This window comes from Protopterus annectens, chromosome 1.part0, assembly GCF_019279795.1.
Source record: "Protopterus annectens isolate FY-2018-M chromosome 1.part0, PAN1.0, whole genome shotgun sequence".
Taxonomy (NCBI): Eukaryota; Metazoa; Chordata; order Ceratodontiformes; family Protopteridae; genus Protopterus; species Protopterus annectens.
The window spans coordinates 76,053,518-76,125,606 of NC_056725.1; positions in this window are offsets into that span (position 1 = coordinate 76,053,518).

A 72,089-nucleotide genomic window follows, 5' to 3' on the forward strand; every position below is an offset into this window, starting at 1 on the left:
TTTTTACTGAGGCTGACCAGGGAGTTCCTCCAGTCATGGGATTTTACTCCTTTTTGCAACAGTTTCTTTCTTCTGTTGTAGAGTTTGTTTATGGCAGGGAACCATCAGATTGGCTTCCTTTTTTTGGAGGATAGCATCTTGGTTCTGTTAGGGATTACACGATCCATGCACTCGTGTAAGTGCTTATAAAGTGCATTTGTGTAGGATTCAGCAGTCATACCTCTATTGTCCATCTCCATGGGTGTCGTGAAGTTTGCCACTTCTGTCTTAAGAAGTGTGAAGTTGACTTTGGAGAAATTTTTTTATAGTGGTTTACCTAATAGGGGATGGGGTTGGGATGTGGATGTCTAGGGTGATTAGCTTGTGGATGGATCTGACCAACGAGGAATTGAACTCTGGTGTGGAACACCAGTTGCCCATGTTGGTAATGACCAGATCTAGGATATTGCTGCCCTTGGTGGGGGTGTGGATAAGTTGATTCAAGGCATTGGAATTTATGAATTCCAGAAAACGTTGAGCAAAAGAGTTGGTACATGAGTAGTTTTCCCAGTTAATGGTGAGGTAGTTGAAATTGCCCATTATTAGGGTGTTAGGTTGTACCCTAATATTTTCCACTGTATCAAGAAATGAGGAGTGGGAATCCTTGGGCATGGTGGGGATCTGTAGCAAGCTACAGTTTGGATTCCGGTCTTGCCCAGAGTTAGTTGCACTTGGATAATCTTGGATGCATTAGGCTGAGCAACTTCCCTGGAGGTGTGGATATTCTTAATGAATATGGGCATGCCTCCACCTTTAGTGTTTTGGTCCAGGTTAGGTGGCCAAAAAGTGTGGTATGAATTATAGCCTGGTAATGCAGGGGTGCTCTCTGGAGTTTTGAACCAGGTCTCTGTCACTGCACAGACGTTGATGTACTCCATTTTAAGGAGTGCCTCGAGTGAGTGCATTTTGAGGTTTAGACTTCTAGCATTGAGTAGCATTACCATCAGATTTTGCTTGCTTGTACTTGTTATGGTGGTGAGTTTGTCATTTGAACCTTGCTTAAAAAAGGCACTATAGGGGTGGCAGGAACCTTAGCCAGTATCCGGAATCCCAAGTGTGACAGGTTCAGGCCATCTCTGGCAAAGCATCATGGTCTATCGATCATGTCATCCCAGGCAGACAGATACTGGATCTCTTTAGAATGACACCAGCAGCTTAGCCAATTGTTGAAGTCAATCATTTTGTCCTGGTCATTGATAATAAAGATTCTAATTCTCAGAGTGATTTGCCCAATGTTCCTGTTCCAGAGAACATTCCATTAGCTATTCCTGTTCGTGACAATATCCCTGAAAGTCCTAAAGCAGAACATTCCCCAGTGACTGTCCCTGTTGATAAACCCAGTAATAACTATTACATTACGAGATTAGGTCTTACCTCAAGACCTAGTTCCAAGCAACCTGAACATGATTGTTGCTTTGTTTAATATTGTCTGTATAATTTGCATGCCTATTCAAATGTCATTGTCAATGTGACACTGATTAGCAAAAAGGGAGGATGTTGATCAGAGTGTGTGATATACCTTTAAGAAGCATTCCAGTCAGTGGGCATGTGCCTATTAGTACTGAGCATGTGCAAGCAAGAGTACCATTTTGAGTGAGGAGCCCGAGTGGAAGCATGTATGAGTGTAGCAGTCAGTCATTTAGTTAGCTAGTTTAGGTTTAATGTTCCCTTCATCCTTCCTGATGTGTCTGTGCACAATAAACTACTTAAACAAACACCCAAGCCTCATCATCTCATTCAAATACACAAGACGATTGACAGTTATCAAAGCAGTGGTATGGTTTCTGGCAAGTATCACAAACCAGTGATGGACTGCAAACTGCATTGCAGAGCATGAGTACATTAGGACTATATTTTTGTGCCATACACACCTATACATAAATGCAGTCTCAACATCAGTAGGTGTGTGCATATACATCGAGTTGACTGTAAATAATGATTCCCACTTCATTTGTGTTCACCCTGTCATGTGTTCACCCTGTCATGTGTGTGTTACTCCTTGGTGTTACTTTGTCAGGAATATTTACATGATACTGTAATACTCTCCCAATCCTTGGATACACTACCTACCTTTTAACAGTTATTGGCTAACATGTCCAGTATGCATATTCCTCCTAAAAGATCTATTGTGTTTCCTTTGTAGATTGTTAAACTATAACATATATTGCTAGCATTCAGGTCAGTTGTACTAATATCTTGGGTAGGTAGATAAGCTATAATGTATTGCAAGCGTTCAGGCCAGCATTACTAGTACCTTGTGTAGGTAGTTAAGGTATAATGTATTGCTAGAATTCAGGCCAGCATTACTAGTACCATGTGTAGGTAGTTAAGGTATAATGTATTGCTAGAATTCAGGCCAGCATTACTAGTACCATGTGTAGGTAGTTAAGGTATAATGTATTGCTAGAATTCAGGCCAGCATTACTAGTACCTTGTGTAGGTAGTTAAGGTATAATGTATTGCTAGAATTCAGGCCAACCTTACCAGTACCTTCTGTTGGTAGCTAGGGTATACTGTATTGTGAGCATTCAGGCATCGTTTCTAGTACATTGTGTAGGTAGCTAAGGAAACATGTATTTCTAGCATTTAGACTGACGTTACTAGTACCTTGTGTAGTTAAATAAAGTATAATGTATTGCCAGCATCCAGGCCAGCATTACTCATACCTTTTGCAGGAAGCTAAGTTTTAATGTATTCTTAGCATTCTGACTAGTACTTTGTGTAGGTAGATATGGTTTAATTATTATTAGCATTTAGGCCCTCATCACTAGTTCCTTGTGTAGGTAGCTAAGGTATAATGTATTTCTAGAACTCAGACCAGCATTACTAGTACCTTGTATAGGTAGCTAAAGTATAATATATTACCAGTGTTCAGACTTGCATTACTAGTATCTTGTGTAGATAGCTAAGACATAATGTATTTCTAGCATTCAGACCAGCATTACTACTAGTACCTTATGTAGGTTGCTAAGGTATAATGTATTTCTAGCATTCAAACCAGCATTACTAGTACCTTGTATAGGTAGCTAAAGTATAATGTATTGTCAGTGTTCAAGCCAGCATTACTATCGCCTTGTATAGCTAGGAAATGTATTTCTAGCATTCAGGCCGGGCTTACTGATACATGTGCATCTCTTATTTGTAAGGGTGGCAGAGGCACTCATTACATGATTCATTAATGCAACTTGGCTTTACTGACAGTATACCACCCGTATGACAAATTTCTCTGCTTTATATGTTGTAGTGCTAGTTTGCTTACTTCTGCTTCTCTGTATACACACACAGACACAATCACACACACACACACACACACACACACATATATATATATATATATATATATATATATATATATATATATATATATATATATTGAACTGAAATAGCTTATCTACACGTGGAGTGTCTTTTCTTTCTGACGATATCATTTGTCTTAGTGCTGAATTTATATTCATACTAAAGTAGACTTTCTGGAAATAATTCTCCTTTTCTTTATTTTTTTAGCTTTTTGCTGAAATTGGTGTTTTTATTTCTAGTAAGCCTTGCCATTATTTATGTAGCAAACAGTGGCAGGTCATGAATGTTACTTTTGCACCATTCTCTGTATGTCTGACCATGCTTTGCCCTGTCAGCTGTTCCAACAAGTTTATTTTCCTTAATTCTGACCTTTGCATACCTTTCTGCCTGTTCATTACTTCCATGTTTGTCATTATAGTTTGCACAGGCAGTACTGTTTCCCATTTACCCTTATTTTTATTATCTTGTGGCATGTTAATTTATACTGTTTTCTCAGCTGTGAGCTATGGCACATACAGTTACTGTGATTTACAATCTATCAAGCACCTTAAATCCTCTTCAACTTAATAATTTATTCTGTCCTTTTAATTGGGAGGATACTGTTAATTTATGAAGGGGTATGCACATGGATGAACCTTTCTGGGTTATCTGAATGGCTTAACATTTTGGCTAACAACAGTGTTGTTAAACTGTATTCAGTACCGGACAGTGTATATTCAAAACAAACTGTCTCTAAAAAGGATGCTGAAAAGGAAGCTACAAACACTACTGTCTGTAAACCAGATGCCAAACATCTGACAGTTTCACATACTCGGTCATCTCAGGGAAATGGCAATTTTGTGAGTTACACTAGGTCTACAAAGTATAGTACTTAAACAGCGATTTGGACATGATGTACACCAACAAGCAAAGTGATTTAAAATGAACAGAACCACACTGCCATCTGGAGGGAAATCTAGCATGGTGCTTTTTCTACTCTTGATGTAAAAGGAGCTACAGCTTGCAGGATTAAAGGCAATTCAGAAGACTGTCAGATGCAAAGACTTGTTGATTAGTCTGTGGAGGATAACATGACTGGCTTTGATAAACAACCAGTTACTAATAATGCTGGCTATGCTTATGGGGACATGAAAGAGGGAGAGAGAATATAGTGAGCCAAACGTGTGAGACACCAATTTCTCTTCACAGACAGGAGATATTCTAATGTGTTTCCTGTAGCTGGTAATATTGCTGATACTGAGATTTAGACTGTTAAAGGTTTTTTTCATTTCCAAGCAATTTCTCATCGCCAAATTAGTAAAATATATGTCTGAAACAGATCACTATCTTCCCATTCTCCAGTCCTGTATTTCTTTCATTTCCTTACTATTTTTCTATCACGCTTCTTAAAAATTGCCTGTCAAACTAGGTAACACCACTCCACTCCTGTCTACCACAGTCTCTTTATTACCTTCTCTCTCTTTGAAATCCTTGAAAAATTGATTGCTGCCCAGCTGAAGTCCTTTATAAATATCTACCATTACCTTTGTTCTGACCAGTCTGGCTTCAGAGATGGCTACAACACCCCTGGACTTCTTTCATTAACCAACAATATCTACAAAAGTCTTTATGAAGAGAACCACATGCTTTATTTCCATATATTGAGCACGTGTGCACTGTTTCCTCTGTGTTTCATTCTCTAATGATGCCTATCCAGTGCACGTATATTTATTTGTACTGTTTTTAGTACATGTATTCTCTTTATTTTCATGCAAAAATGTATACTGTTCATGTAAAATGTACTGCACATGTATGTTTTTAGTTTTTTATATTATACATGATTAAACCATGGAACTTTTTTCTCTGGGTCTCTACTGAAAATGGGTTTTTGCCCAATCAAACTTTCTTGGTCAACAAAGACCAATACTATTAATAAGAATAAGAATGTGTACAGGTGGGTGACCACGTTGGTTTTTGGCTCCCCTCCATTCTCTCTTTTCAACAATGAATAGATATGCTGCATAGTAAACTCAAACAAATTAAAGAAGCTTATTGATTAAGTAAATCCGGCCAGAAGCAAATGCTAATTCAGAAAATGGCATAATTTTCCCCAGATCCAAATGCATCCCAGTTCTCTCCACTTCTACCACTTCCAAACTTAGGTCCCTGCTAAATTAACTATGTAGATTTATTTACTATTTCTCCCAAAGAGAAAACCACTATCATTCCCTCAAAAGATAAGAGTTTGATTTTCTTCTTTCTAAAGACTAAATTTCTCTGTTTGCCAAACTGTCTTTAAAACTGATTTTTCTTGCCACTGCACTACTTCGTGAAAACCCTTTCTTGGATTTCAACAGAAGAAATCATTATTCACAATCTTTCTTCAAAACTTCCTGCTAGCCTACCTGTTAGACTTCAAAACACACACACGCACACACACACACACACACACACAGACACACACAGACACACACACACACACACACACACACACACACACACACACACACACACACACACACACACACACACACACACACACACACACACACACTTGCTTATATGAAGTATAATCTGACAGTGTTTTTTTCCATTTCTCATTTTGAAGTTTAGAATAAGTATTACCCTCCCATTACTGCCAAAAATCTGGATCATAATGCAACTGCTTCTCCTCTATAGCACTGCCAGCATCTTCTCTACACCCCCTCCCCAACCTTTTTTTTTCCAAGCAACTCTATACAGTACATTTTCCTGTGTTATAACAGTTTTAAATCCTGGGTCACAGATGAAAGTTATTCACAAAGGATCAGTCCAAGTGAAATAATAACTAGTGCAGTAATAAAATTTTTTATTTTATTTTATTTTACATTTGTTGACCGGGCTAGTCCAACTGGATACGTGTCCATTTTCAGTGGAGGCCCGGGGAGAAAAGCTCCAAAAAAAAAACATACTAAAAATAACACACAAAATACATACTAAAAACAAAAATATACTTAAAAATATATAAACATCTTATGCTAACGATTAGGAGATGGCATTAATATAGAGTAATTCATCTTCAGTTTAACATAGTATACAAAAAGAAATGTAAGTACAGCATCTGGTAGGTTTTAAGCATGATAAGTACTACTATGTAATACAAGTAACCCAAGAACGTCTGACAGTTGGTTAGAAGCTGTAAGGCTCTGAGCTCTAGTTTATATGATGCTGGATTTGATTCCTTCTTCCCTGATAAGCTTACTGTGTGACACTGAACAAGTCACTTAACAAAACGTTGCTCTTGGGTTGTCCTGAAAAGGGACTGTAGGCACAATTGGCTAAAAAATGGGTAGCATTCATACTATTATTACGTGTCATGAGGTCAGTGGCCAGAGTAGCCAAAGATGTGTGTGTTTGCATGTGCAGTGAATTTATGAAAATGCCTCACTGGCATAACATATCAACCAGTTCTAAAGCAGCACCATGCAGAATAGAAACTGATATATTTTGGAATAGCTTAAAAAGTAGGCTGCACAAGTCTGCATTTGCTTTCATATTTTTGAGTGTTTTACCTTCATTGCTAGTCATTTGCAAATCAGCCTATCTGATCGCTTGTTGTGGTGTAAACACAGTAAGAGCATGCAGGCCTACACTTTGGGGACCATACCTCTCAACTGTACAGATTTTCACAGAATGTCCAGATTTTTGCCTCACATTTTTGGTCCATTTTTTCATAAAATTGTGGTTTTCTGGAAAATTAGTGGCAAATCATTAAAGACTGAAGTTAGATGTCATACCCTTCAGAAAATTCATGATAATACAAAACCTGTCACTCTATCAACTTTCTGAGTTTGTAAGAGCAATATTTAAAAACTGTCCATATTTTTGGGCCTTTGTCCCACTTTTATATATGGCTTTAACCAGATTTCTTGCTCTAAGTGGGTAAGAGGTATGTTAGGGACTATAAAATTGCTGAGGTTTAAACTCATTGAGTTCAGTTGCCTGATGTTGAACTCCCAGAGCACTATTGTGATTTCTGTTTCTTTGAGAACTGATTCAACTTCTAAGTGATTTTTTTTCTTTTCTCCATAAATTCTCTCTCTCTCTCTCTCTCTCTCTATATATATATATATATATATATATATATTAAAATGGCTCACAAGGGCCTATATATATTTATATATATAAAACTTCATATCCAAGTAAGCTGGATCCAGCAAGCAAAGGCAGGCACCAGAAACAGCACAATAAGTCGAAAATAAATACAAGTGCTACCACCAAACCATAGGATATAAAACTTTAATAAAACAACAAAATACAATCCATTTCATCTCATTCTTTTCAGTTTTCAAGGTAATGTCACTTCCTCTATGACAAGAGTGGATGGACTGTAGTGGTATGAAAAATCGAATTAAGCTTACATATGCAGGTGATATCAGGCAAATAAGTGATGTCATAAGGTTCCACTGGAAAATATTGATGTTAGATCCTTTAATTAAGGACATAGTTGGTCCAGAACCAACTTTTATGTATGGACACAACAAGAACTTGAAGTAACTATTATGTTATCCCTCCCTGGACATTTCAGCATCAGTTACCCAGAGAAAAGGTACATTTCCATGTAAATTATGTACATGCTGCAAGTATATCTCCACTACTAATGAGTTTATACATCCACAAACTGGTAAAAAGTGTTACTGCGGCAGTTATGCTGACTGCAGAGCTAAGCACTATGCAGCAGTTTTGTGGGTTATGTACATGCTTCTATATTGGTAAAACTGATAGATGCTTTAAGGAATGCATCTTGAAGCATGTAAGTGACATCAACCCTAAGGATGCCAAAACTCCACTTTCTAAGCATGTTAGTGAGGTGGAAGGGCATTATTTCAGATTTATGCCTCTGGAGGTGACAAGGATTACTATTAGAGGAGGTGACATTACCTTGAAAACTGATAAGAATTAATGAAATGGATTGCTAAGTTACATGCCTGTGTTTCTCCAGACTTAAATGTGAATATTCCATTGAAATCAGCTCTAAAAGGGCGGAGATTAAGGAGGAAGGTCTAAATTGCTAATAAGTGTGCCTTGCCCTGAACTCTAGCAGCTGATTGTTTTTTTAAGTATTTTTCAATGGTATTAGATATGATGAAAGGTTTGTGTGTTACCCGAAAGCGCTTATCTGATTTTATTTTGTTGTTTTATTAAAGTTTTATGTCCTACGGTCTGGTGGCAGCACTTGTATTTATTATATATATATATATATATATATATATATATATATATATATATATATATATAAATATATAAAGCCAAATGCTAGTATCAAGGCCAACATGACATATATATTAAAACCGTACTTTAACAAATAAACGTAAGATAAATGATAAGCAATTACGAGTATTTTTTATATATATATATACATATATATGTGTGTGTGTGTGTGTGTGTGTGTGTGTGTGTGTGTGTGTGTGTGTGTGTGTGTGTGTGTATGTGGATATCTGTTTCCCTATATAAATGGTCTATATTAGAACATCGACTTTTTAAAACGTCGAATGTTGTAATATCGACCCCTATTCAGCGAATGCTGACAATATCGAACATGCAGAACAGCAAATTTTTTCCCAGGGAAAAAATTTGCTGTTCCGACATACATACACACAACACAAGCACACCAAACAAACAGCAATCCACACACATACACCTAAAATCCTACATCTAACCCTACACTAAACTGTACATATACCACTAGCTATCCACTTACCTTAACCCAAACCCTAACCCTAAGGTCCGTCACTATCACATACTCACCTCACCCACGCCCTAACCCTAACTCACCTACCCCACCCTAACCCTCCTGTCCACACAATCGCACACTTACCTGACCCACACCCTAACCATAACTCACCTACCCCACGCCCTAACCCTCACGTCCACACAATCGCACACTTACCTGATCCCAACCCGTAACTTTACACCACAGTGCTGAAAATAGCAAAGCCACAGGAATAGCCAACCGAATTCCTTCCCTAGGAAGAAATTTAGTGTTCTGCATCTTCACTATTTTCAGCGTTCGCTGAATAGGGGTCAATATTAGGACACTCGAAGTTGTGAAACTGCGATGTTCTAATATAGACCCTAAATATATCTATATATATATATATATATATATATATATATATATATATATATATATATATTTAGGTACGTGTGTGTGTGTGTGTGTGTGTGTGTGTGTGTGGACATCTGTTTCCCTATATAAATATATGTATATATATATATATATATATATATATATATATATTTATGTACGTGTGTGTGTGTGTGTGTGTGTGTGTGTGTGTGTGTGTGTGTGTGTGTGTGTGTGGACATCTGTTTCGCTATATAAATATATGTAAATATATATATATATATATATATATATATATATATATGTATGTGTGTGTGTGTGTGTGTGTGTGTGTGTGTGGATATCTGTTTCCCTATATATATATATATATATATATATATATATATATACATATATATATATATATATATATATATATTTATGTGTGTGTGTGTGTATCTCCCTCTCTCTCTAAATATATATATATATATATATATATATATATATATATATATATATACAATATGAACTGAGCAGCATGAATTGAGATGGGTAGTGGAGCTACAGGCATACTAAACACCTGGTCTAAATGCCATTTACCTCTCAAACCTGCCCTTAAGGGGCATACATTGCACAGAACGTTATGACCGGACTATATATAGGCTATGCCTGAATGGAGGTACTTGATTCTCTTTAAGAATATGCACACTCTTTCGATCTTCATAACCCATTCAGCATTAAAAATAATTTGTAAGAAGGACTGAATATATACTGCAAACATTTTAAAAAGTTTTGGGCTATTTATTTTTATTTTTTATTTTTATTATTTATATCTTTCTTGCTTTTACTATTTCCACTCATGACCTTAAGTCTAATGAAAGTAAATCCTGCTACAATGCTGTGTGATTAGGTGGATAACAGAAATGCAATTTTAGTAGATATTTGACTTTAGTGTGGACCTATCCACATTGAAGAGGAGTAGATTCATCCGGAAGACATTGATTGCTTAACTAATAGGCAGTGTCTGAAAGGATCTATTTGATTTGTTAGATTTGCTATATTATGCAGTTAGCTGGACAACAGAATTACAGTCTTATTGGATATTTGATTTGAGTGTAAACCTACCCACATTGAAGAGGTGGAGATTCATGTGGAAGACACTGGCTGGATAACTAAAAGGCAGTGTCTGAAAGGAGCAACTTTGTTAGTTTCAATTATAAATGTTTCATTTTACCTTCTAATAGCAGACCTGAAGAAGGGTTTAACCCGAAAGCATCTATCCTGCCATTTTAAGTTTTTCACTTTAATTAAAGAAGACTTTTATGCTAGTCAGCCTGGTGATGTCTTGGTTTTGTCTTTTTGTGTTTTTATACATTTTATCCAAGCGCGTATCTTTGACTGCCAAACAGTACATTTGTGGATTTATATATTTATATATATATATATATATATATATATATATATACACATATATATGTGTGTATGGATATGTATGGATGTACATGTCTCTCTTTCTAGGTGTGTGTGTGTGTGTGTGTGTGTGTGTGTGTATATATATATATATATATATATACATATACATATATATATATATATATATATATATATATATATATATATATATATATATATAAGGAGAGTCTGGGGGCTCCTTACTAAGCTTATGGTGAAAGGAGAGCAACAAAATTAGCCAAATCACTAAGCACTAGTGGAAAAATAACAATGTCTACCATTAATTCAGTCATCCAGGCTGGCTTTAAATGTCACTAGGGAAGTCCTCTGTTTTATAGGAAAGTGCACCCTATTCCAGAAATGGAGGGCACATTGGTTGAGATATTTGTCACACTATCTGGTGTTCTTGCTGTGGTAGTATAGGTTTAGGTACATCTTGGGTTAGGTATCTGTAACACCATCTGGTGTTGTTGATGTGGTAATATAGCTTTAGGTATATGTTGGGTGAAGTATCTGTCATACGATTGGATGTCATTGATGTGGTACTATAGGTTTATGTATATGTTGGATTAGGTATCCATCATACCATCTGATGTGGTCGATGGGGTGATACAAGTTTAGGTATATGTTGGGTGACGTATCTGTCACACAATCCGGTGTTGGTGATGTGTTAGTACAGGGTTAAGCATATGTTGGGTGAGGTATCTGTCATACCATCTGGTGTTGTTAATGTGGTAGTATAGGTTTAAGCATATGTTGGGTGAGGTATCTGTCATGCCATCTGGTGTTGTTGATGTGGTAGTACAGGTTTAGGTATATGTTGGGTGATATATCTTTCATGCCATGTGGTGCTGTTGATGTGGTAGTACAGGTTTAGGTATATATTGTGTTAGGTATCCGTTATACCATCTGGTGTTGTTGATGTGGTAGTATAGGTTTAGCTGTTTGGTTCAATAATAATGAAAGGTTATAGCTAGTAATCATTTGCATGGGCCTAGTACCTTCACCCCCCCCCAACAGAGTTTACTTTTATTTGAAAAGATTTGTGAATCTGATATATGCCAAATGCTGGATCAACCATTTAAAGTAAAATATTATAACTTGACTAATAATGAAGTTCAATTATTTCATGATATTACTGATGATTCCAGCATATGGGTTATGAAATCATTTAAGGTTGGGGGTCTTGTGGTGACAGATCAGGTCGACTATTCAAATCAAATTAATACTTTATTGTTGGAAGAAACTTATGGGGGGGTGTTTCTAAAAATGAAATTCATATTGTTACACCAAAATCTACCTGTTGTTAGAAAACATGTTGTTTTAGGGTCAGATATCAAAAAGTGAATTTGATTTTATGTGCAAGAAAAAAGCTTGCTATAACTAGTATATTTGGTTTAACCAAGTTAAACAAGAATATAGCACACACCCTCCTTTTCATCCCATAGTGAATGCCACTTATTCTAAATCATTTTTACAGCTTAATTGTTGGATATCAATTGAAAAAGCATCTAACAAAAAATTGCGCAGATTTGTGAAGATTCTTGCCACTGTTTAAGTTTACTGAACAATACAGTATTCCAAGCGGAAATAATTTTTGTTACTATAGGTGTGCAAAGCCCATTTTCTATGTTTCTACATGACCCTGGCTTTGTTTTCAGAGACTGTAAACAAAACCAACAAAAATCAATATAAATATTTATTGTTAGAAAAGTTGAGCAGTTTTGTTCCTACTGCTTTTCGAACTTCATCAGAACTAACTTCACTTAAACTTCAATATATACTTGGCTAAAAACAGTCACATGATTAAAAGCATCAAACTGCTTTCATTTTAAAACAGAGTTTACAGAGCATGCTTCATTTAAACCAGGGTACTTTGTGACATTTAACCAGAACTACCATTTAAGTTTGCACACATTTAAATGTTCTTCCACAATTCTACCCTAGAGGTCATTTTTATCCTGCTCAATAATTGTAAATCCAAATGTATGTGTATTAAAAACCATTAAATGTTTGTACAAAGTAGTGGTAGTTTTATTTTTCCTAATGTCCAGTACATGGTCATATATGTGGTCCCTCAACCTCCCCAACGTTTTACCTACATAATAGGCAGAACAACATAAACATTGAGCCAGATATACCACATTTGTAGTACTACAAGTAAAACATCCATTGCCTTTATAAGTATTACCTCGTATAGAAAAATGGTCACCACTAATAATATACAGACATTGTTAACAAGAGCCACACTTAATCTTACCGTTTCTGTTTCCTCACATTTTACCCTATTAGATTCCAGATAGTTTTTAAATGTTTTATTCCTTCTGTATGTAAAATAAGTTTTTTCCACAATATTACTTAACATACTAGGATCTGACACAAGGAAATTCCAATTTGTATTAATACAACCTGCAAAATCACAGCTATCCAAAAAATAAGTGGAAATAAATTATATCCTGTTCATCTCAACAGTCTGTGACTGAAGTTGTGCTACCACATCACAAGTATTATTCAAAATGGGTGCATAAACACCCTGTTATCTCTTAGTCACTACTTCCTCTATTCATTAGTTTGTCACATTATAAATATATCAATGTCAGAAAACATCCTAACAAGTCAAACTAATTGTCCTTTGACTACAGATTTTTTCTGATGTCTGGGGTGCCAGCTAGAAAAATGAAGATATGAATTCAAAAAAGTAGATTTATGATATATGATAGAAACAAATTTGCTGTGAACCAAGTCCTTCCTTATCTTAACATCCAAAAAGGCTATCTTGTTACCATCAAATGAATAGGAAAAGGACAAAAATTGAACAGTGTTGTTAATCTATTCCAAAAATTCCTGCAGTTTCTTTAGTGTGTCACTCCATAACAGGAATATATTATCCAGGAATCTAGTATAAAGAGTACATCTATTAACATGTATAATGTTAAATATGAATTGATCCTCCTATTCTGCCATAACATAGTTCGCAAGCATAGGGGCAAACTCTGCACCCATAGCCACCCTAGTAGTTTGTCTAAAGTACTTGCCTTCGAGAAGGAGAACATTATTTTTTAGGACAACTTTCATCAAAGCTACCATTGCATTGATTGTATCTGTGTCTAAATCCATACATTTAAACAATTGTTTTTCAATTCATTTTCAATCTCTGCTGTGCTGCAGCAGGTGTTTTCATATTGTTGTTGCTGATTTACCTATCCAGTTTCCTGGTTTGTGTTACTATGTTCTCTCCTGGTGCATGTGCAGCAGTGGACGATGGATGATTAAATAGGGTGAATTCAAGAGCCGTGGTAGACCTGATTTTATTGCTTCAGCAAGTTACTGATAATGAGGAAAACAAAAATAAACTACTCAAAAAACAATGTCTGATGAAGTAGGGGTATTATACTGTACAAAAGCACTAACAAGAATAGTATTAAAAGTTTATCATGTACGTGCATTGTCCTTCTCATTTTCTTTTCACTTCAACAAGTTAGCCAGTATTTACCAACCCGTTCATCTAATGGGTGGTTGCATTCCACAGAAGGAGTTATGAATAGTGTAAATTCTACTAACAGCCTTGGTTTACCTCTTACCCAGCCTTCCGTATTGTCAGGTCGGGAGCATATTAATAATCTCCTCTTTCCTTCGAATACAATGAATGGAAGAACAGCCATTTCAATATTAACATGAAAGTACCAGTGTTATCTTTGAGTAATGAGCAGCCACGGCCTATTAGTGAAAGACTGTGTTCCTTTAAGAAACTGTTATTGAATTAAAAAAACTGCAGCTTGAGAACTGTTATCTAAAAAAACATTGAAACCCTTTGTGTTCCAAACGGTTTAAGATTGTGGCGTTTCAATAATGGTGTGTCTGACAAACCTGACATCCTTAAGGAATTGTACCATGTTCGATAAGGCTGGATTTGATATTATGAAAATCATGGTAAAGTACAACAACCTCAAGCTTGAAAAACTTTCCCATCAGTTTGATTCAATGAATAAGACTATCCGTGCTGACCTTATTTTCAGTCGCTATGAAACAAACTATTTAAACCTATTTTCTAGTGTTGATCAAACATGCAAGACTATACTACAGTGCAAACGGGATATGTTCAAAAGAGATATGGATGAGTATGCAAGAGGAAGGGCATACCCTAATCCACCGTGCTACCAAGGGAAACATTTGTTCCCCACCAATCAACGTGATTACAGGAGTTATGATCTATCGAATGGCTCTGAAGTTTCAAGTAGAGGACAGAGGGAAAGGCTGCCCTTTTAGAACTGGAACCAGTGATCCAAACAGATCAGGAATTATCAACAGTAGTCTAATTCAGGGAGGAACCAAGAGCCAAACGATTTGTATATGAAACAAGAAGCCAGACTGCAGAGGTAGTTACAGTGGAATTAAGTGTTAGTAACTCCCTTGAAAATTTGACTGATGACATGTTAACGGAAATTGTTTTTAATGATGGAAAGGATTTTAAAATTTATAACTACTCTTCTAAGCTTATTACCTCTGCTCATTCCTATAATTTGGCCAAAGGCCTTACCTTTGTTCTGGCAAGAAGAGACAATATGACTAACACTTTGATAGACTTAAAAATGTTTGTTCACAAGTTGAATTTGGCTCTTTGGTTCAATAATAATAATGAAAGGGTTATAGCTAGTAATCGTTTGCATAGGCCTAGAACCTTCAAATCTCCCAAGAGAGTTTGCATTTATTTGAAAAGATTTTTAATTTGATATACACCAAACGCTGGATCAACCATTTAAACTAAAATATTATAACTTAACTAAAAATGAAGTTCAATTACTTCATGATGATACTGATGATTCTAGCATATGGGTTATGAAACCAGATAAGGGTGGGGCTTGTGGTGATGGATCAGGCTGACTATTCAAATCAAATGAGAACTTTAGTGTTGGAAGAAACTTATGACGCTGTTTCTAATATTTCTTACACCAAAACTGACCTATTTTTAGAAGACGTGTTTCAGGGTCAGATATCAAAAAGTGAATTTGATTTTATCTGCAATGAAAAGCCTGCCATAACTAGTATATTTGGGATATCCAAATTACACAAGAATATAGCACACACACACACCTTTTCGATCTATAGTGGATGCCACTCATTCTAAAATATTTTTTATAGCTAAATTGTTGGATATCAATTTGATAAAGAGCCTAACAAAAAATTGCTCAGACTTGGATGTTCAGATATTGGATGAGGCATCTGTCACACCATCTGGAGTTTTTCGTGTGGTAGCATAGGTTTAGGTATAACATGGGTTAGGTATCTGTCACACCATCTGGAATTGTTGATGTGTAGTATAGGTTTAGGAATATGGTGGTTTGTTTTCCCTTGAAACCATCGAATTACCAGTTCGTCGAGCCTAACATCATCGAGACGAAAACATCGCAAACTGACATCCACGAAAAGTTAATTCATCGAGTTGCATACCATCGAGTGTGGAGTACAGAACTGGTTATATTGTGGTATTTACCGCTACTTTTGTAATTCCCGCTATAGTGAAACATTTAAAGGCTGTTGTCACTTTAAAAACACAGATCTTAGTTATCCAGCATGGCGGAGAGTACAACATTTTCCGTGGAATAATAGGTACTCAAGCTTTGATATTAAAACAATTGTAAATAGTTTATACTGAAGAATCGGCTTGCTATTGGAGTCATTATGTTGATTTTATGTGCTGCTTTTCTCTTCATTATCATGTTCTACATTACGTTTAATTATATTTGGTGGAATACACGTGAAGTATGGAATTGTTATGGTGGCAAGGGTGCAACTACGGGTGAAAATAGTTATATGTGCACATGTTTACTGTTTAGTTACTACACAGGGTGTTGACCGGGTGTTATGTGTTACCGCCATAGCATATTTCCATGTTGTGATACTGGCATTGTTGTGTGTGGCACTATTTGCAGTTTGTCATGTATGAGCACTCATTTTCGATGGTATGCAACTCGATGAATTAACTTTTCGTTGATGTCAGTTTGCGATGTTTTCGTCTCGATGATGTTAGGCTTGACGAACTGGTAATTGGATTGTTTCAAGTGAAACCGTTGGTTTAGGTATCTGTTATACCATCTGTTGTGGTTGATGTGGTAGTGTAGTCTTCATATATGTTGGTATAGGCATCTATCATCATACCATCTGGTACTGTTGATGTGGAAGTATAGGTTTAAGTATATGTTTGGTTAGTTATCAGTTACACCATCTGGTGTTGTTGATCTGGTGGTACAGGTTTAGGTATATTTTGGTTTATGTATCAATCTTACCATCTCGTGTTGCTGATGTGGTAGTTTAGGTTAAGGTATATCTTGAGTAATATATGTGTTATACTATATGGTGTTGATGATGTAGAAGTGTAGGTTTAGGTGTATGTTGGGTGAGGTATCTGTCACACCATCTGGTCTTGTTTATGTGTTGGTATAGATTTAGGTATATATTGGTTTAGGTATCTATATTACCATATGGTTTTGTTGATGTGTTAGTATAGGTTTATGTATATGTTAGCTGATGTATCTGTTATACCATCTAGTGTTGCCCATGTGGTAGTAATGGTTTAGGTGTAGTTTGGGTGAGGTATCTGTTATGGCATCTGTTGCTGTTGATGCGGTGGTATAGCTTTAGGTACAGGTTGTGTTAGGTATCCGTTATCCCATCTAGTGTTGCTGATGTGGTAGTACATGTTTAGGTATATGTTGGGTGAGAAATCTGTCACACCATGTGGTGTTGTTGATCTGCTAGTATAGGTATAGGCATATGCTGGTTTATGTATCTGTTGTACCATCTGCTGTTGGTGATGTGGTAGTATAGGTTCTAGTTTTAAAAACCTACATTTGTCTGTTTCTGCTACATGTTCATTGGACTTTGTAAACCAATGTGGAGATAGTCCACTGTCTTGGTCTGCCAATATTAACCTTTCATCTTTGGCTTGAATTCACCGCTCCTTAACCATTCCTGCATTCAATCCTGGTCAATGTGAGGTTGTTCCAGGGGTTTCCTATACTTGCAAATATATTTATGCATGTTCCACATTTCTTGCCTTCTCATTTGATCTTTCACCTTATATTCATTCTTTTCTTTTTGGCATTCAGTTGCTGCCTGACTTTTATCTACTTATGGTTTGATTTCCATTCCTGCTTGATGCTGATATGCTTCTGATAGACTAAGAATGAAAGTCATCTGAGATTTATTCTCCCCATGTTTCAAAACTTTCACTATGTTTAGGTCTTGTGAGGTCAGCAGATATGTATGCAGTCCCATGATTGCAGATCTATACAAATAATCAATTTCAAGGAGGCCCAGACCTCCTTCAGAATGGGGAATATATAATCTTGCTATGCACTGATTTTTATAAATCATTTGATGAGCATGAAGCATCCTTTTTGTTTTCCTGTCTAATATATCCAACACCTTTTGGGGCCAGTCAGTCACTCCAAAACTTTAAGTTAGAACAGGAAGAGCAAATTGGTCTTATAGCTTGAACTTTGTTCCTAGATGTCAATGCTGTTTTCAGGATTAATTTAACTCTTCTAAAATATTCCTTACTGAGTTTTATTTGCATCTGGCTTTGTTGATGTGATAGTATAGGTTTAGGTATATGTTGGATGAGGTATCTGTCACTCCATATCTTGTTGATGTGGTGATATAACTTGAGGTATTTCTTGGGTTAGGTTTCTGTTATCCCATGTGGTAGTACAGGTTTAGTAAAAGTTGTGTTGGGTATCTGTCACACCATCTGGCATTGTTGATATGGTAGCATAGTTTTAGATATATGTTGGATTAGGTATCTGTCATGCCATCTGGTGTTGTTGATGTGGTAGTACAGGTTTAGTATATATTGCGTTAGGTATCTGTCACACCATCTGACATTGTTGATGTGGTAGTGTAGGTTTAGATATATGTTGGATTAGGTATCTGTCATGTCATCTGGTGTTGCTGATGCAGCAGTATAGGTTTAGCTATCTGTTGGGTGAGGTATCTGTCACACCATCTGGTGTTTTTTGGTGTGATAGTATAGGTTTATGTATATGTTGGGTTAGGTATCTGTTATGCCATCTGGTATTGTTGATGTGATAGTATAGGTTTAAGTATATCTTTAGTTAGGTATCTGCCACACCATCTGGTGTTGATGTAGTAGTATATGTTTAGTTATATGTCGGGTGAGGTATCTATCATGACATCTGATGTTGTTCATGTGGTATTATAGGTTTAGGTATATATTGTGTTAGGTGGCTGTTATGCCATCTGGTGTTGTTAAAGTGTTAATATAGGTTTAAATATATGTTAGACGAGGTATCTTTCACATCATCTGGTGTTGATGTTGTATATAGGTTTAGGTACATGTTGGGTGAGGTATTGGTCATAACATCTAGTGTTGTACACATGCTAATTTAGGTTTAGGTATATTTTGCAGGCGGTATCTGCTATCTCATTTGGTGCTGATGTGGTAATGTAGGTTTAAGTGTATGCTGGGTGAGGTATCTGTCACTCCATCTGGTGTAGTTTTTGTGATACTAAAGGTTTAGGTACATTCTGCGTGAGGTATCTATTATACCGTCTGGTGTTGTGGATGTGGTAGCATAGCTTTAGGTATTTGTTGGGTAAGATAACTTTCATGCCATCTGCTGCTGCTGCTGATGTTTTGGTAAAGGTGTAAGTATATATTGGGATAGGTATCTATCATATCATTTGGTGTTGCTGATGTGGTAGCATAGATTTAGGTGTATGTTGGGTGAAGTATCTGTCACACCATCTGATGTTGTTGATGTGGTAGTAAAGGTTTAGGTATATGTTGTGTTTGGTATCTGTTATGCCATGTAATGTTGTTGATGTGGTAGAGTAGGTTTAGATATATGATGGATTAGGTATCTGTCATGCCATCTGGTGTTGCTGATGTGGTAGTATAGGTTTTGCTATATGTTGGGTGAGGTATATGTCACACCATCTGGTGTTTTTTTGATGTGGTAGTATATGTTTAGGTATATGTTGGGTTAGGTATCTATTGTACCATCTGGTGTTGTTGATGTAGTTTAGGCTTATGTGTATGTCAGGTGATGTATCTGTCTTGCCATCTTGTGTTCTTTTTGTGGTAGTAAAGGTATAGGTGTATGTTGGGTGAGATGTCTTTCACAATATCTGGTGTCCTTTTTGTGGTAGTACAGGTTTAGGTATATGTTGGGGTAGGTATCTCTCATTCCATCTGGTGTTCCTGATGTGGTTCTATAGGTTTACGTAGATTTGGATGAATTATCTGTCACAATATCCAGTGTTTTTGGTGTGGTAATATAGGTTTATGTATATGTTGGGTTAGGAATCTATTATGTCATCTGTTGTTGTTGATTTGGTCGTATAGGTTTAGGTATATATTAGGTTAGACATCTGTCATACCATCTGGTATTGTGGATGTGGTAGTATAGGTTTATGTCTTTGTTGGGTTAGGTATCTATCATACCATCTAGTGTTGTTGATGTGGTAGTATAGGTTTAGGTAGATGCTGGGTTAGGTCTCTGTCACTCTATCTGGTCTTGTTGATGTGGTATTATAGGTATAGGTATAGGTTGGGTAAGGTCTCTGTTATACTATCTGGTGTTGCTGATGTAGTAGTATAGGTTAAGGTATATGTTGAGTTATCAATCTGTCATACCACATGGTGTTCTTGATGTTGTAGTATAGGTTAAGGTATATGTTGGGTGATTAATCAGTCACACCACTTGGTGTTATTGATATGGTAGTATGGGTTTAAGTATATGATGGGTTAGCTATCTGTCATACCATCTGAAGTGGCAGTACAGGTTTATGGACATGTGGGGTGGGGTATCTGTCATGACATCTGGTGTTGTTGTTGTTGTGGTAGTACAGGTTTAAGTATATCTTAGGTTAAGTATCTATTATACCATGTAGTATTGCTGACGTGGTAGTGTAGGTTTAGGTATATGTTGGGTGAGGTATCTGTCACACCATTTGGTGTTGCTGATGTGGTAGTATAGGTTTAGGTATATGTTAGGTTGGCTATCTGTCACACTCTCTGGTGTTTCTGATGTGGTAGTAAAGGTTTACATCTATATTGGGTCTCTTATCTATCATGTCATCTGGTGTTGATATGGTAGTGTATGTATAGGTATATGTTTGGTGATGTATCTGTCTCACCCTCTGATGTTGTTTATGTGGTAGGATACGTTTACATCTATGTTTTATTAGCTATCTAACATGCTATCTGGTGTTATTGATGTGGTAGTACAGGTTTAGGTATATGTTGGGTAAGGTATCCGTTATACCATCTGGTGTTATTGATGTGGTAGTATAGAAAAAGTTATATGTTGGGTTAGATATCTGTCACACCATTTGGTGTTGTTGATGTGGTAGTATAGGTTTAGGTATGTGTTGGGTTAGGTATCTGTTATACCATCTGGTGTTGATGTTTGCACTATAGGTTTAGGTATATGTTGGGTGAGGTACTGGTCATACCATCTGGTGTTGTTGATGTGGTAGCATAGGTTTAGGTATGTGTTGGGTTAGGTATCTATTATACCATCTGATGTTGTTGATGTTTGCACTATAAGTTTAGGTATATGTTGGGTGAGGAACTGGTCATACCATCTGGTGTTGTTGATGTGGTAGTATAGGTTTAGGTATATTTTACGAGATACCTGTTACACCTGGTGTTGTTGATGCGGTATTGTAGGTATAGGTATATGTTGGTTAAGCTATCTGTTATCCTATCTGGTGTTGTTGATGTGGTAGTATAGGTTTAGGTATATTTTATGAGATACCTGTTATACCTGGTATTGTTGATGTGGTAGTGTAGGTATAGGTATATGTTGGGTAAGGTATCTGTTGTACCATCTGGTGTTATTGATGTGGTAGTATAGGCAAAGTTATATGTTGGGTTAGATATCTGTCACACCATTTGGTGTTGTTGATGTGGTAGTATAGGTTTAAGTATATTTTATGAGATGCCTGTTATACCTGGTGTTGTTGATGTGATAGTACAGGTTTAGGTATGGGTTGGGTTAGTTATCTGTTATACAATCTGGTGTTGTTGATGTGGTGGTATACGTTTAGTTATATGTTGGGTTCAGTATCTGTTATACCATCTGGTACAATTAATGTGGTAGTATAGGTTTAGGTATAGGTTAGGTGAGATATATGTTCTGCCATTTGGTGTTGTTGTGGTAGTATAGGATTAGTTATATGGTGGGTTATGTATCTGTAATACCATCTAGTGTTTTTGATGTTGTAGTATAGATTTAGGTATATTTTATGTGAGTTTTCTGTTATACCATCTAATGTTGTTCATATAGCAGTATAAGCTTAAGTATATGTTGGTTGAGATATCTTCATGCCATATGGTGATGTTGATGTGGTAGTATAGATTTAGGTATATATTGGGTTAGGTATCTTGTCATGCTTTTTTAATTTTTCCAAGTCTTTTGGGTTTCTAATACCATGACGGGAATGGACCCCATTGCTAAGTCAAAGTATGATTAAAGTTCATGAAATTAGTATTGTTTCCATCTTTGATGTCAGCCATTAGTGCTCTTTGCAACACCTGCAGTGTGCCCAGTAATGACTCCTTCTGCAGTTCATATGGAGTTACGTGTATTGGTAACATATCTAAATATGACTGTAAATTCTTTTTTACAAGACCCATTGCTCCTACTACTATTGGAACTGTCTGGGTATCTTTCTTCCACATTGCTCGTTTCTGCCTGCAGTTCCTGATATTTTATGACTTTGTGTTTCTCTGTACGCCAGACACTGTAGTCACTGGGTGTGGTGATTTCAGTGATCAATGCTACTCTTGTTTTCTTTTTTTGGACCACAATATCTGGTTTTCTAACATCTGTCTTTTGAACTGTTGGTAGGTATAAAAATATGTTGGTTTAGGTATCTGTTGTATAAGCTGTTGTTGTTGATATGGTAGTATAGGCTTAAGTATATGTTGGGTTAGGTATCTGTCTTACCATCTGGTGTTGCTGATATGGTAGTATAAATGTAGGTGTATGTTGGGTGAGATATCTATTATCTCATCTTGTGCTGTTGATGTGGTAGTATAGGTTTTGTGTATGTTGGGTGAGATATCTGTTACAACATCTGCTTAGCTTTATGTTGGGTTAGGTATCTGTTATAACATCTGATGCTGCTAGTATGGTAGTATATATTTATGTATATGTTGGGCGATATAACTGTCATACCATCTGGTGTTATTGATGTGGCAGTACAGGTTTAGATTTATGTTGGGTGAGGTATCAGTCACACCATCTGGTGTAGTTTATGTGACAGTATAGGTTTAGGTATATGTTGGGTAATGCACCTGTCATACCATTTGGTGTAGTTAATGCATTACTATAGTTTAGAGAAAACTTGTCTGGGGATCTGTCACACCATATGTTTTTGCTGATGTAGTAGTTTAGTTATAGGTATATTTTGTTTTAGGGAGCTGTCACACTTTCTGGAGGTATTAATGTGGCAGTATACATTTAGTTGTATGTTGGGTGTGGTATCTGTCACACCATCTGATATTATTGATGTGGTAGTATAGGTTTAGGTATATGTTGGGTGAGGTATTGGTCACACCATCTGGTGTTGCTGATGTGGTAGTATAGGTTTTGGTATATTTTGCATGTGCTATCCATTATTCCATTTGGTGTTGTTGAAGTGGTAGTATAGGTTTATATGATGGGTTAGGTATCTTTGACATGTTTCGTATATGTTTAGTCATATGTTGGGAGAGGTATCTGTTATACCATCTGGTGTTGCTGATATGTTGGGTATGGTATCTGTCAATCGATCTGGTATTGTTTGATGTGGTATTACAGGTTTTGGTATATGTTAGTATAGTTATCTGAAATGCCATCTGGTGTTGTTGATTTGGAAGTGTAGGTTTAGGTATATGTTGGGTGAGGTATCTGTCATGCTATTTGATGTTGATGATGAGGTAGCATAGGTTTAGGTATATGTTGGCTTATGTATCTGTCATGCCATCTGGTGTTGTTGCTGATGTTGGGTGGGGTATCTGTCATACTATACGGTGTTCATGTGGTAGTGTAGTTTTAGGCATATGTTGGTTGGGTATGTGTCATAGCATCTGATGTTATTGATGTGGGACTATAGGTTTAGGTACATTTTGGAAGAAATATATGTCATACCATCTGGTGTTGTTGAAGTGGTAGTATAGGTTTAGGTATTAGTTGGGTATGGTATCTGTCAAAACATCTGGTATTGTTGATGTGTAGTATAGGTTTTAGTATATGTTGGTATATTTATCTGTAATACCATCTGGTGTTGTTGATGTGGTAGTGTAAGTTTAGGTATATGTTGAGTGAGGTATCTTTCATGCCATGTGATGGTGGTTATGTGGTTTAGGTATATTTTGGCTTAGGTATCTGTCATGCCATCTAGTGCTTTTGATGTGGTAGTATAGGTTTTGGTATATGTTGGGTTAGGTACCTTTATGATATCTGGAGTTGTTGAACTGGTAGTATAAGTTTATGTATATGATGGGTTAGGTATCTTTGACATATTAATGTTGATGTGATAGTATAGGTTTAGGTGTATGTTGGTGAGGTGTCTGTCATACTATTTGGTGTAGTTCATGTGGTAGTATAGGTTTATGTATGTGTTGGGTGATTAATCTGTCATATAATTTGCTGTTTGATGTGGTTGCGTAATTTATTTATAACATGGGTTAGGGATGTGTTACACCATCTGGTATTGTCAGTGTGGTAGTTATGTACAGGTGTAAACAGGGATAGGGATATGTCACACCATCTAGTGTTGTTAATATGGTGACATATGTTTAGGTATATGTTGGATGATGTATCTGTCATGCCATCTGGTGTTTTCAATATGGTATTATAGGTTTAGGCTTATGGTGAGTTAGCTATATGACATACAATCTGGTGCTGTTGATGTGGTAGTATAGGTTTAGCTATATGTTGGGTGAAATATCTGTCACACCATCTGGTGTTGATGGTGTGGTGGTATAGGCATATGTATATGATGGGTGAGGTATCAGTCACAGCATCTGGTGTAGTTTATGTGGTAGTACAGGTTTAGGTATATGTTGGGTAATGTACTTGTCATACCATTTGGTGTAGTTAATGTGGTACTATAGTTTAGAGATATAGGTTCTTAGGTAGGTTGTTGGGGTGGGAATCTGTAACACCATCTGTTTTTGTTGATGTGGTAGCTTAGGTGTAGGTATATTTTGGCTTAGTGATCTGTCACACTATCTGGTGTTGTTAATGTGGCAGTATTGGTTTAGTTATATGTTGGGTGAGGTATCTGTCACACCATCTGGTGCTGTTGATGTGATAGTATAGGTTTAGATATATGTTGAGTTAGGCATCTGTCATGCAAACCTGCATTGGTGTTGTAGTGTAGGTTTAGGTTTATGTTGGATTAAGTATGTGTTATGCCATCCGATGTTAATGATGTGATACTATAGGTTTAGGGATATTTTGGATGAAATATCTGTCATATCATCTGTTGTTGATATGGTAGTATAGGTTTAGGAATATGTTGGGTTAGGTATCCTTTATGATACCTGGCGTTGATGATATGGTAGTATAGTTTTATGTATATGATGGGTTAGGTATATGACACATTTGTTGTTAATGTGGTAGTATAGGTTTAGGTTTATAATGGGTGTGGCATCTTTTGCACTATCTGGTGTTGGTGTGGTAGTATAGGTTTAGGTACATGTTGTTGAGGTGTCTGTCACACCATCTGGTGTAGTTTATGGAGTACTAAAGGTTTATGTATATGTTATTTGATGAATCTGTCATACCATTTGCTGTTTTGATGTGGTAATGTAGTTTAGGTATATGTTGGGTTTGGGATGTGTTACACCATCTGGTATTGTTGATGTGGTAGTTTGGGTATAGGTATATACTGGGATAGGGGTCTGTCACACCATCTGGTGTTGTTAATTTGGTAATATAATACAAGTTTAGGTATATGTTGGGTGAGGTAACTAGCATGCCACCTGGTGTTGTCAATGTGGTTTTAAAGGTTTAGGTATATGGTGAGTTAGCTATCTGACTTACAGTCTGGTGCTGTTGATGTGGTAGTATAGATTTATGTATATGTCGGGCGATATAACTGTCATACCATCTGGTGTTGTTGATGTGGTAGTACAGGTTCAGGTTTATGTTGGGTGAGGTATCAGGCACACCATCTGGTGTAGTTTATGACTTGTGACAGTATAGGTATAGGTATATGTTGGGTAATGCACCTGTCACACCATTTGGTGTAATTAATGCATTACTATAGTTTAGAGAAAACTTAGCTGGGGAGCTGTCACACCATATGTTTTTGCTGATGTAGTAGTTTGGGTATAGGTATATTTATTTTAGGGAGCTGTCACACTTTCTGGAGTTATTAATGTGGCAGTATAGGTTTAGTTGTATGTTGGGTGAGGTATCTGTCACGCCATCTGGTATTATTGATGTGGTAGTATAGGTTTAGATATATGTTGGATGAGGTATCTGTCATACCATGGTGTTGTTGATGTGGTGGTATAGGTTTTGGTATATGTTGTTATAGTTAACTGTAATACCATCTGGAGTTCTTGATATGGTAAGGTAAGTTTAGGTATATGTTGGGTGAAGTATCTGTCATGTCTAGTGATGGTGATGTGGTAATATAAGTTTAGGTGTATGCTGTGTTAGGTGTCTGTCTTGCCATCTGGTGCTATTGATGTGACAGTATAGGTTTAGGTATATGTCGGGTTAGGTATTTGTTTTGCCATCTAGAATTTGATGTTGTATTATAGGTTTAGGTATACGTTGAGTGAGGTATCTGAAATATCATCTGGTGTTTTTGGTGTGGTAGTATAGTTTTAGGTATATGATGGGTTTGGTATCTGTCAAAGCATTTGGTATTGTTGATGTGGTAGTCTAGGTTTAGATATATGTTTAAATATATGAATTTTGGTTGGTATCTGTCATACCATCTGGTGCTGTTGATCTGGTAAAGGTTTTGGTATATGTTGGTATAGTTTTCTGTAATACCATCTGGTGTTGATGCAGTAGTATAGGTTTAGGTATATGTTAAGTAAGGAATCTGTTATGCCATGTGATGTTGGTAATGTTGTAGCATAGATTTAAGTATATGTTGGCTTAGGTATATGTCACACCATCTGATGCTGTTGATGTGGTAGTATAGGTTAAGTATAGGTTGAGTGAGCTGCCTATCATACTGTTTGGTGTTGTTAATGTGGTGCTATAGGTTTAGGCATATTTTGGGTTAGTTATCCTTTCTGATAAGTAGTGTTGTTGATGTGGTAGTCTAGATTTAGGTATGTGTTGTGTTAGGTGTCTGTCACACCATAATGTGTTGTTGATGTGGTAATACAGGTTTAGATATATGTTTCTTGACGTATCTCTCATTACATCTGGTGTTGCTGATGTGGTAGTTTAGGTTTAGGCATATGTTGGGTTAGGTATCTGTTATGCTATCTGGTGTTGATGTGGTAGGTTTAGGTGTATGATTGGTTAGGTGTTGATTATACCATCTGTTGTTGCTGATGTGGTAGTGTAGGTTTAGGTATATGTTGGTTGCCATATCTGTCATGCCAGGTGATGTTGGTGATGTAGTAGTGTAGGTTTAGGTATGTGTTGGTTAAGGTATCTTTGACACCATTTTCTGTTGATCTGGTAGAACAGGTTTAGGAATATGTATTTATTTATTTATTTATTTTAGATTTGTTGACCGGGCTAGTCTAACTGGATACATGTCCATTTTCAGTAGAGGCCCGGGGAGATAAGCTCCAAGATAGAACAATGAAATTAACAAGATAACAAATAAGGAAACATTAAACAAAAAAATCATATTTACAATGCATGTTAGAGGTTATCACAGTAAATTCAGCAGTGCAGAATACAGGCATAACATAGCATGCTAGTACAATCAAGATGTTCTAGAGGGAGATAGTATTATGGTTAATAAGGAAGGAATTACAGTTAATGAGTAGAAGGGGTAGGAAGAGCAAAGTATTAAGAGATACATAACTAGTCAGGCTTAGTACAGGGACATAACCACTGTGTTCTGGGGAACACTTTCAATTTGTTTTTGAAGCATGATGCTAAGGGAAGTGAGGAGAGTTCAATGGGGAAGAGATTCCAGGCTTTTCCAACAATATTAGAAAAGAGAGAGTCACCAGCCTTGTTGTTTGGTTTAGTGGTATGTACTAGAAGTCTCTGAGAAGACCTTAAGGATTTCAGGTTTTTATAGGGAGTGATGAGTGTGGATAGAATAGGAGTTTTGGAAGGTTTGTAAAGAGTGTTGTGGGCTATAGATAGTTGATGGAATTTAATCCGATTTTGTAGTTCAAGCCATCCCAGCTGCTTTAAATTAATGCAATGGTGGGTTCTAAATGGATTGCCTGTAGCAAATCTGGCAATGTTATTGTAGGACATTTCCAATTTGCTAAGATTATTTTTAGATAGGTTAGTAAAAATGGGTGAGACATAAAGAAGTGAAGAGATTAGATGAGAGTGTGCTATAGTGGTTTTAGCTGAAGGTAAGTGGAAGGATTTTACCCTATAGAGAGAGCCAAGTTTTTTGTTGACAGTTTTTATAGTACTGTTAATATGGATATCAAAGTTCAGATTGTTGTCAATGGTGATACCCAATAGTTCCGTTGTTGGATCATTATTGGTAGAGATAACTGAGAAATCAAGAGGAGAGGACTTATTGGTGGGAGAGAAGAGGAGGAATTTAGTCTTTTTGGGGTTTAGGAGAAGGTATCTATGTGTGAACCATTGCTCAGCTGTGTTAAATACTTGTTGGGTAAGAGATTGAAGTTCAGAAGAGGAGTTGGCTGAGCATATCATTGTGGAGTCATCTGCATATTGTATGCATGTGGTTTGTGGGATGGCAAGGTGAAGGTCATTAATAAATATGGAAAAAAGTAGAGGTCCTAGGATGGACCCTTGAGGGGCACTAAGTTTGACAGGCAGGTGAGTGGAGAGAGACTTGTGCCATAGTACAGCCTGTTGTCTTTTATCAAGGTAGGACTGGAACCACTTTATAGAAGATGTATCTAGTGACAGGGATTTCAGTATTTTGATGAGAATTTGGTGATTTACCATGTCAAAAGCTTTAGACAGGTTAATAAATAGTGCTGAAGAAAGCTTGTTAAGATTGCGGTTTTTGTTGATACAATCTGTGAAGGAAAGAAGGGCAGTACTAGTGCTATGTGAAGGTCTGAATCCATGTTGACAGTTGGAAAGTAAATTATTTTGGGTTAGATGGTCAAGCAATTGTCTGTGAATGCATTTCTCCATGATCTTTGCCAAAGGAGAGAGAAAGGCAATGGGGCGGTAGTTGGAGAGTTCAGTGGAGTGTCCACCTTTATGGAGGGGGATAATGTGGGAGATTTTCCATAAACTGGCGATATGACTTTCGGTAATAGTTCTGTTGATCAGAATAGAAATGGGATAAGCAATAGCTTTGGCTGATTGTTCTAGGAATTCAGCAGGTAGTTGGTCTGCTGAGGGTGAGCATGGTTTTAGTTTCTGTAGAAGGGTTAGAATATTTGTTGTTGGGACAGGTTGAATATGAAAAGTAGGGGGTAAGGTTGATTTATAGGAAGGTAGAGTGAAGTTATTAGGTGATAGTTGACTAGCTAGTGTTTGTATAGCATTAGTAAAACGGTATTGAAACATTAGCTGTATTCAATAGATTTTTGTGGTCAGTATTTTGAGGATTTGGAGTAGTGGATTGACCTGGATGGAGTAGTTGGTTAATGCTAGCCCAAAATTTTTGTGGGTTGTTTTAATTAGCTTGTTGGGATTGTAGGTCGTAGTTTCTTTTATCAGATATTATAGCTTTCTTGGTTTCATTTCTTAGCTGTCTAAATGTTAGTTGGTCTATAGGGTTTTTAGTCTTCCTCCATTTTGCCCAAAGTTTGCTTCTAAGATTTATTTTATGTTTGGTTTCTTTTGAAAGCCATGGGGCAGATTTGGTTTTAATTCTAATTAATCTGGTTGGAGCATGGTGGTTGAGAATGGCAAGGAAGTTGGAGTTAAAGTAACTAACAGCTTCATCTAAAGGGAGATTTTGTAAGGGAGACCAGTTGCAAGCTCTTAGTTCCATTTGGAATAGTTCAGGGTTAAAGTACTTTTTAGATCTGATGTTTTTGACAGATATTCGAATGGGAGAGTTGATTTTATGTCTGATGATATAGGTAAGAAAGTGGTCACTTAAATCATCAGGGAGGGTTCCTTAATCATAAATGTGAGGATGATGGTTTATGAGAATCCAGTCTAATAAGCTTGATTTCTTGTTAGATTTATTTATTCTGGTGGGGGAGGTAATGGTTTGGGAATACCCATATAGGTTAATATGGTTTGTGGGGAGACTGCTGCAGTAGCAGCTCCAGTCAATGTTTGTGTCGCCTAGGATTATGGTTTCTTGGGGCAGGTATTGGAAAAGCCAGCAAAGTATGTTTTCCATGGTGGCAGTGTTGTTACCAAGTGGTAGATATATACAGATAATATAGATGGATTTGGAATTGTTAAGATGAAGTTTGGAGATAAGAATTTCTGCATTGGAGTCTATAGGTGGTTTACAGTTGTGAGTGGTTAATTGTAAGCTAGATTTATATAGGATAGCAACTCCATCACCTTTCTTGGCTATTCGGTCTAGTCTCAGGATATTATATCCAGGTGGGATGATTTCATTGTCTTTGGTTACAGGTTTTAACCAAGTTTCTGTTAAGCAGAGAATATCAAAGGAGTAGATTTCAGTTAGAGCTTGGAGTTGAGTTACTTTATTGTTTATGCTACGTATATTAAGATGAGCAATTAAAAGGGAGTTCAATGGTTTAGACAGGGCATGAGTAGGTGATTCTTTGTGGTTGAGGAGAGAGATAGGAGTTGTTGGTGGGCCTGGGTTAGGGTGGATGTCACCATCCTTTAAAGAGAGTAGTACACTTAGATAGTTTGGGTTGGGGAATCTGCTGTATAGAGGTAGGCCTTTCCTGGGGTTCTGATTGTTGTATTTTATGTGTAGTGTTCTATGGTATTTAGGAAGTATGTAGTTAGATGAGGATGTTATATTAGCATGAATAAAAAGGAGAGGAGAGTTTGGAGAGTTGGTTTCTTTCTTGTGGTAGTTTAGGTAGGGGCCTAGTGGGTTTTCAAAGGAGGTGAAAAGATGGGTGAGGATTAAAGGAGGTAGTAGTGAGAGTGTGAATAAGAGTGGGACATAAGATGGGATGGGTTGTTTATACATTGTATGAATAAATATAGATTGTTTGATATTTTATTATATTGTTTGATATGATGGGTTAGGTATCTGTTATGCCATCTGATGTTGATGATGTTGCTGTATAGGTTGAGGTATATGTTGAATTAAGTATCTGTTGTGATATCTGGTATTGATGTCTTAGTGTAAGTTTAGAAATATATTGGGTGACGTTTCTGTCATACCATCTGATGTTACTGATGTAGTAGTTGTATAGGTTTAGGTATATGCTGGGTTAGGTATCTGTTACACCATCTACTGTTGTTGATGTGGTAATATAGGTTTAGGTATATGCTGGCTGAGGTATGTGTCATACCGGTGCGGTTGTTGATGTGGTACTACAGCTTGATATATATATATATATATATATATATATATATATATTGAGTGAGATTTCCTTCAAACCATCTGGGGTTGTTGAGGTGGTAGTATAGGTTTAGGCAAAGTTTGTGCTAGGAATCTTTCACAGTATCTGATGTTGATATGCTGATATAGGTTTAGATATGTGTTGGTATGTGTTATACCATCTGGAGTTGTTGATGTGGTGGTATATGTTTAGGTATATTTTGGTTAGGTATCTGTAATACCATAGGATATTCTTGATGTGGTTGTATAGGTTTAGGTATATGTTAGGTTAGGTATCTCTCACTCCATCTGGTATTGGTTCTGTGGTAGTAGAGGTTCAGGTATAGGTTGAGTGAGCTATTGTCACACCATCTGGTGTTGTTGATATTGTAGTATATGTTGGTTGAGGTATCTGTCATAACATATGGTTGATCTGGTAGTAATCGTTTTTGTATATGTTGGTATAGTTATCTGTAATACCATCTTGTGTTCTTGGTGAGGTAGTGTATGTTTAGGTATATGTTGAGTGAGGAATCTGTCATGCCACGTGATGTTGGTAATGTGTTAGCATAGGCTAAAGTACATGTTTCAGGTATCTGTCATGCCATATGGTGCTGTTGGTGTGGTAGTAAAGGTTTAATTATATGCTGAGTGAGGTGCTTATCATACACTCTCATGTTGTTAATGCTGTAGAAGAGGTCTAGGTATATGTTTCTTGAGGTATCGCTCATAACATCTTGTGTTGCTGCTATGCTAGTATAGGTTTAGGCATATGTTGGATGAGGTGTCTGTTATGCCATGTGATGTTGGTGATGTGGTAGTATAGGTTTAGGTACATGATGGTTTAGGTATTTGTCATGCCATCTGGTACTGTTGATGTGGTAGCATAGATTTAAATTTAAGTTGTATGAGGTGTCTATCATACCATCTGCTGTTATGGATGTGGTAATGTACATTTATGTATATGTTGAGTCAGGTATCTGTTATGATTGTTGGTATTGTTGTGTGATCATATAGGTTTAGCTATATGTTGGGTTAGGTATCTTTGGCACCATTTGTTTTCGTTCATCTGGTAGCACATGTTTAGGAATATGATGGGTTAGGTATCTGTTATGCCATCTGATGTTGATGTGGTAGTATAGGTTTATGTATATGTTGAGTTAAGAGTCTGTTATGACATCTGGTGTTGATGTGGTAGTATAGGTATAGGAATATGTTGGGTGAGGTATTTGTCATACAATCTGGTGTTTTTGATGTAGCACTATAGGTTTAGGTATATGTTGGGTGAGGTATGTATCATACCAGTGTGGTTGCTGATGTGGTACTACAGGTTTAGATGTATATTGGGTGAGGTATCCTTAAAACCATCTGGAGTTGTTGATGTTGTAGTATAGGTTTAGACATATGTTGTGTTAGGTGTCTGTCACACCATCTGGTGTTGTTTTTGTGGTGGTATAGGTTTAGGTATATGTTAGGTTATGGATCGCTCACTCCATCTGATGGTGTTTACGTGGTAGTAGAGGTTTAGGTATCTGTTGGGTAAGTTATCGTTGCACCATCTGGTATTGTAGATATGGTTTAGATATATTTTGGTTGAGGTATCTGTCATAATATCTGGTGTTGGTGATGTGGTATATTGGTTTAGGTATATTTTCAGTTAGGTATCTGTTATACCATCTGGTGTTGATGTGCTAGTGTAGGTTTAGGTATATGTCGGGTAAGGTATCTGTCATGCAGTGTGATGTTGGTGATGTGGTAGCATAATTAAGTTGGTGGATTTTTAATAAAGATGTTTTGGAATATTACATTTCACGGCCAGTGACTGTTATCATGGAGTTTGTGGCATGTTGGCTGTGCGAGTGGCTGTTTACAGTTAATTTGGTCCTTTTGAACCATTTATTTATGCTGTTGTGATATTATTTGATGTGGCTGTATAGGTTTAAGTATATGTCAGGTTAGGTATCACTCACTGCATCTGGTGTTGTTGTGGTAGTGGAGGTTTAGGTATATGTTGGGTGAGGTTATCTGTTATACCATCTGGTGTTGTTGCTGTGGTAGTACAGGTTTAGGTTAAAATTGGGTGAGGTATATGTCACACCATCTGGTGTTGTTCATGTGGCAGTATAGGTTCAGATATATGTTGGGTGATGTATCAGTTATCCCATTTGGTGCTGTCGATGTCATGGTATAGGTTTAAGTTTTTTTTGGGTTATGTATCAGTCATACCATCTGGTGGTGTTGATGTGGTTGTATAGGTTTAGATATATGATGGACTTGTATAGGTTTATGTATATGTTGGAGACGTATCTGTTTTAGCATTTGGTGTTCTTGATGTGGTAGTATTCTTTTGCAATATATTGGGTTAGGGATTATTCACACCATCTGGTGTGCTTAATGTGGTAGTTTAGGTATAGGTATATTTTGGGTTAAGGATCTGTCCCACCATCTGGTGTTGTTTATGTGGTACCACAGGTTTAGTTGAGTGAGGTATCTGTCACACCAGCTCCTGCTGTTGATGTGGTAGTATAAGTTTAGATGTATGCAGGGTTAGCAATCTGACACACCATACTGTGTTTCTGATGTGGTAGTATAGGTTTAGGTATATGTTAGGTTAGGTATCTGTCAAACCATCTGGTTTTGTTGATGTGGTAGTACAGGTTAAGGTATATGTTGGGTTAGGTATCTGTCATGACATCTGTTGATTTGATAGTATAGGTTTGGGAATATGTTGTGTGAGACATCTGTCATACCATCTGGTGTTGATGTGGTAGTATAGGTTAAGGTATGTGTTATCTTAGCTATCTGTTATACCATCTGGTATTGTTGATATGGTATCACTGTTTTTAATTTCTCCAAATCTTTTGGGTTTCTAATACTATGATGGGAATGGACCCCATTCCTAATTCAAAGTATGATTAAAGTTCATGAAATTATTATTGTTTCAGTCTTTGATGTCAGCCAAAAGTGCTCTTTGCAGCAACCACAATGTGCCCAGTAATGACTCCTTCTACAGTTCGTACGGGGATACATGCATTAGTAACATATCTGAATACAACTGTAAATTCTTTTTTATAAGACCTGTTGCTCCAACTACTATTGGAACTGTCTGGGTATCTTTCTTCCACATTGCTCTCATTTCTGCCTGTAGATCCTGATATTTTATGACTTTGTGTCTCTCTGTACGTAAGACACTATAGTCACTGGGTGTAGCAATTTCAATGATCAATGCTACTTCTGTCTTCTTTTCTTTGGCCATCATATCTGGTTTTCTAGCATCTATCTTTTGAAATGTTGGCAAAGGGTGATCCTATGTGATATAAAGTTCATAATTTTCTATGGTGCTTTGTGACTCATGTTTCCAGTATTTTTCAGCCACTATAATAGCATAATATTTGCACAATCCCCAGTGCAACAATCTTGCCACATTATTATACCTTTCAGTCCTATACAGTCCTTCTGCCATTAGTATGTCACAACTATCAACGAGGTGTGAGACTGTTTCCAATTCGGACCTACCTTTGTCTGTTTCTCCCACATGTACAATGGACTTTGTAAACCAGCGTGTATGTAGCCCACTGTCTTGGGCTGGCAATATTAGCCTTTCATCTCTTGGTTTGAATTCGTCACTCCCTAACCATTCCTGTGTTCATTCCTGACCAACATGAGGTTCTTCGAGAAGTTTTCTATACTTGCAACTATATTTATGCTTTTTCCACATTTCTTGCCTTCTCAACTGGTCCTTCACCTTATATTCTTTCTTTCTTTTGTTATTTGGCACATTCAGTTGCTGCCTGATTTTTATCCACTTCTGGTTTGATTTCCATTCCTGCTTGATGCTGATATGCTTCTGCTAAATTAAGCAGAAAAGTCATCTTAGATTTATTCTCCTCATGTTTCAAAACTTTCACTACATTTTTGTCTTGTGAGGTCAGCAGATATGTATGGTGTCCCATGATTGCAGATCTAGATGTATAATCAGTTTCAAGGAGGCCCATCCCTCCTTTGGTGCTGGAAATATATAATCTTGACATGCAGTGATTTTTATAAATCATTTGATGAGCATGAATCATCCTTCTTGTTTTCCTATCTAATCTAACCAACATGTTTTGGGGCCAGTCAATCACTCCAAAACTGTAAGTTAGGACAGGAAGAACAAATTGGTTTATAGCCTAGATTTTGTTCCTAGATGTCAACACTGTTTTCAGAATAAATTTAAGTCTTCTAAAGTATTCCTTACTAAGTTTTTTTCCCATTTGTTCATGTTTTATTGTTGATCCTTCATCAATTCCCGAATACACTCCATCTGGCTCAAGTTCTTTTATATCACATTCTTGTCCCAAACTGATTTTTTCCTGGTGTTGCAGTTCTCCTGCTTTAAAGGTTGCTTTTGCACATTTATCAAGACCAAATGACATTCTTATATCATCTGAAAAAGTTTTGACAACCTGTAGCTGTGCTTTCAGTTCCTCATCTGATGCGCTATACAGTTTTAAATCATCAACAAAGAGAAGATGAGAAGTCTTTACACTTTGTTGTTTTTTTAAGAGCCATATTGTAGCCATGGCCTAAGTTGTTAAGTAAACAGCTTAATGGCTTAATGGCAAGGCAGAATAGCAACAGTGACAGAGAGTCACCCTGGAATATCCCCCTTTGAAGTTTTATCCCTGGGATAATAATCTGTCCTTTATCATGGCTTAATTGCAGCGAGGTCTGCCACTGTTTCATGGTCACTTTAATGTAGTTGATCATCTGTATCCTATACACTTTAAGCACTCTTTTATCCATGAATGTGGGATATTATCAAATGCTTTTTTATAATCAGTCCATGACATACTTAAATTCATCCCCTTTTTACAGTTCTCCAGTATGACTTTATTTAACAACGAATGATCATTTGTTCCATATGACTTTCTTTTATTGGCCTTTTGTTCTACTTCCATAATTGAATTTTCTTCTAAATGACTATAAACTCTGTCGGCATCAATTCCCATGTATAGTTTATATGTCGTCGGAAGCCAAGATATTGGTCTATAATTTTAAGGGTAGCTTGCAGGTTCACTCTTAAGAAGGAGCATTGTTTTTGCCCGTTGTTAGCCAGGTTGGTGTCTGTTCGGGGTGCGCATATAAATAGTCCTCATGCATGGCTAAATCCTCGTGCAAAGATGTTAATACTTTTAACCAAAAGTTAGGTAGTACATCTGGGTCTGGAGTTTTCCAATTAGAGGCTTTTCTTAACTTTGTTTCAATCTCTCTGGCTGTTATTTCATCCAATTTCATATCCTGTACCTTTAAACTTCTTATTCTTTCTTCTACTTCTTCTATCCATTTAGCATCTTTGTTATGTTCCACAGGATCTTCATAGATACTTCTCCAAAATGTATCTCCTTCCTCTTTTTGGTGGTCTTTCATTTCCTTTACCTTATTTCCCAGTTCTGTATAAAACTTTTTTGAGTCATCAATAAATTGCTTATTTTGTACTTTTCCTTTATATTTATTTGTGTATCTTCTAAGTTTTTCCACTTGTGCTGAAATTTTTAGTTTATTTACAATAGTGCATGATAGATAGTCTGTTCTAATACTGTGCATTGCTTTTATCACATCTATCTTTCTTAGTATTTTTGTTGATCTAGTCCCTCTTCTATAGTCTTCTAAGAGTGACACTTCTTGTCTTAATTGCTTTACAGTTTTCTCTATTTGATACTTCCATGATGGAATTCGATTTCTCCCGTTCCTTTCCCTCACTACCCTGTGTTGTTGTTGTGGTAGAACTTTATCAGTTATTAATTTAGCTGCACAGTAATATAGCCTGTTTACTTCTGTTGTATCACATGGATCTCTATGGGCAGTTCTATTTACAGCGTTCATTTGTTTTATCAGAATTCTGACTTTCTGGGTTTTATTGACCTTCTGCAGTCTATTTCTTCCATTGATCTTGATATATATGTCTATGTCTATTAAATCAAGCAACTCTTCTCTTAGCTCATTTTCTTACAAACTGAGGGCACATCCCTTGTTTTCCATTTCCTGCGGACATTCTATAGAAAGTTTTACACCATCTTCCTGTGGCACTTTCTCTTCAATTTCATCCTGTGTCATCTGTTGCTCTTTCATATGGGAACTCACTGGCCTATCACTCCTCAACACTGACTGTATCAGAGTTTCCTCAATTCCCTGTTCCTTCCCTTGCTGTTCAGCTAGTAGTGAATGTTTATACTGATTTCCTGTGGAATGTTCCAAATTATCTTCATATGGCACCTGACCAATTGCTTCCTGTTCCATTATTTTCCCCTTAATTTGGATATCCATTGCTCTATACTGTTGTGTGCTTTCTGAATTAGATTTTCTGCACTGAATCCTTCACTTCACAGGTACTCCATAACCTCAGTTTCTATTGCTTTAACTTCTCCATTACTAATCTACTTTTCTAATTTTCTTCTTTGTCTTCTTATTTTTTCTGTTGTAAAGTTTTCCATGTCCAGATTCCTTTGCTTGTATTTCTATCCAAATGTCTTTGGTACTGCTTTTTTTTTGTATTGGTTAGTTTTGCTTTCTCCTTTGCATACATATTACACCATATTAAATCTCTTTTTCTTTCCCATGTCCATATTTCCTCTTCAGATGTTTCCTGGTCTTCCTGTTTCTCCTTACTTTGGGGACTCACTCTATCATGCTGTGATATAACCTGTATTAGACCTTCTACACCAATATGGTAGTGTAGGGTTAGGTATATGTTGCAATAGGTATCTGTCATACTATCTGGTGTTGTTGATGTGGTGGTATAGGTTTAGGAATATTTTGTTGAGGATCTGTCACACCATCTGATGTTGTGGATGTGGTACTTTAGGTGGATGTATATGTTGTGTTATTAATTAGTCACAGCATGTGGTGTTGTTAATGTGGTAGTATAGGTAGCAGTACATGTTGTGTGAGGTATTTATTACACCATCTGGTGTTGATGTGGTAGTACAGATTCAGGTATTTTTGAGGTTAGGTATCTCTGATACCATCCTCTGTTGTTAATGTAGTAGTACAGGTTTAGTTATATGTTGAGTTAGTTATCTTTCACAACATCTGGTATTGTTGCTGTAGTACAGGTTTAGGTATCTGTCATCACATCTGGTGTTGGTAACGTGGTGGTATAAGTTTAAGTATATGCTGGGTTTGGTATCTGTCACACTATCTGGTGTTATTGATATGGTGGTATAGGTGTAGGTATATGTTGGGTGAGGTATCTGACATACCATTTGGTGCTGTTGATGTGGTAGTGTAGGTTTAGGTATATGTTTTGTGAAGTATCTGTCACACCACCTGGTGTTATTGATATGGTAGTATAGGTTTAGGTATATGTTGGATGAGGTATCTGTCATACCATGTGATGCTGTTGATGTCGTAGTATATATTTAGGGATATATTGGGTGAGCTATCTTTCATACCATCTGTTGATGTGGTAGTATAAGTGGGTTAGGTATCTGTCATGCATCTGGTGTTTTGATGTGGTAGTATATGTTTAAGTATACGTTGTGTTATGTATCTGTCACATCATCTGGTGTTGCTGATGTGGTGGTATAGGTTTAGGTATATGTTGGGTTAGGTATCTGTGACACCATTTGGTGTTGATGTGGTAATACAGGTTTAGGTATATGTTGGGTTAGATATGTGTCATACATCTGCTGGTGTCAATGTGGTCGTACTGGTTTAGGTTAATGTTGGATGTGGTATCTGTCACATCATCTGGTATTGTTCATGTGGTAGTATAGGTTTAGGTATATGTTGGGTGATGTATCTCTCATTCCTTGGTGTTGTTGATGTGGTGGTTGAAATTAGCAATATGTTGGGTTAGGGATTTGTCACACCATCTGGTGTTGTTCATTAGGTAGTATATGTTTAGGTAAATTATGGATGAGGTATATGTTGTGCCAGCTTGCTGAGTTAATGTGGTAGTATAGGTTTTGGTATATGTTGGTTTAGGTATCTGTCACACCATCTAGTGTTGCTGATGTGGTAGTACAGCTTCAGGTTTATGTTGGATTATATATTTGTCATATCATCTGGTGTTACTGATATGTTGGGTTAGGTATCTCTGACACCATTTGGTGTTGATGTGGTAAACTAAGTTCAGGTATATGTTGGGTTAACTATCTGTATGCCATCAGATATTGTATATGTAGTAATAGAGGTTTAGGTATATGTTGGGTTAGGTTTCTCTGACACCATGTGGTGTTGTTGATGTGGTAGTATAGGTTTAGGTATATGTTGGGAAAGGTATCTGTTATGCCATCTGGTGTAGTTGATGTGGTAATATAGGGTTAGATATGTGTTTCTTCAGGTATCACTGATAACATCTTTTGTTGCTGATGTGGTAGTATAGGTTTAGGCATATGTTGGGTTAGGTATCTGTTATGCCATCTGGTGTTGTTGATGTGGTAGCATAGGGTTAGGTAGATAATGTTTAGGTGTTATAGGTTTAGGTATATGTTGGGTTTAGAATCTGTCACATGACATGGTGATGTTGATTTGGTAGGATAGGTTTAGGTATATGCTGGGTAAGGTATCTGCCATTCCATCTGATGTTGTTGATGTGGTAGTATAGATCTAGGCATATGTTCTGCTAGCTATCTGTCACAACATCTGGTGTTGTTGATGTGGTAGTTTAGGTTTAAGTATATGTTGGGTGAGAAATCTGTCAACCATCTTGTGTTATTGATGTGGTAGCATATGTTTAGGCATATGTTGTGCTATATATCTGTCAGACCATCTGGTGTTGTTGATGTAGTGGTATAGGTTCAGCTATGTGCTGGGTTAGGTATTTCTCACTGCATCTGGTGATGATGTGTTAGTAGAGGTTTAGGTATAGCTTGTGTGAGGTATCTGTCATACCATCAGGTGTTGTTGATGTGGTAGTACAGAATTATGTGTATGTTGGGTTAGGTATGTGTCACAGCATCAAGTGTTGATGTGATGGTATAGATTTAGTTATATGTTGGTTGAGGTATTTGTCATAACATCTGGTGTTGATGTAATAGTATAGGTTTAGGTGTATGTTGAAAATAAGAAAAAACAGCCAAAAGGTACCAAAGTAAGACCAAAAAGCAAATCCAAGGTACCAATAGTTCATAAGCTAGCTGGAAGCCTTTTAAAACCAATTTAATGTGTGCACAAAACACAGAGTAAGCACATAAATACAGACAATTAAAATACAGCGTTATCGTTTCAAACACTTCATCAGATGTGGGTCTAAGGTAGGTTGACAGATTAAATATCTTACTAATGAACAGATTGACCAATAAAAACATTCAAAAATGACTCATAGTATTCATAAATATTAATGAATAAATAAAAATTAAAACCAATATAATAAAAACTTTAGAAACATGTAAAAGCTTGTGTAAAACAATGATAAAAAATTGTTGGTTCATGTTTAATCATTTCAATTGAGGACCATTCTGAACAAAATTATGACATTAAGTAAAAGAAAGAAGAGTTAAACCTCCCTAAGGAATGAATTCAACACCAGCTTAGAAATGAAGGTAAAATAATACTCTGCCTCCCTCTAGTGGTCAAATTTAAAAAGTGCAAGTCTAATAGGATAAATGCTATTAAAATCTATTAAAACCATACCAAACAAACATAAAAGCATGCAGAAATTTTTATTTTATATTTTATAACTTTCTGCCCTTAATTTTGGTACTATGGAAGTGCTCGCATTCAAGCCTGGAGGGGAGGTGGCTTGTAATGTTACCTGCTACTATAGTTCTTTATATTCAATTCTCCCTTCCCATTGTCCCCTTCTAGCTTCTTTTTTAATACCTTTCAAAACAAAAAATGTATAACTAGAGTTAACACAAGTTAATGAATATTTAAAAAGGGCATTAGTTTCCTTCCTGTTCTGTATGTCTTAGTGGTGTTCATATATCATCCTTTTTAAATTACGTTCGGTTTTACCTACGTAAAAGGACTGACATACCTCACAAAATGCTAAATAAATTAGTCCATTTGATTCACAGTTAAAATAGTCATATCTAGTTAAAATCACGTTTCTACAGTTTCTACTTATTTTTTCCTTATTGATTATATATCTGCATTGTGAACACCGTCCACATTTGTAAGTGCCCAATTTCTTTCTACCATTTGCCTGTTTTCTAACATTTTCTAATGCATTTTCAAGTTTTGGGAATTTTTATACACAAATTTCAGTTCCATTTTAGATATATTTTCCAGGTCCATGAGACTTGTGAATTTTTCCCACTCACCTCTAATGATGTTCTTTACTATACGACTACTAGCGTTGTATTCCAACACCACAAGCTTTTACATGTTTCTAAAGTGTCTATTATATTGCTTTTAATTTTTATTTATTTATTCATTAATATTTATGAGTACTATGAGTCATTTTATTGAATGTTTTTATTGGTCAATATATTCATTAGTAAGATATTTAATCTATCAACCTACCTTAGACCCACATCTGATGAAGTGTTTGAACCGAAAATGCTGTATTTTAATTGTCTGCATTTATGTGCTTACTCTGTGTTTTGTGCACACATTAAATTGGTTTTAAAAGGCTTCTGGCTGGCTTCTGGTCTATTGGTACCTTGGATTTGCTTTTAGGTGTATGTTGAGTTATGTATCTGTTACACCATCTGGTGTTGTTGATGTGGTTTTATAGGTTTAGGTATATGTTGTCTTAGGTGTCTGTTCTACAATCTGATGTTGATGTGGTTTTGTAGGTTTAGGTATATGTAGGGTGAAGTATCTCCAATGCCATTTGATGCTGGTGATCTGGTAGTTTAGCTTTAGGTATATGTTGGGTTAGGTATTTTTCATCCAACAAAACAAGACTGGAATGCAGGAATACCAAAGAAACAAACAAACGTAGGCAGAAAAAAATTAATATATCACAGCAAAGCTTTCGGGTGAAACCCTTCTTCAATACTAACAATCATTCAAACAAAAGCAGCTTGCTTTAAATAGGAGCAAAAAACAGTCACATGATAGCAGCCAAAATCACATGACTGACAGACACAATATAATATAACATATAACATAATAGATGTACAAAATACAAAATATTTAAAATATTTAAAACAGCTTAGCACACTGAATTTTACTTAAAACAGGCTTTAGGCTAACAGTAGAGTTTAATCCAGGTGGAGAGTCCGCTGCTAGTCTTAAAATCCATTCATATTCCTTAATATCTAAAACGTTGTTAATATCACCACCCCTACTATGAGGTTTAACTAAATCTAGGCATCTAAACTTAAAGCAATGCGTATTCCCATATGTTTTAATATGCTTGAAAAGAGCATTATTCTCAACCTCCCTTCTGATCTCTGACTTATGCTCAATTATTCTGTCTTTAAGTTTACATGTGGTCTTGCCCACATAGAATGCTGAACAGGCATTACAAGTAGCCAAGTACACCACATTTACACTGTTACAGAATGCTACTGATTTGAAGTAAAACTCTTTTGAAGTAACAGGATGAATAAATGCATGATTAGGGGTAGCAGCAATGTCTATACAACAAGAACAGCTCATACATTTAAAAGTACCAATACGATCAGAGAAAACATTCAGCTTTAAGCCAAAATTAAAATCTTTATAACATAGTAAGCTTTTAATACTTCTCATATTCCTATATGAGTAGTAAGGCTTTTCACCTAAAATTCGTCTAACCTCTGCGCAGGCCATCAACACAGGCCAGTACTTGGCTATGATATATTTAACCGAACCTGTTCTACTACTAAAATTCATAACATATCTAGTTCTAACTATATTTCCAATATTAGATCCTGATGTAATGATCACATGATCATTCATACACGCATCTGTCCTAAGGTAAGGTTTATATGTAGTACCCCTATTAAGTATTACCATTCTCTTCAATTCTTCCAATGTATCCAAGTCATAGCCATTCTTAACAAACTCATTGAACATTTCATCTAACTGTATATGAAATACAGAGTCGACTGTATTTAACCTACTGACTCGTGAAAATTGAGCTTTAACAATTCCTTTAAAAACATGGGGTGCATGCATGCTATTATAATGTAAGTATCTACTAGTATGCCCATCCTTCTTGTGAATAGTAGTTTGTAAAGTACCCTCTTCTTTATATACCTTAACATCAAGGAAAATTGCTTCATGTTCAGATATAATCTCCTTAAAAACCAAGAAGCTCGCACTACTGTTTAAATATACTATAAAATCTTGCAGATCAGAGCGTGATCCCTTCCAAACCATAAAGCAATCGTCCACAAACCTCTGGTACAAGCAAATATTACTGTTCAAAAATTTTACACCATCATGTATAAACTCTAAGCATATGACAGGGTGCCTAGAGAAGAGTTGTGGTATTGTATGAGGAAGTCGGGAGTGGCAGAGAAGTACGTAAGAGTGGTACAGGATATGTACGAGGGTAGTGTGACAGTGGTGAGGACTGCAGTGGGAGTGACAGATCCGTTTAAGGTGGAGGTGGGATTACATCAAGGATCAGCTCTGAGTCCTTTCTTATTTGCAGTGGTGATGGACAGGTTGACAGATGAGATCAGACAGGAGGCCCCGTGGACTATGATGTTTGCAGATGACATTGTGATCTGTAGTGAGAGTAGGAATCAGGTTGAGGAGACTCTGGAGAGGTGGAGATATGCTCTAGAGAGCAGAGGAATGAGGGTCAGCAGGGCTAAGACAGAATATATGTGTGTAAATGAGAGGGAGGGTAGAGGAATGGTGAGGATGCAGGGAGTAGAGTTGGTAAAGGTGGACGAGTTTAAGTACTTGGGATCAACAGTTCAGAGTAATGGTGAATGTGGAAGAGAGGTGAAGAAGAGAGTATAGGCAGGGTGGAATGGGTGGAGAAGAGTGTCAGGAGTGATTTGTGACAGACGGGTATCCGTAAGAGTGAAAGGGAAGGTCTACAAGAGTGTAGTGAGACCAGCTATGTTATATGGGTTGGAGACAGTGGCATTGACAAAAGGCAGGAGTCAGAGCTGGATGTGGCAGAGTTAAAGATGTTAAGATTTGCAATCGGTGTGACTAGGATGGATAGGATTAGGAATCGGTATATTAGAGGGTCAGCTCATGTTGGACAGTTTGGAGACAAAGCAAGAGAGACGAGATTGCGTTGGTTTGGACATGTGCTGAGGAGGGATGATGGGTATATTGGGAAAAAGATGCTAAGGATGGAGCTGCCAGGTAAGAGGAATAGAGGAAGGCCTAAGATAAGGTTTATGGACGTGGTGAGAGAGGACATGCAGGCGGTTGGTGTGACAGAGCAAGATGCAGAGGATAGGAAGAAATGGAAAGAGATGATCCGCTGTGGCGACCCCTAACGGGAAAAGCCGAAAGAGAATGATGATGATGTATAAACTCTAACTCCCATTGATACAAGACTAGGTTAGCATATGTATTAGCAACCGGTGTTCCCATCGCAACACCGGTTAACTGTAGGAACAAAAGTTGGTCAAACATAAATACATTGTTGCTCAAAACTAAGTCTAATAATGCACATATATTTTGAACATCACCTGTAGGTATATCTATTTTCTTACTCAGAAACTGTCTGATAGCCTCAATGCCATACTCATTTGGTATGACAGTAAAAAGAGAGTTTATATCTAAGGTTACAAATAAATAACAACCTAAATCGAGTTTGTTATGTAGACTGTTATACCAAATTGAAAGTTTGCTTAGAAAATCACCTGTGTCCTTTAAAATATTAGGACACTCCAGTAATAAGGGGTACAATCGCTGTTGTAGATAAACAGATATCGGTTCAGTTATCCACCCACCCCCAGAGACAATAGGCCTCATGGGTGGGTTATCTAAACATTTATGAATTTTTGGTAACCCATATAATAAGGGAATAGTGGGACAGGGTACTGTAAAAAGTGAAACAAATCTAAGTCTATCTCACCATTAATTTGTAGCTCATATATATACATATTAACATTACTAATGCATTTCTTAGCATCATTGTATAATATTCTTCTGAAAGCATTCTCATCTTGAAGAAAGTTGAGCATAGATGTCTTATAGGCATTACAGTCCATAATAACAATAGCACCTCCCTTGTCATCTTGTTTCATTACAATAGTATCGTCAAATTGCAGTTTCTTTAAGGCACAATGTTCATCATAGTTCAAATTATACTGTCTCCTCTTCTTAATTGTAGTCCCATATAACTTTCTCAAATCAGCTTCACATAAATTATGGAAAGCAGTTGTCACAGGCAAATTAACTGGTGTAAAGGTACTACGTCTTTTGCAAGTATTATATGATGTCATAGCATTATCTGAACCAAAAAGAACCTTTAAATTTATATTCCGAATAAACTGTTTTAAATCTGTCAAAGCTGAGGTTAAGCCATCCTCTGCTGTAGGAATAAAGCTAAGGCCTTTGTTTAAAACAGAGACACATGGTCCATCTAGAGGAATATCAGAAAGATTCAAAATACCTTGTGTTATCTGCGACTCACTTTCCCATGCTTGGCAGGGCTGTCGTTATTAAGGAATATGAATGGATTTTAAGACTAGCAGCGGACTCTCCACCTGGATTAAACTCTACTGTTAGCCTAAAGCCTGTTTTAAGTAAAATTCAGCGTGTTAAGCTGTTTTAAATATTTTAAATATTTTGTATTTTGTACATCTATTATGTTATATGTTATATTATATTGTGTCTGTCAGTCATGTGATTTTGGCTGCTATCATGTGACTGTTTTTGCTCCTATTTAAAGCAAGCTGCTTTTGTTTGAATGATTGTTAGTATTGAAGAAGGGTTTCACCCGAAAGCTTTGCTGTGATATATTAATTTTTTTCTGCCTACGTTTGTTTGTTTCTTAGGTATTTTTCATGCCATCTAGTGCTGTTCATCTGGTAGTATAGGTTTAATATATTTTTGTTGATTTGTCTATCATAGTGTCTGGTGGGTACATGATTGGTTAGGTGCCTGTTATGCCATCTGATGTTGATGTGCTACTATAGGTATATATATATATATATATATATATATATATATACGTGTATATATATATATATATATATATATATATATATATATATATATATATATACATATATATAGTGACATACCTCACACAATGCTGGTGTTACTGATGTGGTAGTATAGGTTTAGATGTATGTTGGATTATGTATCTTTGACAACATTTGGTGGTATTGATGCCATAGTTTTGGCTTAGGAATATGTTGGGTTAAGTATCTGTCATAACACCCTGTGTTCTTGATGTGGTAGTATACATTTAAGTATATGTTGGGTGAGGTATCTGTCATAGCATCTGCTGTTCTTGATATGGTAGGAAAGGTTTGGGTGTATGTTAGTTTAGGTGTCTTTCATGCCATCTGGTGTTGTTGATATAGTAGTACAGGTTTAGGTATATGTTCCATGAGTTATGTGTCAAACCCCTGGTGTTGTTGGCGTGGTAGTATAGGTTTAGGAATATGTTGAATGAGATATCGGTCATAATATCTGGTGTAGTTGATATGCTGGAATAGTTTTAGGCATATGTTGTGCTGGGTATCTCTCACACCATCTGGTGTATTTGATGTGGTGGTATAGGCTTAGGTATATGCTGGGTGAGGTATCTTTCATACCATCTCATGTTGTTGATGTGGTAGTATAGCTTTAGGTGTATGTTGGGTTAAGTATATGTCATACCATCAGGTATTGTTAATGTGGTAGAATAGGTTTAAATATATGTTGGCTGAGATATTTGTCATACCCTCTGGTGTTGTTGATGTGGTGGTGTAGGTTTGGGTATATGTTGGGTGAGGTATCTCTCATACCATGTGACACTGGTGATATGGTAGTACAGGTTTAGGTATATGGTGAGTTAGGTTCCTGTCATGCAATCTGGTGCTGTAGATGTGGTAGCATAGGTTTAAATATATGTTGGGTTAGGGATCTCTCATGCCATCTTGTTTTGTTGATGTGATAGTATAGGATTAGGTAGATGTTGGGTTAGGTATCTGTCACAATATCTGGAGTTGTTGATTTGGTAGTATAGATTTAGGTACTTGGTAGTATAGATTTAGGTACATGCTGAGTTAGTTTTCTGTCATACCATCTGGTGTTGTTGATGTGGTACTGTAGGTTTAGGTTTATGTTGGGTGAGGTATCTTTCACACCATCTGGTGTTGCTGCTGTGATATCATTGGTTTAGGTATGTGATCGGTGATGAATCCGTCATAGCATTTAATGCTGTTGATGTGCTAGTATACTTTAGCAATGTATTGGGTTAGGTATCTCTCACACCATTTTGTGTGGTTGATGTGGTAGCATAACTTTAGGTAAATTTTGAGTGAGGTATCTTTCATGCCATCTGGTGTTGTTGATATAGTAGTATAGCTTTAGGTAAATTTTGGGTGAAGTATCTTTCATGCCATCTGATGTTGATGTTGCAGTATAGGTTTAGGTATATGTTGGGTTAGGTAACTGTTATCTGTCATGCCATCCTGTGTTGTTGACATAGTAGCATAGATTAGGTTAGGTATCTGCCACACTATCTGGTGTTATTGATGTGGTAGTACAGGTTTAAATATATGTTCAGTGAGGTATCTGTCATACCATTTGGTGTTGTTGATGTGGCATTATAGGTTTAGGTGTATGCTGGGTTAGGTATCTGTCATGCCATGTGCTGTTGTTGATGAGATGGTATAGGTTTAAGTATACGTCGGGTTAAGTATCTGTTAGACGATCTGCTGTTGTTGATGTGGTATCACAGGATTAGGTATATGTTGTGTGAGGTATCTGTCATTCCATCTAGTGTTGTTGATGTGGTTGTATAGGTTTAGGTATATCATGGGCTAGGTATCTGTTATGCCATGTGGTCTTAATGATGTGGTAATATAGGTTTATGTATATGCTGGGTGATGTATCTGTCTTATCATTTTGTGTTCTTGATTTGGTAGTATTCTTTTGTCATATATTGGGTTAAGGATCTCTCACACCATCTTGTGTACTTAATGTGGTAGTTTAGGTATAGGTATATTTTGGGTTAAGGATCCGTCACACCATCTGGTGTTGTTTATGTGGTGCCGCAGATTTTGATATATGTTGGGTGATGTATTTGATACACAATCCTGTATTTTTGATGAGGTAGTATAGGTTTAGGTATAGGTTAGGTATCTGTCAAACCATCTGGTGTTGTTGATGTGGTAGTACAGGTTAAAGTATATGTTGGGTTAGTTATCTGTCATGCCATATGGTGTTGTGGATGTGGTGGCATAGGTTTAGGTATATATTTGGTTTGTTATCTGTCACAAAATCTGGTGTTACTGAAGTGATAGTATAGGTTTGGGAATATGTTGGGTGAGGTATATGTCAGACCATCTTGTGTTTTTGATGTAATAGTATAGGTTTAGATATATGTTGGATGAGATGAGGTATCTGTCCCACCACCTGCTGTTGTTGATGTGGTATCACAGGTTCAGGCATATATTAGGTGAGGCATCTGTTAAATCAGCTGGTGTTGTTGAGCTGGTGGTAAAGCTTTAGGCATATGTTGTGCTAGGTATCTGTCACACCATCTGGTGTTGTTGATGTACTGGTATAGGATTATGTAACTGTTGCTTTAGGTATCTATCATACCCTCTGGTGTTACTGATATGGCAGTATAGGTAAAGGTATGTGTTGGGTTAGGTATCTCTCGCTACATCTGCTGTTGATGTGTTAATAGAGGTTTAGGTATAAGTTGGGTTAGGTATCTGTCATACCATCTGGTGTTGTTGATGTGCTAGTATAGGTTTAGATATATGTTGGATGAGGTATCTGTCATACCATCTGGTGTTGATGCGGTAGCATAAATTTAGGTATCTGGTGTTGTTGATGTGGTAGTATAGGTTTAGACATATTTTGTTTGAGGTATCTGTCCTCACATCTGCTATTTTTGATGTGGTACCATAAGTTTAGGCATATGGTGGGTTCAGTATCTGTTATGCATCTGGGTTGTCAATGTGGTAGTATAGGTTTAGGTAAATGTTCAGTAAGGTATCTGTCATACCATCTGGTGTTGTTGATGTGCTAGTATAGGTTTAGGTATATGTTGGGTTAGGTATCTGTCACACTATCTGGTGATGATGTGGCAGTATAAGTTTAAGTGTATGCTGGGTTAAGTATCTGTCATGTCATGTGGTGTTGTTGATGAGGTCTTATAGGTTTAAGTATAGGTTGGGTTAGGTATCTGTTAGACAATCTGCTGTTGTCGATGGTATATGTTGTGTGAGGTGTCATTCCATCTAGTGTTGTTGATGTGGTTGTATAGGTTTAGGTATATGATAGACTAGGCATCTGTTATGCCATGTGAGGTTAACGATGTGGCAATATAGGTTTATGCATATTCTGGGTGATGCATCTGTCTTAGCATTTTGTGTTGCTGATGTGCTAATATTCTTTTGCAATACATTGGGTTAGGGATCTCTCACATCATCTTGTGTGCTTAATGTGTAGATGTGGTGGTATAGGTTTAGGTATATGTTGGGTGAGGTATCTGTCTATCTGCTGGTCTTGATGTGGTAGTATACATTTAGGTATATTTTGGGCACAGTGGCTGTTATATTATCTGATGGTTTTATTCTGGTAGTATAGGTTTAGGTATATGTTTGATGAGGTATCTGTCATGTCCTTTGTTGGTGTTAATGTGATAGTGTAGGTTTAGATATATGTTGTGTGAAAAATCTTTTATGCCATCTGGTGTTTGGAAGTAGTAGTGTAGGTTTAGGTATTTTTTTGGTGAGGTAGCTGTCACACCATCTGTGTTGATGATGTGATGCTATTGATTTAGGTATATTTTCGGTTAGGTATCTGTCATGCCATCTGTTGTTTTTAATGTGGTAGTGTCGCTTAAGGTATATATTTGGTTAGTTATCTGTCATACCATCTGGTGTTGTTGATTTGGTCATATAGGTTTAGGTATATGTTTGTTTTAGGTATCTGTTGTGCCATCTGGTGTTGTTGATGTGGTGGCATAGGTTTAAGTATTTTTGTTTTGGTATCTGTTATGCCAGCTGGTGTTGTTGATGTGGAATTGTAGATTTAGGTATAGGTTGGGTTAGGTATCTGTCATCCCATCTGGTGTTGATGTGCTAGTATAGGTTTAGGTATATGTTGGGTGAGGATTTTGTAACACCATCTTATGTGGTGTTTATCTGGTGGAATAGGTTTAAGTAAATGTTGGGTTTGGTATCTATCTTACCACCTGGGGTTGATGTGGTAGCACAGGTTTAGTTATATGTTTTGTGAAGTATCTGTCATACCATGTGATGTTGTTGATGTTAATGTGGTAGTATATGTTTAGGGATATATTGGGTGAGGTATCTGTCACACCATCAGCTGATGTTGCTCTGGTAGTATACGTTTAGATATGTGTTGGGATAGGTAACTGTTATGCCATCTGGTGTTGTTGATATGGTATTATAGGTTTAAGAATATTTTGGATGAGGTATCTGTCATTTGATCTATTGTTTTTGGTGTGGTAGTATAAGTTTAGGTATATGTTTAGTTAATTATCTGTTATGCCATCTGGTATTGCTGATGTGGTAGTATAGGTTTAGGTATATGTTGGAATATGTATCTGTTACACCATCTGGTGTTGCTGATGTGGTACTGTAGGGTTAGCTATATGTTGGATTAGCTGTGTGTCATATTATCTATGTTGCTGAAGTGGTAGTATAGGTTTAGATATATGTTCATAGGTTCATAGGTAGGTACTAGGCTATTGGCCCTAAGGCCTATATAAGCCTAGCCAAAAAGGTACCCTGGCTTTCACCACCCAAGAAAATTATTTTCCTGTGCCCCTATCGAGCAGAGCCAAAGAAGTGATCCCCAGGATGAATTTCCTATCTCCCATCCAATCATCAAGATTTTTCTTTAAGAGTGCTAATGAGGAGCTTTGTTTGATATAGATAGGTAGCTTGTTCCAGAGTATGGGAAGTCGCTGGGACAGGAATCTATCCCTCCAGCATGTTCTGTTTATTATAGTGACAAGGTTTAGGTCCCTAGAGCATGTAGCTTGGAGGGATTGGGATTTCTTTAAGTGGAGCATGTCCACAGCTCTGGGTTTGACATAGCTTTGTATGTTAGGCAGAGATCGCCTCTGAGTAGGTGATATGCGATGGAGTAAAGCTGGAGTTTTTTTATATGATCTGCGTAGGGCATTTGTTTGAGGCAGGTAATCCTCTTTATGAGGTATTTCTGTGGCCTTTCCAGTTGTTGCAGATGTCTTTTGAGGTACATACCAAAAGGGGCACTGTATTCTATAATGGGTCTAATGAGTGGTGAGTAGAGGGGGACAATGACCTCTTTTTTCCAGGATGAGAAACCTTTTGTGATGAGGTGTGCCATGTAGAAGGATTTCCTGACTACTGTGGTGATGTGATTATCAAAGGAGAGACTACTGTCCACCTGTGTCCCAAGGTCTCTTATCACACTTTCAGTGTTAAGCAGACTACTGCCTATGTGGTAGTTCATGGGCACAGAGTTTTTACCAAAAGGAATGACAATGCACTTTTTGGCATTGTGTTTGAAGCCATGGCTTTGACACCAGACAGCTGTCTCAGTGAGGCCCCTTTGTAGGATGTCCACATTGTTAGGAGTTTCAGTTATGGCTCCTAGTTTGCAGTGATCTGTGAACTTCATTAGCCAAAGACCTTCTGTGTTAGCCTGTACTTCAGAGAAATAGATACCAAACAGGAGAGGACCCAGGACTGAACCTTGTGGTACTCCACTTGTCACTGGTCTGAAGTCAGATTTGGAGTCTGCTACTTTCACAATGTGGGTTCTGTCAGTGAGTCAGTTGGCATCCCATCTTGTGACATAGGGATTTATACCTAGTTTAGTGAGTTTATCTATAATTCCAGAGTGGGGGATGGTGTAGAAAGCCTTGGCAAGATCTAGATAAGCTGCGTGAACCACCTTACCCTCATCGACGGCTTTGGTGACCCCTTCAAAGATGTCTATCAGGTTTAAGAGACATGATCTGCCTTTTAAAAACCTGAACTGGGTGTGGTCCAGAGTTTGGAGATTACCAATGTCATTGTTTATAAGTTTCATGATGATACGTTCCATACCCTTGCAGACCAGGCTCATCAGGTTAATGGGGAGGTAGTTCCCAGGGTCTGTGGTGGCTCCCCCTTTGTGGAGTGGGACAACTGTCATTGTGTGCCATTCAGTGGGCACAAAGCCTGAGGTGAGGCTATGATTGAACATGGTACTTAGGTGGGCTACTAGTTCGTTCTGTAGTTCGTGTCAAGTTACGTATCCGTTAAATCATCTGCTATTGTTGATGGGGTGGTATAGGTTTAGGTATATGTTGGGTTAGGTATCTGCCATACCATATGGTGTTTTTAATGTGGTAGTGTAGGTCTAGGTACATGTTGGGTGAAGTACTTCTCATACCATGAGATGCTGGTGATGTGTTAGTACAGGTTTAGGTATATGCAAGCTTAGGTATCTGTCATGCCATCTGGTGTTGTTAATGTGGTATTATAGTTTTAGGTATATGCTGGGTTAGGTAGCTGTCACAACATCTGGTATAGTCGTTGTGGTAATATAGGTTTTAGCATATGTTGGGTTATGTATCCATTACCTGATCTGGAGCTGTTAATGTGGTAGTATAGGTTTAGGTATATGTTGAGTTAGGTATCTATCATACCATTTGTTGCTCTTAATGTGGTAGTATAGGTTTAGTTATATCCTGGGTTAGGTATCTGTCTCACTATCTGGTGTTGCTGTGGTAGTAGTATAGGTTTATACATGTTGGGTTAGGTATGTGCTTGCTCATCTTACTAGGTTCTGCTTACCCACTGCCTCTTGGTACTAAGTCCTATTTTCCTTGATAACAAAGACAACTTTATCTTCTAGATAATGCTACTGTTTGTACTGACATCTTTTTGTGGATATTTACTTTAATACATATGTGATAATTTTGTTAGATAGTCATACAATGAGCTGCTGAAATTGTTAAATTATTATTGTACCAGCATTGTGTTATTAAAATTGTGTCTCGGAGCTTATCTCCCCAGGCCTCTACTAAAAATGGACATGTATCCAGTTAGACTAGCCTGGTCAACAAATGTAAAATGAATAAATAAATAAAAATAAAAAAATGTGTGATAACATTTGGTGATGTTGATGTGGTAATATAGGTTTAGGTATATGTTGGGTTAGGTATCTGTTTTACCATCTGGTGTTGTTTTTATGGTAGTATAGGTTTAGCTATATGTTGGGTTAGGTACCTCTCATAACATCTGGTGTTGTTGATATTGTAATAAGTTTAGGTATATGTTGGGAAAGGTATCTGTCATACAATTTGGTATTGTTGATGTGGTACTATATGTTTAGGGATATGTTAGGTTAGGTTTATGTCACACCATCTGCTGTTGTTGATGAGGTAGTGAAGGTTTAGGTATATATTGGGTGGGTATCTGTCACACCATCTGCTGTAGTTGATGTAGTAGTGTAGGTTTAGGCATATGTTGTGCTAGTATCTGTCACACCATCTAGTGTTGCTTATGTGGCATAGGTTTATGTACATGTTGGGTAGGTATCTGTTATGTCACCTGGTGTTTTTGATGTGGTAGTATAGCTTCAGGTACATGCCAGGTTAAGAATATTTGATGCCATCTGATTTTGTTGATGTGGCAGTATAGGTTTAGGTATGTATTGGTTTATGTATCTGTCATGCAATCTGGTGTTGTCAATGTGGTAGCACAGGTGTAGATATATGTTGTTTGAGGTATCTGTCATACCATCTGGTGTTGTTGATGTGGTAGCTTTGGTGTAGGTGTACATTGGGTGAGTTATGTCTTAGGCCACCTGGTAAGGTTGACATGGTGTTATAGGCTTATGTATATGTTGGGAGTGGTATCTGTTACACCATCTACTGTATAGCCTGTGGTTGTTGTGGCAGTATAGGTTTTGGCATATGATGTGCTAGTATCTGTCACACCATTTGGTGTTGTGTATGTGGAGGTATATGTTTATATATGTCTTTGTTAGGTATCTGCTTTACCATCTTGTGTTGCTGATGTTGTAGTATAGGTTTAGGTATATGCTGGGTTTGGAATATGTCACACAATCTGGTGTTGTTGATGTGGCAGTATATGCTAAAGCATATGTTATGGTAGCTATATGTCACATCATCTGGTGTTGTTGATGTGGTGGTATAGGTTTAGGTATTTGTTGGGTTAGGTATCTGTCATACAATCTGGTGTTGTTGATATGGTAGTACAGGTTTAGGTATATGTTGGGTTGGGTATCTGTCATACCATCTGGATTTGTTTATGTGATGGTATAAGTTTAGGTATATGTTGGGTTAGACTAGTGTCACACCATTGGGTGTTGTTGATGTGCTAGTATAGGTTCACATATATATTGGGCTAGGTATCTATCATGCCTGCTGTTGTTGTTGATGTGGCACTATAGGCTTTAGTATATGTTGGGGTAAGTGTGTAATAAACTATCTAGTGTTATTGATGTGGTAGCATAGGTTTAGGCATATTTAGGGTTAGGTATCTGTTACGCCATCTGATGTTGTTGATATTGTAGTATAAGTGCAGGTATATGCTGGGTGAGTTATCCGTCATACCATCTGATGTTGCTGATGTGGTAGTATAGGTTTAGGTAAATGTTAGGTTAGGTATCTGTCATACCATCTGGTCTTCTTGATGAGTTAGTGCAGGTTTAGGTGTATGTTGGGTAAGGTATCCATCACACCATCTGGTGCTGTGATGTGGTAGTATAAGTCTAGATATATGTTGGTTGAGGTATGTGTCATACTATCTGGTGAGGTTGATGTGGTGGTTTAGGTTTAGTTTTATGTTAGGTAAGGTATCTGTCACCATCTGGTGGTGTTGTGCTAGTATACATGTAGATATATGTTGGGTTTAGGCATCTGTTATACCAGCTGGAGTTGCTGATGGAGTAGTCTAAGTTTAGGTATATGTTGGGTGAGGTATCTGTCACCCCATCTGGTGTTGCTAATGTGGTACTATAGGTTTAGCTGTATGTTGGGTTAACTATGTCTCAGCATCTGGTACTGTTGATGTGGTAGTATAGATTTAGGTATATGTTGGGTGAGGTTCATAGGTTCATAGGTTCGTACTAGGCTATCTGCCCTAGGGCATTTATAAGCCTAGCCAGAGTGTGTGTGGCTTTCACCACCCCTTAGGATGAGAATACTACGCCCTTTTAGGGTTTAGTTTACTGTGCCTCTGTCTAGTAGTGACACAGAGATGACCCCCGGGATAAACCTACGATCTCCCATCCACTCGTCAAGATTTCTCTTGAATAGAGTTAGTGAGGGGCTCTGCCTAACATGGATTAGGATTCTGTTCCAGAGTGTAGGGAGCCTCTGGGTTATGAATCTGTCCCTCCAGCATGTCCTATTTATTTCTGTGTTGAGGTTTAAGTCTCTTGCTCTTGTGGCTCTGATGGATTTGGATTTTCTGAGGTGGAGCATGTCCATTAATTCCGGATTGGACATGGCCTTGTACGTCAGGCACAGATCACCTCTGAGTAGGCGGTATGCGACTGAATAGAGCTGGAGTTTTTTCAGTCGGGCAGCATATGACATATGCTTAAGACCCTTTATCCTCTTGGTGAGGAACTTTTGGGGTCTTTCCAACTGCTGCAGGTGTCGGGTAAGATACATCCCAAATGGGGCATTGTACTCAATCATTGGCCTGATAAGAGAAGAGTACAGGGGCACAATGACCTCTCTTGATCTAGATGTGAAACCCTTCATGATAAGGTGGGCAATATAGAAGGTCTTCCTAACCACTTTGGCAATGTGAATGACAAATGAGAGGTTACTGTCAACCTGGGTCCCTAGGTCCCTGATTACCTCTTCCGTACTTAATGGATTACCACCTATGTGGTAATTTGTAGGTACCTTGTTTTTCTCAAAGGGTATGACTATACATTTTTTGGCGTTCAGCTTGAGGCCATGGCTCTGGCACCAATTATCCATTTCTATGAGGCCTCTCTGAATGATGTGTGTGTCCGCTGGAGTATCAATTATGGCGCCCAGTTTGCAGTCATCTGCGAACTTTGTCAGCCACAGTCCTCCTATGTTTGCCTGTACCTCGGAAAAATAAATGCCGAACAAGAGGGGTCCCAGGACTGTGCCCTGTGGGACACCGCTTGTGACTGGCTTAGAGTCTGACATAGCTCCAGCAACTCTGACCCTGTGGGTTCTGCCCTTGAGCCAGTTTGCAACCCATCTTGTGACATATGGGTTTACATTTAAGCTGGTGAGTTTGTCTATGATGCCCGAGTGGGGTATTGTGTCAAAGGCTTTTGCAAGGTCAAGGTAGGCTGTGTGAACTGCCTTACCCTCATCAATGGCCTTAGTGACTGTTTCAAAAAAGTCGACCAAGTTCAAAAGGCAGGATCTGCCCTTGACAAAGCCAAATTGGGTAGGATCCAATGTCTGTAGGTCCCCAATGTCTTTGTTTATGAGTTCCATAATGATCCTCTCCATAGCTTTGCAGACCAGGCTCATCAAGCTTATGGGGCAGTAATTTCCAGGGTCCATAGAAGCACCGCCTTTGTGAAGTGGGACCACTGTTGCCGTACGCCACTCTTTGGGTACGTATCCTGTAGTAAGGCTAAGATTAAACAGCAGCCTTATGTGTGGGTTTAGTTCCTCTTGGAGTTCATGTAGCACACAGCCCGGGACACCGTCCGGTCCCATTGATGTTGTGTTTTTAGCTTTAGAGAGTGCGGCTCTCACCTGGGCATCTGAGATGTTAGGGAGGCTACACTCTGCTGGGATAGTTATTTCTCCTTTTGGAGGGGGAGGAGAAATTTGCACTGAACCTGTCTGCCAGAATGTTGGCAATGTCAGTGGGTTCAGTGTATTTTGTGTCATTTTGGACTAACTCTGAACATATCTGGGAGTTTCCACCCAGGTTTCTAACATAGCTAAAGAAGGCCTTGTGATTGTCTTTTGTGTTTTTTGCGATTTTTCTCTCAAAGTTGGCCTTGGATGATTTTATGAGCGATCGTAGTTTTTTGCTAGTTTGCTCTGTCATGTAGTAGCTTCCTCCTCCTGTTGTAAAGTTTGCTTATGGCTGGGGTCCACCAGACTGGGTGCCTGCCTTTGGGGGAATGGGTCTTGGTTTTATTTGGGATTGCATGATCCATGCATTCTTGAAGGTGCCCGTAGAAGGCATTTGCAAAGGATTCAGCAGTGTGGGTTGTGGTTTCCACTGGCCCAGGGGCCTTGAAGGATACCACTTCAGTCTTAAGAAGTGTGAAGTTGGCTTTTGAGAAGTTCTTCACTGTGGTCTTTTGTGCAGGGGGTGGGGGCGGGATGTGGATTTCCAGTGAGATTAATTTATGGTCTGATCTTACCAAAGAGGGATATACTTCCGGTGTGGAGCATTTTGTCCCCATGTTTGTGATGATCAGGTCTAGTATATTGTCTCCTCTTGTGGGAATGGTGACTAGTTGTTCCATTGCATTTGAGTTTATGAATTCTAGGAACCTTTGGGCTAGGGTGTTGGGGCTTGAGTAATGTTCCCAGTCTATGTTTGGGTAGTTGAAGTCTCCCAATATGATGGTATTTGGAGAGACATTCATACTCTCCAGTGTCTTCAGGAAGGCTGTGTGGGGTTCCTGAGTTTGAGAGGGTGGTCTGTAGCATGCTACAAACTGTAAGGCAGTTTTGCCTATGGTTAGTTGCACCTGCATGGTCTCTGATGCTTCGTGTGTTGCCACTAACCTGGAGGTGTGGGTATCTTTGATGAATATGGATACTCCCCCCTCCTTTTGTGGTTCGGTCCAAGTTTTGGGGCCGGAAAGCATGATATGAGGTAAAACCTGATAGTGCTGGGGTCCTCTCAGGAGCCTTAAACCAGGTTTCAGTCACTGCACAGACATCGATGTTCTCCATACTGAGGAGGGCTTCAAGGGCGTGCATCTTGAGGTTTAGACTTCTGGCATTGAGCAGCATTACCCTTAGTTTTTTTCCACTTGTGTTTTCTAGGGAGGTAGGTTTGTCATTTGAGCCTTGCCTAAAAAGGCACTATGGGGGTGGCAAGAGCCTTGGCCAATATCCGGAAGCCCAGGGGTGACAGGTGCAAGCCATCCCTTGCGAAGCAGAGTGGCTTGTCAAGCATGTCATCCCAAGCAGACAGACATTGGATCCCTTTAGAATGACACCAGTAATTAAGCCAATTGTTAAAACTGATCATTTTGTCTTTGTACTGTGGCATCATTCTTGGTGAGGGTAAAATGCTGCTCAGGGTCAGGGTCATACCAGCCTGGGCTACATAATCAGAGAGCTCCTCTATGTCTCTTTTCATGTAGTCCAGGGAGGTACGTCTCAGGTCGTTCACACCGGCATGTACAATGACTGAGTCATATTTGTACTTGCTGTGGAGTGACCTGAGTGCTTGTGTTATGTGGCGGATTCTAGCTCCCGACAGGCAGCTTACTGTGACCTTTTCCTTGTTCAGTCTGGTGAGCGGGACGTCAGTGTGTCTGACTATGGAGTCACCTATTACAAGTGTGTCTGGCATGTTGTTTGGCCTTAAGGGCTGTGACTGTTTAGCACACTGACTTTGTGAACTATGTGTTGCATGTGCTATGTCTTGAGGTGGCGGTTGCTTGGGTGTCTGCTTTGGAGGCCTCTGTTGTTTTGGTAGATTTTTAATCAGCGCCTCCAAGTATGTTTGTGTGTTTATGTGTTTGGTTTGCAGTTGTGATAGTTCTATGTGAGACTGGGTTTGTGGTGTGCGTGGTTACCTTCTCCTCCTGACTGGTCTTGCCAGTACTGAATTGAGAGAGCTCAGCCTCCAGTTTGGCTATATAGTTGCATCTCTTGCATATATTTGTATTTGTTGGGAGGAGGAGAGGGTTGTCTGTGTACATGAGGCAATTGTAACATTGCCTCAAGATTCCCAGATTCACCAGCTGAACAGGAGAGGACGCCAGCAACTGACCCTTCTACATGCTAGAAATAGTGATAAAGATTGCTGTGTAACTGCAATCTTTCCGGCCCCAAAACTTGGACCGAACCACAAAAGGAGGGGGGAGTATCCATATTCATCAAGGGAATTTAGGTGAATGAAGTACTTTATTTTGTTTAAGAGTGCTTTACCTGTATAAAAAATGCTTTAGGAGCAAATGCTAAGCTTTTCAGATAGAGTATAGGCTGTTTAGATTGCAAGTAGAACAGTTCTAAGGGAAAAATTGAAGAGCAGTCTTTACGGAGCCAGAAATAGTTTAAACTTGATTAACCGGCGCTGCCCTATGCTGCTCTATGAGCAACTTTGCGCTAATTGTGCTAATTCGCGCTAATTCATGCTAAAACGAGCTAAAGCGTGAGGTATCTGTCAAATGATTTGGTATTCTTGATGTGGTAGTATAGGTTTATTTATATGTTGGGTGAGATTAGTGTGGCATCCTTTAGTGTTGTTGATGTGGCTGTATAAGTTTAGGTATATGTGGGGTTAGGTATCTATCATACATGCTTGTTTTCTTGATGTAGGATTATAGGTACGGTATATTTTTGGTTAGGTATCTGTCATACCATCTAGTGTTTTTGATTTGGTAGTATAGCTTTAGGTATATATTGGGTTAAGTATCTGTAATACAATCTGGTGTTGATTTGGTACTATAAGTTTAAGCTGATGTTGGGTTAGGTATCTGTTAAACCATCTGGTGTTAGTGATGTATTAGTATAGGTTTAGCCATATGTAGGGTTAGGTATCTGTTATACCATCTGGTGTTGCTGATGTAGTATAGGTTTAGGTATATGCTGGGTGAGGTATCTGTCATACCATCTAATGTTGTTCATGTGGTAGTATAGGTTTAGGTATATGTTGGGTTAGGTATCTGTGATGCCATCTGACATTCTTGATGTGGTATATATTTTGGGTGAGGTATCTGTCATGCCATCAGCTATTATTGTTGTGGTAGTACGGGTTTAGGTATATGTTGGTTTAGGTATCTGTCACACCATCTGGTTTTGCTGACGTGGCAGTGTAGGTTTAGGTATATGTTAGATAAGGTATATGTTATGTCATCTGGTATTGTTGATGTGTTAGTATATGTTTAGGCATATGTTGTTTTAGGTATCTGTTATTATATCTGGTAGTATTATTTTTTTAGTATAGGTTTAGGTGTATGTTGGATTAGGTATCTGTTATACCATATGGTTTTGTTGATGTGTTAGTGCAGGTTTAGATATATGTTGTTTGAGGTACTTGTCATACCATCTGGTGTTGTTGAAGTGGTAGCTTCAGTGTAGATAAACAATGGGTGACTTATGTCTCAGGTGTAGTTGATGTGGTGTTATAGGTTAGCCATATGATGTGCTTGTATCTGGCACACCATCTGGTGGTGTTTATGTGTAGGTATGGGTATAGATATGTGTTGGGGTAGGTATCTGCTTTACCATCTTGTGTTGCTGATGTGGCAGTATAAGTTTATGTATATGTTGGGTTTGAACTCTGTCAAACGATCTGGTGTTGTTGATGTAGTAGTATAAGTTTACAAATATGTTATGGTAGCTACCTGTCACATCATCTGGTGTTGCTGATTTGGTAGTATAGATTTAGGTATATGTTGGGTTATATATCTGTCATACCATCTTGTATTCTTATTGTTGTAGTGCAAGTTTAGGTATATCTTGGGTGAGGTGTCTCTCATTCATTCTGGTGTTGGTGATGTGGGAGTATAGGTTTAGGTATAGGTTGGGTGGGGTATATTTTATGCATTCTGGTGATGGTGATGTGGTACTATAGGTTTAGGTGTATATTGGGTTAGGTAGCTATAATTCCATCTGGTGATGTTGCTGTGGTAGCATAGGTTTTAGTATATGTTGGTTAAGTTATCTATCATAGCATCTGGTGTTGATGTTATAGTATAGGTTTAGGTATTTTTTGGTTAAGGAATCTGTGATACCATTTGGTGTTGTTGATGTGGTAGTACAGGTTTAGGTATATGTCGGGTTAGGTATTTGCCATACCATCTGGTGTTGTTTATGTAGTGGTATAAGTTTATATATATGTTGGGTTAGATTATTGTCACACCATTAGGTGTTGTTGATGTGCTATTATAGATTTAGGTATGTGTTTGGTTAGGTTCTGTCATACCATCTGGTGTTTTTGATTTGGCAGTACAGGTTTAGGTATATATTGGGTTATGTATGTGTTATACAACATGTTGTTGTTGATCTGGTGCTACAGGTTTAAGTATATGTTGGTTTAACTGTGTGTTAAACCATCTAGTGTTATTGATGTGGTAGCATACGTTTAGGTATATATTAGGTTAGGTATCTGCTATGTCATGTGGTGTTGTTGATGTAGTATAGTTGCAGGTATATGTTGGGTGAGGTATCTGTCATACCATCTGATGTTGCTGATGTGATAGTATAAGTTTAGTTCAATATTGGGTGAGGTATCTGTCATACAATCTGGTGTTGCTGATGTGTTAGTGCAGGTCTAGATATATGTTGGCTGAGGTATCTGTCATACTATCTGGTAAGGTTGATGTGGTTTAGGTTTAATTATATGTCTGGTGGTGTTGATATGGTACCATAGGTGTAGATATATTTTGGGTTAGGTATATGTTATGCCTTCTGGTGTTGTTGATTTGGTAGTCTAGATTCAGGTATATATTGGGTTAGGTATCTGTTATGCCATCTGGTGCTATTGATGTGGTAGTCTAGGTTCAGGTATATATTGGGTTAGGTATCTGTCATGCCATCTGGTGCTACTGATGTGGTAGCATAGCTTTTAGGTATAGGTTGGCTGAGGTATCTCTCATACATTCTGGCGATGGTGATGTGGTACTATAGGTTTAGGTATAAGCTGGGTTAGTTATCTGTCATGACATCTGGTGCTATTGATGCGGTAGTATAGGTTTAGGTATATGTTGGGTGAGGTAGCTGTAATACCATCTCATGTTGTTGATGTGCTAGTATAGGTTTAGGTATATGTTGGTTAAGACATCTATCACACCATCTGGTGTTGCTAATGTGGTACTATAGGTTTATATGATGGGTTAGCTGTGTGTCATAACATCTGGTATTGATGTGGTAGCATAGGTTTAGGTATATGTTGCGTGAGGTATCTGTCAAACCAGCTGGCATTTTTGATGTGGTAGTGCAGGTTTAGTTATATATTGGGTGAGATTAGTGTGACATTCTTTACTGTAGTAGATGTGGTATTAGAGGTTTAAGTATATGTTGGGAGAGGTATCTATCATACCTGCTGGTGTTGATGTGGTATTATAGGTAGGGTATATTTTTTGTTAGGTATCTGTCGTACCATCTAGTGTTCTTGATTTGGTAGTATAGGTTAAGATATATATTGGGTTAAGCATCTGTAATACAATTTGGTGTTGATTTGATACTATAGGTTTAAATATATGTTGGGTTGTATCTTTTAAACCATCTGGTGTTATTGTTGTATTAATATTGGTTTAGCCATTTATAGGGTTAGGTAACTGTTATGTCGTCTGTTGTTGCTGATGTTGTAGTATAGATTTAGGTATATGCTGGGTGAGCTATCTGTCATACCATCTGATGTTGTTGATGTTGTGGTATAGGTTTAGGTATTTGTTGGGTTAGGCATCTGTGATACCATCTGGTGTTCTTGATGTGGTAGCATATGTTTAGGCATAAGTTGTTTTAGGTGTCTTTTATGCTATCTGGTATTGTTAATTCGATAGTATAGATTAAGGTGTATGTTGGATTAGGTATCTGTCATACCATCTGGTGTTTTTGATGTGCTAGTGTAGGTTTGAGTAAATGTTGATGAGGCATCTGTCATACCATCTGGTGTTGGTGATGTGATAGTATAGGTTTAGGTATGTGTTGTACCATCTGGTGTTGTTTATGTGACGGTATAGGTTTAGGTATATCTCGGGACAGATTAGTGTCACATCTTCTGGTGTTGTTGTTGGGTTAGTATGGGTTTAGGTTTATTTTGGGCTAGGTGTCCATCATACTTGCTGATGTTGTTGATGTGGTATTATAGGTTTAGGTATAAATTCAGTTAGGTTCTGTCATACCATCCGGTGTTTTTGATTTGGTAGTATAGGTTTAGGTATTTATTGGGTTAGGTATCTGTTATACAATCTGGTGTTGTTGATTTGGCATTGCAGGTTTAAGTATATGTTGGGTTAAGTGTGTGTTAAACCATCTAGTGTTATTGATATGGGAGTATAGCTTTAGGCATATGTAGGGTTAGGCTTCTGTTATGCTATCTAGTGTTGTTGATGTTGTAGTATAGGTTTAGGTTTATGTTGGGTTAGGTATATGTCACACAGTCTGTTGCTGTGATATGGTAGTATATATCTAGATATATGTTGGTTGAGGTATCTGTCATAATATCTGGTGAGGTTCATGTGGTGGTTTAGGTTTAGTTATATGTTGGATGAGATTTCTATCACCATCCGGTGTTGCTGATGTGGTGATATAGGTATAGATACCTGTTGGGTTAGGTGTCTGTTATATCATCTGTCATTCTTGATGTGATAGCGTAGGTTTAAGCATAGGTTGGGTGAGGTATCTCTCATGCATTCTGCTGTTGTTGATGTGGTTGTATAGGTTTGGGTATCTGTTGGGTTAGGTATCTGTCATGCCATCTGGTGCTTTTGATGTGGAGGCATATATTTAGGTACAGGTTGGGTGAGGTTTCTCTCATGTATTCTGGTGCTGGTGATGTGGTACTGTGGGTTTAGGTATATGGTGGGTTAGCTATGTTTCATAACATCTGGTGTTGATGAGATAGTATAAGTTTAGTTATATGATGGGTGAGGTATCTGTCATACCATCTGTTGTTCTTGATGTGGTACTATAGGTTTAGGTATATGTTGGATTAGATTTGTGTGATGTCATTTGGTGCTGTTCATGTGGTAGTATATGTTGCGTTAAGTATCTAACTTACCTGCTGGAGTTGTTTATGTGGTATTATAGATAGTGTATATGTCTGGTTAGGTTTCTGTCATTTCATCTAGTGTTCTTGATTTGATACTATAGGTTTAGGTATAAATTGGATTTGGTTTCTGTAATAGAATCTGGTATTTATTTGGTACTATAGGTTTAAGTATATGTTGAGTAAGGTTATCTGTTAAACCATCTGGTGTTACTGATGTGTTAGTATAGGTTTAGGTATATGCTGGGTGAGGCATCTGTCATAGCACCCGATGTTAATGTCGTAGTATAGGTTTAGGTATTTGTTGGGTTAAATATCTGTGATACCATCTGGTGTTCTTGATGTGGTAGTACAAGTTTAGGTATTTGTTGGGTTAGGTATCTGTGATACCATCTGGTGTTGCTGATGTGGTAGTATATGTTTAGGTGTGTGTTGAGTGAGGTATATTTTCTGGTGTTGTTGATGTGGTAGTTTAGGTTTAAGTATATGTTGAGATAGGTATCTGTCACACCACCTGGTGTTAATGTGGAAGTACAGGATTAGGTATATGTTTGGTTAGGTATCTTACACACCATCTGGTGTTGATGTGGTAGTATTGGTTTAGCTATATGTTGGGTTAGGTATGTGCCATAACATCTGGTGTTGATTTGGTAGAATAGGTTTAGGTATATGTTGGGTTAAGTATCTGTTATACCATCTGATGTTGTTGATATTGTAGTGTAGGTTTAGGCATGCATATGGTTAGATAGATATAGTTATCTGATGTTATTGATGTGGCAGTATTGGTATTGGTATATGTTGATATAGGTTTAGGTGTACTTTGGGTTAGGTGTCTGTCATACAATCTGGTGTTGTTGATATGTTTGTACAGGTTTAGGTATATGTTGGAATAAGTATCTGTTATAGCATCTGGTGTTGTTGATGTGGTAGTATGGTTCAGGTATATGTTGGATTTGCTATCTGTCATTCCATCTGGTGTTCTTGATATGGCAGTGTAGGTTTAGGTATATGTCATGCTAGTATCTGTCACACTATCTGATGATTACTAGTGGTATATGTTTAGGTATGTGTTAGCTGAGGTAGCTGTCATACTGTCTGGTGTTGGTGATGTGTAAGTGTGAGTTTTGGTATATGTAGGGTTAGGTATCTGTCATGCCATCTGATGTTATTGATGTGGTAGTATAGGTTTTGGTATATGTTGGGTTAGGTATCTGTCACGCCATCTGGTGTTGTTGATATGCTGGTATAGGTTTAGGCATATGTTGGGTTAGGTATCAGTTTTGGTGTCTGGTGGTGTTGATGTGGTAGTACAGGTTAAGGTATATGTGGGTTAGGCATCTGTGGCACCATTTGATGTTGTTGATGTGGTAGTATAGGTCTAAATATATGTTGGGTGAGGTATCTGTCTTACAATCTGGTGTTCTTGCTGTGGTAGTGTAGGTTTAGGTATATCTTGGGTGAGGTAGCTGTCATACCATCTGGTGTTGGTGATGTGTTAGTGTAGGTTTTGGTATGATAGGGTTAGGTATCTGTTGATGTGGCACTATAGCTTTAGGGATATATAGGGTTAGGTATCTGTAACACCATCTGGTGTTGCTGATGTGTTTTTATAGGTTTAGCCACTGGTTGGGTGAAGTATTTGTCATACCGTCTGGTTTTGTTGACGTGGTATTATAGGTTTAGCTATATGTTGGGTTAGGAATCTGTCACAGCACCTGGTGTTGTTTATGTTGTAGTTAGGTGCATGTTTGGTTAGGGATCTGTCACGCCATCTGGTGTTGTTAATGTGGTGGTTTAGGTATATGTTGGGTTAGGTGTCTGTCAAGGCATGTGATGCTGCTGATGTGCTAGTATAGGTTTAGGTATATTTTTTTTTAAGTATCTGTCACTTTTTTTTTATTTCTCCAAATCTTTTGAGTTTCTAATACCATGACAGGAATGGACCCCATTCCTAAGTCAAAGTATGATTAAAGTTCTTTTAATTAGTATTGTTTCAATCATTGTTATCAGCCAGTAGTGCTCTTCGCAGCACCCGCAATGTGCCCAGTAATGACTCCTTCTGCAATCCATATGGAGTTGTGTGTATTGGTAACATATCTAAATACAACTGTACATTCTTTTTTATAAGATCCATTGTTCCTACTACTATTGGGACTGTCTGGATATCTTTCTTCCAGACTGCTATCATTTCTCCCTGCACATCCTGATATTTTATGTCTTTGTGCGTCTCTCTACACAAGACACTGTAGTCACTGCGTGTGGTGATTTCACTGATCAATGCTACTTTGTCTTCTTTTCATGAACCACTGTATCCAGTTTTCTAGCATCTGTCTTTTGAACTGTTGGTAATGGATGATCCCATGTGATGTAAAGTTCATCATTTTCTATGATGCTTTGTGGCTCGTTTCCAGTGTTTTCCAGCTACTTCAGTACCATAGTGTTTGCACAATCCCCAGTGCAAGAATCTTGCCACATTATTATGCCTTTAAGTATACAGTGCTGATGCCATTAGTGTGTCACAACCAGCAATGAAGTCTGTGACTGTATTCCAATCTGGTTTTACAAAACCTACATTTGTCTGTTTCTCCCACATGTTCAATGGACTTTGTAAACCCACTATTTTGGGCTGCCAATATTACCTTTCGTCTCTTGGTTTGAATTTACCTCTCCTTAACCATTCCTGCAATTGTTCCCAATCAACAAGAGGTTCTTCCAGACATTTTCTATACTTGCAACTATATTTATACATTTTCCACATTTCTTGCCTTTTCATCTGGTCCTTCACCTTATATTTTTCTTTTGTTTTTAGCACATTTAGATGCTGCGTGATTTTTATCTACTTCTGGTTTGATTTCCATTCCTGCTTTACACCGATGTGTTTCTGCTAGATTAAGCAGAGAACTCATTGTACATTTATTCTCCTAATGTTTCAAAACTTTCACAACGTTTGGGTCTTGTGAGGTCAGCAGATATGTGTGGAGTCCCATGATTGCAGATCTGTACATGTAATCAATTTCAAGGAGGCCCATCCCTCCTTCAGATCAGAGAATATGTAATCTTTGTATGCACTGATTTTTATAAATCATTTGGTAAGCATGAAGCATCCTTCTTGTTTTCCTATCTAATCTATGCAACGTGTAAGTTAGGACAGGAAGAGCAAATTGGTTTATAGCTTGGATATTGTTCCTAGATGTCAGTGCTGTTTCAGAATTAATTTAAGTCTTTTGAAATATTCTTTACTAAGTTTTATTAACATTTGTTCATGTTTTATTGTTGATCCTTCATCAGTTCCCACATATTTATACACTCCTTCTTGCTCAAGTTCTTTTATATCACATTCTTGTCCCAAACTGATGTTTTCTTGGTGTTGTAGTTTTCCTGCTTTAAAGGTTTCATTTGCATATTTATCAAGACAGAATGACATATATCATCTGACAAAGTTTTTGACAACTTGCAGTTGTGCTTTCATTTCAGTTCCTCATCTGATGAGCTATACAGTTTTAAATCATCAAGAAAGAGAAAATGAGAAGTCTTTACACTTTGCTGTTTTCTAGGAGCCTAATTATAGTCATGGCCTAAGCTGTTAAATAGACAGTTTAATGGGCTAAGGGCAAGGCAGAATAGCAGCGGTGACAGAGACTCGCCCTGGCATATCCCCCTTTGAATTTCTATCCCTGGGATAAGAATTTGTCCTTTATCATGGCTTAATTGCAAAGTGGTCTGCCACTGTTTCATGGTCACTGTAAAGTAAGTCGATCAGTCTAGGGTGTATTTTATACATTTTTAAGTACTCTTTTATTCATGAATGTGGGATACTATCAAATGCTTTTTTGTAGTCAATCCATGCCATAGTTAGATTCTTCCCCTTTTTACAGTTCTCCAGTATGACTTTATTTAACAAATGATCCTTTGTTCCATATGACTTACTTTTATTGCCCTTTGTTCTACTGCCATAATTGAGTTTTCTTCTAAATGACTATAAACTCTGTTGGCATCAATTCCTGTGTATAGTTTATACGTCATTGGAAGGCAAGTTATAGGTCTATAATTTTGAGGGCATCTTGTAGGTTCACTCTTAAGTAGGAGCATTGTTTTCTTGTTGTTAGCCAGGTTGGTGTCTGTTCAGGGTGCGCATATAAATAGTTCCTAAATATCGCTAAATCTTCATGCAGAGATGTTAATACTTTTAACCATAAGTTAGATATAGCATCTGAGCCTGGGATTTTCCAATTAGAGGTGTTTCTTAACTTTGTTTCAATCTCTCTGTCTGTAACTTCATCACATTTCATATCCTGTACCTTTAAACTTCTTATTCTTTCTTTTACTTCTTCTATCCATTTAGCATCTTTGTTATGCTCCACAGGATCTTTATAGATGCTTCTCCAAAATGTATCTATTTCTTATTTTTTTGGCAGTCTTTCAATTCCTTTTACCTTGTTTCCCAATTCTCTATAAAACTTTTTTGGGTGATCAATAAATTGCTTATTTTGTACTTTTCCGTTATATTTATCTGCGTATCTTCTAAGTTTGTTTGCCTGTGCTGAAAATTTTAGTTTGTTATTTGCGATAGTGCATGATAGATCCTGGTTTGTTCTAATATTGAGCATTGCTTTTGTCATGTCTGTCTTTCTTAGTATTTTTGTTGATCTATTCCTCTTCTATATTCTTCTAACAGTGACACTTCTTGCCTTAATTGCTTTATAGTTTTCTCTATTCGATAATTCCATAATGATATTTGATTTCTCCCTGTCCTTTCCCTCACTACCCTGTGTTCTTGTGATAGAACTTTATCAGTTATGAATTTAGCTGCACAGTAATATATCCTGTTAACTTCTGTTATATTGCAAGAATCTCTAGGGACAGTCTAATTATTGTGTTCATTTGTTATATCAAACTTCTGACTTTGGGGGTTTTATTGACATTCTGCAGTCTATTTTTTTCATTGATCTTAATATGTCTATGTCTATTAAATCAAACAACTCTTCTCTTAGCTCATTTTCTTCTAAATTGAGGGCACATATTTTGTTTTCCATTTCCTGCAGCCATTCTATAGAAAGTTTTATACCATCTCTTCAATTTCATCCTGTGCCATCCGTTAATCTGTCATATGGGAACTCACTGGCCTATCACTCCTCAACATTGACTGCATCAGAGTTTCTACAGTTTCTTATTCCTTCCCTTGCTGTCTAGCTTCAGGTGAACGTTTATACTGGTTTCCTGTGGGAGGGTCCAAATATCTTCATATGGCAACTGACCAATTACTTCCTGTAACACTAATTTCCCCTTAATTTGGATATCCATTGCTCTATCATGTTGTGGTACTTTCTGAATTAGATATTCTCCACTGAATCCTTCTCTTCACAGGTACTCTATAACCTCAGTTTCTATTTCTTTGATTTCTCCATTACTAATCTCCTTTTCTACTTTTCCTCTTTGTCTTCTTATTTTTGTATTATTTTTGTATTGTAAAGTTTTCTGTGGATTCCTTTGCCTGCATTTCTCTTCAAATGTCTTTGGTGCTGCTCTTTTTGTATTACTTAGTTTTGCTTTCTCCTTTGCATAAATATTACACCATATTAAATCTCTTTTTCTTTGCCATGTCCATATTTCTTCTTCACATGTCTCCTGATCTTCCTGCTTCTCCTTACTTTGGGTGCTCAGTCCGTTATGCTGTGGTATAAACTGTGTTAGACCTTCTTCACCAAATCTTTCACTTTGCAGGCACTCCATAACTTCAGCTTCTATTTTTTGAACTTCTACTTTACTAATCTTCTTTTCTACATTCCCTCTTTGTGATATTATTTTTTTATTGTGAAATTTTCCCTATCCAGATGCCTTTGCCTGTATTTCTCTTTGAATATCTTTGGGGCTGTCTTCTTTATATTGATTAATTTGTGTTTCTCCTTTACATAAATACTGCACCATATGATATCTCTCTTTCTTTCCTATGTCCATATTTCTTTTTTATACTTTTCAAAAATCTCTGGGTTTTCTTGTTTACATTTTTGCACTTCCACGCATGCTTCTTTTTCCAAACAGATCAAAGTTTCTTGAGTTATATACTGTTTTTTCACAAATCTGTTGTATTAATGAATACAAATTTTTATTTGAAGCTTCTGACAGTCTTTCTTGTGGAAGTATTTTTCTTTCCTCTAATTTCTCTCTTAATCATTTTGTATATATTGTGTCTGGAAATTCTGGGCTTTTTGCATAATAGTAACAATACATACTTTCTTTCTTATCCTCAATAGTCCACTTTATCATCTTTATGGCTCTTGGGCAGCCACAGTGGTGCAGCGGTTAGCATTAACACCTCTCAGCGAGAGGTTCTCCTGTTCGATCCTCGGCTGTGGTGCCTTCTGGGCGGAGTCTGCATGTCCTCCCTGTAGTTGCGTGGGTTTCCTCCAGTTTACTCCCACGTCCCAAAGACGTTGTAGGTGGAGTGGACACTCTAAATTGGCCGTAGGTGTGAGTGTGTGTGCTTTCTGTGAAAGGTTGGGTGCTGGGCTGGCAACTCGACACCGTAAAAATGCCACTGCCAATCATGAGCAGACAGGTGATCCGCTGTGGCAACCCCTAACCAGGAAAAAGCTGAAAGAAGGAGATTGTCTTTATGTCTCTTCTTTGGCCTATCCGTTTTTGTGATTTTTGCGGACTACTACTTCCTTCTACAACAGGGGGGCCATCTTCCCCTTGGGCCTCTCCTGGCCCCATTGTTGGAATGTTTCTATATTTTGAGGATTCTACACTGTCATCTTTTCCATTCCTGGCACCAGTGTGCCTAGCAGGATTGGACAGTTTTTTATCCTGGGTCTTTTGCACCCAGCACTCTTTTTTTATTTTTAACATTCTTCTGTCCATGATATATGCTGTATAAATACAGTCTGTTTATCAGTGTTGTCTTGGTGAGATTTTGTGAAAAACAGGGTCCACCTCTGGCGTTATTGATGTGGTATTATAGGTTTAGTTATATGTTGGGTTAGGTATCTGTCATGCCATCTGGGGTTGTTGGTGTTGTAGTATAAGTTTAGGTATGTTCATAGATTCACTGTCAAATTAGCTGTTCAGTTATTTATCATGCAGATGTAATGATATAGATAAGGAATTTGCAATGTATGCAGATATTCCTCAATTTTAATGTTCTAACACAGGTGTATTTATGGACTGATATCTGAAAACGGATAAAGTGTATGTCAGTTATGTTTCAATTGCAATGCAAATGTTACCTTTCTCAGAATATAGTGTTTATGAGTCTAACAATTAGAACAAGAAGATGTAATGGTCTCTGATTAAAGTTAAATGAAAAAGATATGCATTTTGCAGACTATTTGACACTGGCCATGATGAATGGGACCTCCTTACTCAACAGGCAGAAGTTGTCTATAACAAATCAGAAAACTTTCATCTACATATTATCCTATTGTGGAATAAACATAAAATCTTAAATGAGTGCAGTATTGCTGGAGTAGTAATTACATTTAATGTCGAAGAGGTTGTGTCTGCTTTATTTTATTTATTTATTTTCTTTTTAGTGGAGAAAGGAGCATTTCTGATAAATCCAACTAAGATCCCCATTCAAAAAGTATATTAGAAATTGATGCAGCGTCAGCAAAAATGTCAAACATTAATGAGCCATATGCAAATAGCTGTATTTCTCTTTATACTCCCAAGAGCTGTGGTTTATTTGCTTACTTTTCACTTACCACCAGTTCAAA